A 65,157-nucleotide genomic window follows, 5' to 3' on the forward strand; every position below is an offset into this window, starting at 1 on the left:
GATACATACATAGATATCTGATGGCTCCTGGTCCTGAATCTGTCATGCATTCCTGCCATGGCTACTTTAAGAACAAAAGCAAGTCTCTATCTTCCTAAGAGGAGAATTTTTAAAGAGTTCTTATTAAAGTAAAAATGGCAAGAAGAAAAGAAAGACATTTTTTTTAGTCAAGTATAAAATTTTGCTGCTGGTAAAGATATAGAAAGTCACAAAAGACTGTCAATTGTTCCTTTAAAAAAAAGAAAAGGAAAAGAAGAAACAGACTAGATGAGTCACAAAATCATAGGTTTTTCAAACCAATCAGAGAACTGAGGATGCAAAGAAATCTAAGTCATCTAAACTCCAGAAAGTCAAAAAACTCTTCATAAGCAAGAAAAGCCCCAGGACTGTTCTAGTCCCTGGTGGTGCAGTGAAGGGAGGAGAAAGGATCTGCCACACGCTGAGGGTAAGGAGACATCAGCTAACATTTAAAAAAAAATTTTTTTTAACGTTTTATTTATTTCTGAGAGAGAGAGAGAGACAGCGTGAGCAGGGGAGGGTCAGAGAGAGAGAGAGACAGAGAATCGGAAGAAGGCTCCAGGCTCTGAGCTAGCTGTTCGACGCAGGGCTCAAACCCACAAACCGTGAGATCATGACCTGAGCCAAAGTCAGACGCTTAACCGACTGAGCCACCCAGGCGCCCCTCAGCTAACATTTTAATGAATATTTAACAACTAATTGTAGACTGACATTACAGATTATAATTCCAAGGACGCAAGCCACAGATAAATCTGTACTCACTCCCCTGTGTTTTGGCATGGATCTTCACCTGATTGTTGAGAACGAACAGACAGCTGAGAAAAATCAATGGGGGCTATGCCATACAGAACTCCTTGCCACCCACAGTCACTTCAGAGTTTAAGAGTACGGCAAGAGAGCCAAATAGAACTCCCACAAACGTTTCCAGCAGAATGAGATCTCCCCAAGGGCAGAAAACCTGGGGCAGGCCTAGAGAGCAAGACAGCCTCCCCAGCTGTGTAGAGAGCTGCTATCCAGGCTCTGGAGCAGAGAGCCCTCCGACAGTTTGGAGAGTGGGCTGTTTGAACATAAAGCACAAGGATAGATCTGGAATTCCACAAGAGCTCTCACCCAGAGTTTGCAAGAAGAAAGTACTGATCCTACTCTGGAAACATTTGCAGCTAGTGATGAACTGGATCAAAGTAAAGCTACAAGAAAACCTAGACTCAGAAATAGCAGAGCAGGTTGACCTAGCTCCCCAGTTAGCAGCCTGCTGCCAGAAAGACCGTGTAGGTACTGACCTCCATCACTACTATTCTATTAGTCAACCTTAAAATTAACAATTATAGGACACACAAAGAAGCAAGAAATGTATCCTGTGACTAAAAGAGAAAATAATCACTAGAAGCAGAAAAAGCGGTGGCACACTGAAGAAAATAAATATGTGAGCCACAGAGCGAGCAAGCATGTTGGCTCTACCATTTTACATTCCTAACCAGCAGTGCACGAAGTTCTAACGTACCCCGTCCTCACCAACATTTATTATTTTCTCTTTTTTAATAGGAGCCATCCTAATGGGTATGAGATGGTAAAGATTTGTTTCTTATAACAAATTTATTGAGATAGAATCCACACACCATACAATTCACCCATTTAAAGTATGCAAAACAGTGATTTGCAGTTTATTCACAGAATTATGCATCACCAATAACTCCAGAACAGCTTTATCACCCCAAAACCATCCCACACCCATTAGCAGTCATTCCCCACTTACCTCAACCACCTCCAGCCGTAGGAAGCCACTAATCTACTTTCTGTCTCTATAGGTTTACCTATTCTGGACATTTCGTATAAATGGAATCATATAAAATGTGGTCTCTTGTAACTGGCATCTTTCATTTAGCATAATGTTTCCAAGGTTCCTTCATATTATGGCATATAACAATACTTTATTCCTTTTTATTTTTTATTATTTTTAATGTTTATTTATTTATTTATTTTTTTTTAAATTTTTTAATGTTTTTATTTATTTCTAGGAGAGAGAGAGAGAGAGAGACAGCATGAGCAGGGGAGGGTCAGAGAGAGAGGGAGTCACAGACTGAAACAGGCTCCAGGCTCTGAGCTGGCAGTCAGCACAGAGCCTGACGCGGGGCCCGAACCCACGAACCGCGAGATCATGACCTAAGCGAAAGTCGGACGCTTAACCGACTAAGCCACCCAGGCGCCCCTAATGTTTATTTATTTTTGAGAGAGAGAGAGAGAGAGACAGAGAATCCAAAGCACGCTCCAGGCTCTGAGCTGGCAGCACAAAGCCTGATTCAGAGCTCGAACTCACAGACCACTTGATCATGACTTAACCGACTAAGCCACTCAGGTGCCCTATTTTATTCTTTTATTGCTGAATAATATTCCATTGTATTAACATACATCACATTTATTTTATCCACCCATCAGTTGATGAACATTTGGGTACTTTCCACTTTGGAGCTAGTATAAATACCTCCAGTATGAATATTCATGTGCAAATTTTTGTATGCACACATGCCTTCATTTCTGTTGTATATTTACTCCACAATAGAATTTCTGGGTCATATGGTAACTGTGTTTAATCTTTTGAGGAACCTAACTGGAACAATTTTGGTCTACTGCCCTTTCTAGTGTGCTACTGTTCTTAAAATTAATACACTTCAAGTAGACTGTATTGCTGACAATCATCTGCCTTCTACTTACAAAACATAAACACTTCACTAATTCTCTACCTTAGGAGATAAATGTCCAACAGTAAAGTTATGATAGTGTTATGATGGTTAATTTTATGTTAATAACCATTAACATTTATGTTAATAACCATTAACATATTTATGTTAATAACTATTAACATAAATATGTTAATAATATTATGATAGTGTTATGATGGTTAATCCCTTGACTGGCCAAGGGATATCTGGTTAAACATTGTTTCTGGATGTGTCTATGAGGGTGTTTCGGGAAGAAATTAACATTTGAATTTGCAGACTAAGGAAACACGTTGTCATACGTAGAGGGCCTGAATGAAACACAAAGGTGGAGGAAGGCGAATTCTCACTCTGCCTGACTGCTGAGCTGAGACATAAGTCCTCTCCTGCGTGCAGACTGAGGCTTACTCCATCAGCTCCCCCGATTTTCAAGCCTTCAGGTTAAGACTAGAGCTATCACATCAGCTTTCCTGGGTTTCTAGCTTGCAAGTGGCAGATCATTGGGACTACTCAACCTCCATAATCATGTGAGCCAATCCCCTATAAAAAATTTTCTCTCTTTGTTACCAAATATCTATATTCATATCTATATCTATCTGTCTATGTATGTATCTATTTATCTATCTATTCTGTTTATTCTGTTTCTTTAAAGAATACTGATATAAGTATTTATTTTGTACATTATTATCATCATTTACTGAGCATTATCTAGGCTCCAAATGTCATTAGCACAACAAGCAAACTAGGTAATTACTGTTATCATCCCCACTTGCTCGATGAGGAAATGGACATCTAGAACTGCGCTGTCCAATAGAGAGAAAATGTGAGCCACACTCATACTTACATGGGTAGTTTTAAATTTTCTAGTAGGCATATGTAAAAAAAAAAAGAAATAAGTGAAATTAAGTTTATTTTTTAATGTTTATTTTTATTTATTTAGATAGAGAAAGGGAGCACGCACAAGCAGGGGTGGGGCGCTAAGAGACAGAGAATCCCAAGTGGACTTCACACTGTCAGCACAGAGCCCAAAGGGGGGCTCGATCCTACAAACTGTGAGATCACCTGAGCTGAAATCAAGAGCCACCCAGGCACCCCAAAATTAATATATATTTTATTTAACACAGTGTAACCAAAATATCATCATTTCAACATGGAATCAATATTTTTTAAAAAGCTGTTAATGAGATATTTCATATTCTTTTTTTCATACCGTGTCTTTAAAATGCAGTGTAGTATTTTATACTTAAAAGATGCCTCAATTCAGACTCACAGTTCAAGCACTCAGTAGATACAAGTGGCTAGTGTATTAGACAGAACAGATCTAGAGACTTAAATAATTTGTCTTTCTCACACAAAAGCCTGAACTCTTGTTCATAAGTAGGCTACATTGCTTCTCATGCTTAGAGATGTCACATAATTTTTAGAGCTGATAGAAAATCAATGACATTAGAAGATATATTTCATATAAAAGGTAAATTAGAGCCTAGACGTTTCTGAGAAGATAAGATGAATGACCTTCCTCTCCAGGTTGCTTTGCGAATATGCTAAGGATAGTTCAGGGAAAAAAATATATAGCTGTATCTATCTATATTGAATATAAAGAAGCTCTTCAGACCCAGCCTATAGGACAGGAAGCTAGGAAACTGATAGATGGTTTGGAAATGTTTGAATACGAAAAGCTCTGGATTACAGTTATACAGTCTTCTAGAAGTGTTCCCAGTCATCAGATCTGTGGATAAAGGAATCCATAAGGCTCTACTTAGTCCTGGCTCACAGAAGCCCGCAGCTTCAAGGTCAAGTCTGACACAAGAACTCTTGCACAGAAGTCATGGACCTGGATCCTTGAATGCTGTAAGCTCGAACACCTGCCCCACATTCTAGGATTTCACTCTAACCATTTCAGACCAATGTCCATGAGACTAAAATAAGAGCTTATCATCCAACAATTTGTCGAGTGCATGTACATGTAGGAACTCAACAGATCAGAAACTTACCTGGAACTTACCAGATCAGAATCTAGTAGGTTAGGGACATTTTTAGTCTAGATCTTATCAAAAGTTAAGTAAATTTAAAGTAAATTTCGATACGTCGGAAGCCTGCTTTTAAATTTTTCATGTCGCTTTGCTCTGTTTTTTTAAATGTCCTAAGTCATGGAGTATAAGGTCAGTCTTTCAAAAGAAGCCTGGAAGTTTGTAGATAAATTGAAGCATGGTGTTGATGATTAGGAAGCAGAAGCAGGAGGAGGGGAAGGAGGAAGAAGGTGCGGGGTGGGGGCGGGGGGAGAAGAAACATTGTGACAATTCTTCCAAATGTTCTTTCATCCTATGAATTGGTTATGTATTAGAGCAAGAACTTTGACAAAGCCTGAGATTAAAATATTGAGGCTTAAGAGAGCTAAAATTGCATTCTCTGAACAGTGACTGCAAGTTACAAATATTATTCACTTTTATGCTAAAATGTTTTAAAATTAGAGAACATACAAATCCTCACATTAAGACATGCATCTGTAATGCACAGAGTTTAATAAATGGTATCAATATGTGATGAGCAATTTTTTTAGAAATGCAAATATGATACTTATTTGGAATTTAACCTAAAAGACCTCCTTTTATATTTTCTGCATATCAAAAACAACATACCTATTTATAATTGCACATTAAATCGGTATCTCTTCTTCCCTTTCTTTCTTCCTTTTTCCTTTTTTTTTAACTTTTATCAGCAAGCCTGGTACATTAAGTTCTTCATAAAATATATGAAGGTTTTGGGGCCAGTACTAGGTCAACTGGTTCAATGCAAAAAAATAATCCAGCTAAGCATGCCTTTGCGGGTCCTGCTGTACCAGAGATCTCAGAACTGTAGCCTTCAGTTAAGAAACTTAATTAAGAAACTTCTATGCCTCAGTGGATCCTCATACTAAATTGTACTACTTCTTAAACAAACTTCAGAGGCTTGGAGGAAAGAAGTGTTTCTCCAGAGCACAGTTACTGTGTGAAGAATTAATATTTATTACACTGTATGTTATTTGTTTCCTTGTTTTTATTCCTTGCATGAGTTTCCTAGGGCTGCCACAATAAATTACCACGAATTGGGTGGCTTAAAACAATAGAAATGTATTCTCTCTTAGTTCTAGAGGTCTGAACTCCAAAATCAAGTTGTTAACAAGACCATGTCCTCTTCAAGTCTCTAGGAGAGAAAGCTTCCTTGCATCTTCTTGCTTCTGGTGGCCCCAGATGTGTGGCCGCATAGCAGTCTACCTCTGTCTGCATGTGACCTTCCCTTCTCCCTACATCTCTACTCTGGATGTCTCTTAGCAGGATCCTTGGCATTGGATTTAGGACCCACCTAGATGATCTAGCATGATCTCTTCTCAAGATCCTTAAATTTACTACACGTGCAAAGACCCTTTTCCCAAATAAGGTTACACTCACAGGATACATAAATGTACCTTTTCGGGAGGGCCACTATTCATCCCCCCAGCAAAGCTCAAGTTCCTTGAGACAGAAAATCACATACCAGTACCTGGCAAATGACATGCCATTTTAGTTCTTTTTTTTTTTTTTTTTTGAGCAATGCCAATTTATGCCATTTTAGTTCTAAATAAATATTTGAGAAAGAATGAGAGAATGAAAAAATGGAGATGTGGTGGAATTTTTAAATTGTAAGAACCTTGGTTCTGATTAGATGGGAGGAAATTTTCTTCCTCCTCCACCCATTTTAGGCTCATTGGCTGGAGCCCTGATACTGACACAAGACGGATTCACAAGAGAAAAACAAAGTTTATTGAAATGAGTGTGGTGCCTGAATGAGAGAGCACTCAGCGATGAGTAATTCAAAGAGATTGTTAGAATGTAAGCTTATATAACATCTTAGCAAAGGGCAGTGACTTTGTAGAGCGGTGACGAGACAAAGGAAAAGAACTGAGCTCCTATGGGAAGCAAGCTGCGGGAAGGCAAATACATAGGGAAACTAATGGTAGATGGGGTTAGTTTGTAAGGTCTGTCATGGAGGTTCCTCTGCTACCACATCCAGGCAGATAAGGATCTAGATAAGGATTGTCTCTGGTGATTAACTTCTGTCCCTCCTAGTGGGGGGGGGAGGGGGGCACCTTTATAAATTTATGTCCTGCATTTAAGCAAATGGGGGGAGGGCTGCGAATTCTTCCTACATCTGCTTCTTCTCAATTGCGTTCAGCTCGAAATAATCCTTATGCCAAAGTGGGATATTTGGGGGTGGCAGATTCTGCTACCCTTCGTGTTGTTAACAAAACTATAAAAATTTGCAGAACATGTTAGTCACACTTTGATGAGTAATTTTCCCCTGGGTGTGTCTGATGTGGGTCTCCACAGGCCTTTCCTTTTATACTGTGAGTGACAAACACTAGGAATACATTAGCCCAGGCCCAGATTCGAGGTGCCATTGTGAACCCGTTTGCCCAGAGGTTGAATTTCTTTTTGGCTGCTGACTCTGCTTTGAAAACAGTTGTGACCTGCACATGTGGAAAAGCCACTTCATACAACTCTTCTGTTCTAGACTTCAGCCTACACTACCCACACCAGATCAGTTGCTTTGGTTTTTCAAAATGCAAGACATGTTTACCTTAGCTTTGAAACTTTTTTAACTAAAGCACAGTAAGATTGTGTCTGCACTCCATCATTATTGTTACTTACAGGTACTTTCAGCAGGTTACTATGAACTTATATACATGGTAAAAAAGCACATTCTCTGGGTTTTTTAAATTATTTTTTAATGTTTATTTATTCTAGAGAGAGAGAGCACAAGCAGAGGAGGGGCAGAGAAACAGAGATACAGAATAAAACGCAGGCTCCAGGCTCTGAGCTGTCAGCACAGAGCCCAACGTGGGGCTCAAACCCATGCACTGTGAGATCATAACCTGAGTTGAAGTTGGATCTTTAACCTACTGAGCCACCCAGGAGCCCCAGAATTTAATTGTTTGTAATAGAAAAGAGGTTCTCTTTGCTGCATGTGATTAAAGTAAGAAATGAATCCATTGTAAACAGTAATTGACTCAAAACCTGAAAATTGTCATTTTTTTAAGTTGATGTGAAGTGGAACGGTAATTGTCATTTTGCCTGTCATTTACAAGCTATAAGAGGTGGTTAGCAAAATCACTTTATGTAGTGATTAAACAAAGTTTTAAAAGTTTTAGAGCTTTACTAAACATCATTGATTTGCATTTCCTGATAAGTTCCCTTTGGTCATGGATCAGAAAGTGTAACTGAGAGCTGCGGGTGTCTGATTGTTTTAAGCACTGCGTGCAGAGCAGTCTGTCAAAATAATTACGATTGTAATTACAGCTACTATCAGCCTGTGAATGAGAGGCTGTCCCTGTGTGAGGGATTACTCCATTCTCTGAGTCAACAGTGATGCTCCTTAAACGGGACTTGAGAAGGCATCTTAAGTACCTTGTCTTTGTACTGAGCTACACCCAGGTTTGGCTTTGGCTCTCAGGGTTATGATTTTGTCAGGCACCTCTTTCGTAAAGGTCTCTGGTCAGCAGCCCTGGATTTCCCACAGAGCGAGAGCAATCCAACCTCTGGTTGCATCTTCATGAAGGCCAGAAAAGCACATGGTCTCTCCTTTGCTTAATTTATCAGTCTTGGGAAAAGGACTCAGCCCTGCCCAGATTAATGGGACAAAGTCTTCTCACCCTGGCACAGCCCAGGCTGTTGTAGTCTGTATTAAAGCAGGTATTGAAAATAAACTTTTGTAGCGCAGAAGAGCCTTAATCTCTGAGACATTTCTCTCAGGTTTTTAAGAAATGTGATACTTGTGAAGAAATTTTCACACTTAAGTAGGGTCGTTTTATATGCACTCTCACTAATTTAAACTCTCTCTCAGTAGAACGGCTTTGGGAAAAAATTATCTTGATGTTATGTTATCCAGATGCCTGTACCAGATGCATTAGTTGGGAGGAAGTGGTGTTCTCTTTTGGGGAGAGCCTACAGCATTGTATTAGGAGCAGAACTGTAAGTCAGATCACCCTGGCAGACTCCGTGGGCAGGCAGTTATTTAGCCCCTCATGTGTATGAGGGGAATGATACTAATACTTATTGCACAGGGCTTTGATGCGACTTCAATTCTAAATGACGTAACATATGCATGCTGCAGCCAGTGCATCTGGGGTTCTCTGGCCTGCCTCCATCCATACCTTTCCTGAAGGGGTGAGGAGTCTGAGATGGGGAGGGGCTGGGGGATGTGGTCACTTAAGGCCCATGTCGCTGCCTCCTAGGTCCTGCACCCCAGAACCCTGGCCATGCAGCCCTGAGCCCATTTCCGTGGCCTGTGTAAGCCTTGCTGCGACATTCTTCTTCCCGTGAGCCTCCCAGGGAGCGTCTCCACACCTGAGAAGGGACCAAGGAGCAGCTCTTGGCCAATGTGTGGAGGAAGTTGGGACTGTGGCAGCGACCCCAGGGCTGCGGCAGGGGACGGGGGGAGGGGTGCGGCCCAGGATGGTGGGGGGGAAGAGGGGGGAGGGCTGCGGCCGGCTCACTCCAAGAAATCTAAGGATTTGAAATGTAAACATGGACTTCAGTTTTTTTAAAGATATATTTACCAAGAGTGAAATATAGAATATTTTAATAGTATTTAATAGTTTGTTAGCTTGATTTACAGCCCATAAGTATTAGACACAGGGTATGGGAAGAACATGCAGAGCACTTAGTCAGGACTCAATAAACACTGGCTATCATCATCATCATTATTGTTTGTCATCATAATTTTTGCCTTTGGTCACTTAGGGCAAAGTGGTCATTCCTCTGGAATGATTGGAAGATTAGCTTTCTTCTTTCCCTCTGCTCTTCCAGGTGCTGGCTGAATTTCCTGCAAGAAGAGAGTAAGCTACTCCTGAGATTTAATGAATATAGTATTTGGAAGGAAGCAAGGGAAGCAGTGTGAGGATTTCTGGGCTCTGTTGAATCCCAACGGCATAAAAGCATAATGGTTAAGCCCACTGTGGACTCCACAGCCTAAAATTCCTGGATTTATATCTTTGCTCTCTCAGCTCATTATTAGCAGAGTGACTTTGGCCCAGTCAGTTAACATTTCTTCCTCTCTTGGGGCGCCTGGGTGGCTTAGTCGGTTAAGCGTCCGACTTTCGCTTAGGTCATGATCTCGCGGTTCGTGGGTTCGAGCCCCGCGTCGGGCTCTGTGCTGACTGCCAGCTCAGAGCCTGGAGCCTATTTCAGAGTCTGTATCTCCTTCTCTCTCTGACCCTCCCCTGTTCACGCTGTCTCTCTCTCTCTCCTAGAAATAAATATTAAAAAAAAAAACATTTCTTCCTCTCAATATCTTTGCCACTTAAAATAATATTATTAAAAATGTTGACATAGATCCAACAATTCCACTTCTGGGTATTTATCTTAAGGGAATGAAAACACTCACTTGAAAGATATATGCACCCCCATGTTCACTGCAGCATTATTTACCGTAGATACAACATGGAAACAACCTAAGCATTTATCAAAGAATGAATAAAGAAAATGTGATGCACATACACACACACACAGTACAATATTATTCAGCCATAAACAAGAAAAAATCTTGCTGTTTGCAACAATATGGATGGAACTTGAGGGTTTTATGCTAAGCAAAATAAGTGAGACACAGAAAGAGACCATACAACCTCACTTATGAGGAGTCTTTTGAAAAAGCTCAGAGCTCACAGACACAGAGAAGAGATTGTGGTTGCCAGAGATTGGAGCAACACAGCTTCAAGGCAAGGAACACCTAAGATTGCTGGCAGCCACAAGAAGCCACAATGAATTCTCCCTTCAAGCTTCTAGAAGGACCCGATCCTGCTAACACTTGATTTCAGACATTTGGCCTCCAGAACTCTGGGGGAACCAGTTTATAGTGATTTGTTGCTAGGGATATAACTGAATATGTTAGGAAACTAGTATATAAAGTACAAATGTTTGTCTATTTTTGTTCTCTTATGTAATCTTAATGCTTAGAAGAATGCCAGAGTCATAATAGGAATTTAGTAATTCTTTGCTAAATGAAAATGGACCCAAAAAGTCTCAATATGGCCATAGAAGCACCTTGTCCACCTAGCAAGTATCCGCAAGCTTTTTCTGTTAAGGACCAGATAGTAAACACTTGAGACTTTGTGGGCCATATGTTTTTTATTGCAATGCTTCAACTCTGCCAATGTAATGGAAAAGCAGCCACAGACAACACATAAATGAATGAGGATAACTGTGTTCCAAAAAATATTTCTAAAAAATCGTAATGAGCCAGGTTTGTGGACACTTGGGCATCGGTGAGCAACTTCTGAACCTCAAGATCAATTTCTTATCTCCCCAGGAACTGTTTGGCAGCCATCTTGAGGGGCTTCAGCATGCTGCTGGACAACAGCAAGCTGTATTTATGAAATCTTGGTGCCTTAGTTTTCTTTTTTTTTTTTAATTTTTTAAAATGTTTTATTTATTTCTGAGAGAGAGAAAGACAGCATGAGCAGGGGAGGGTCAGAGAGAGAGGGAGACACAGAATCCGAAACAGACCCTCGGCTCTGAGCTAGCTGTCAGCACAGAGACTGATGCGGGGCTCAAACCCATGAACCATGAGATCATGACTTGAGCCGAAGTCGGAGGCTTAACCAATTGAGTCACCCAGGCACCCTGTTAATTTTCTTTTTAAAATTTTTTTATTTTTGAGAGACAGAGAGAGACAGAGCACGAGTAGGGGAGGGGCAGAGAGAGATGAGGACACAGACTTCAAAACAGGCTCCAGGCTCTGAGCTGTCAGCACAGAGCCCATTGAGGGGCTCAACCCACATACCCATGAGATCATGACCTGCGCTGAAGTCAGACGTTTAACACGCTGAGCCACCCAGGTGCACCGAAATCCTGATACTTTAAAGTGGAACACAGGAGACTGTGGAATAAGAACACTTCACAGTTCTTCATTTTAAACTATAGACTTTGTTCTGGTGTGCACAAGGCTTATCAAGGTATTTTTTGCATTAATGGATGGTACAGGGTAAGGTGAGAGGCATTCAAAGTCCTCAGGCAAGCTATTGTTGCATGGTGGTAAGGAGAGTGTTTCCTTTGGTCAGTAATGAAGTCTGAAGTTTCGGGGTGCGATCAGCCTACAGGGTTGGAAATCACTCAGATTGACTTCCTGATTCTCCAAAGCCAGAAGCCTCAACTACTTCTTTCTTTCCTTTCCACCTTGATATCAAATTCAGACATCTAGATAGGTGAACAGAAGGAAAGTGGAAAGATGCATTTTAAAAGGAAGTCTGTATGTTTAGAAATAAGATTATTTAGCTGTTCTCTTTAACCATGTCAACCTTGCTCAGTAGACTACAGTTCTTTGAGGGCCAGGTCTTTGTTCTGTTCATAAATATGTCCTTAGTGTTTAGCATATTAATGGACACATAATACAGAATGGATGGCTGACTGAATGGATAACTGAATAGGCTATATTCAAATACATAGACATACCTGTACTCACACATACACACACACATACATTCTCAAATGTACAGTGACTTATTTTTTAATCAAATGTAAGATTTTTTTTTTACTATAGCTTACTTCATCCTCAGACTATTCCATAATAATTTGTAGCTTTCATCTTTGCAAAGATTTGGATTGTTGCTTAATGTACACGGCAATGTGCACAAAAATTCACTCATGTTCATCTGAGTCCAGTCAGCAAGCAGAAGCATCTCTGCAGATACACAGATGATATGAGGAACCATATCATCTATGATGCCCACCAAGCCAAAGTCTTTTAGAGGCATGATATCAACATGCCAAAGTCCCACTCAGATAATGTGTGAACTCTGTGTGTCTGGCTGGAAAGCTCAGCCAGAGATGGGAAGAGAATCATATCAATACAGTTTGTCTGTGATGAGTTCCGCGTTCTGCCACTCAGGAGCTGAGCTGGGGTGGATTTTCCTTCATCAGAGTGCAGACTACCAGGAAGCATATCCCCGAATAGAGAGACCGATGTCCCTTGGGGACCAGCAGCCCTCCCTGAACCAGCTAGGGAACTTTCAGGGACTGGCTCCACAAAGCCCCGGTGTGATCTACCACACCACAGAGTCCCATCTTGAACATGTGGTACCAGTAGTGTTATATGACACCAGCGACACATTGGAGCAAGGGACAGAGGATTTGGTCAGGATCTGAGAACATGCTGTTGGGACTTGTCATCATGCCAGAGGTGCTGAAATCAAGGGCAGTGAGAGGACATGAGACAAGCCTTTCAAGCTGCTCTGTGACCAGAAAGAGCTAGCAGACATGCTGGTGTAGCCATTTAGAGAATTAACTCGTAAATGTTTCTCAAGGGAAGCATGAGCTGTTTATGAAAGTTAGTTATATGGAGGTGGCAGTGTGGGGGCCTGGGTGGATTAGCTGGTCAAGCGTCACACTGGGCTCAGGTCATGATCTCGAAGTTTGTGAGTTCTAGCCACTCATGGGGCTCTGTGCTGACAGCTCAGAGCCTGCTTCGAATTCTGTGTCTCCCTCTCTCTCTGACCCTCCTCTGCTCAAACTCTGTCTCTGTCTCTTTCTTTTTCAAAAATAAATAAACATTAAAAAGAAAGAAAGCAAGAAAGCTGCTTATACAGGATAGAATACTCAAGGAGGCTCTGTGGCACCCCCAAAGTACTCTCACTTCTCTCACCCTCTTTCCCAGCACCGGCTACAGCGTTCCTTGTGCACAGGCTGAGCAAGCTCTGCCTTGGCTCAAGCAATGTGGGGCCACTGCCTGTGTCCACTCTGCTGCTACTGTTGCTTTTCTCTTGGAAAACTGTGAAGTAGAGTGAACTTTGGCTGTCAAGGAATTCTGTATTCAGGTACAATTAAATGGGTAAAAATGACCTCTTCCCATTTATTTCTTTGTTTATTGACTTCCTAACAAATGAGGTAACATGGGTGTGGTACTATTTATTAATCAAGAAAATCTCTGAATGGAAGATATTATTTCTTTGAGGTCTTAACTTCAGTTTTTTCAAATGATATTATATAAACACGGCTGGTTCTAAAGTGAATTTAGAAGACAAGGCTCGCGGGAAGGCTTTTGGTCTGTGAATTCACATGGAAACGGTATTAATGATAAGCTGGACTGTAAAATCAGCTATAAACAAAAAGAAACTGATAAGCCTAATTTCGTTGTTCAGTCAAGCGACTGGCAAAGGCATTCACACAGAAAGAAGAAATAAAAATGCACGTTTTTAAAAAGAATATTCCAGAGTGTTAAACTGTGATCTGTCGTCTAGTTGCTTTATAAGGACATGAATACTTTTTTCACGTCCTGATAAATTTTTATGTGGGAGAAGTTGTTTCTAAATATAACGATGTTGATTCATAGCCCTATACTTGGAGTAAAGTAGGCCCTCTCCCTTGAACACCCATCATGCTGCGTTTCTGGGGGTTTCTGCCCCACCCCTTCTGCAGCTCCAGGAACCTTCACCTGGCTTCTGCTTATATTTCAACAGCTCCAACTCCAACAGTCTGCCAGTGAATACCCCAGTCCAATTGTTTATTCCTGCTAAATTAACTGTCTATCCTCCTTAAGACTGAATTGGCGAATTCTATCTGCCTGGTTTCTCGGGCTTCCCTTTTAAGCCGGCACCCGGTGGTTAGTCATTCGAGGACCAGCCTCCCTTGATTTTCCTTCTGCTTAATTTGCTAATCCTCAGCCTTGAGAAGAAACCTCTCCCCACTCCTTAGGTACAGGCTGTGTGTGGTGACTTCCTTCTAAAGAGTGCTGTAGAGAAAAGGAGGGAAGAGCAGCTGTACAGTGGAGAAACCTGCCAACCACTACCTCAGCTGCTGAACAAGGCCAACATCAACATTCATACATTATTTGCTGACAAGACATATTCTAGATATAGTGTAATAAAAATACTGCTTTACCTTATGGTCTTCTCCCAAACCCCCATCACCCCAGTCTTACCACAGGAAAAACAGGACAGCTTCCTATAGCAGGGCATCCTACCTAAAATATAAATAAATAAAGCAAAAAGCGAATCCTCTGATCTATGTTCCTTCTCCTATTAAAAAGCCACAAGTTTGCTAGCTAATGGCTTAAAAATGGGCTACCACCCACAAGTATGGTCTCTTTGTCCTCAGCTGAGCTGTGACAGAAACTTGCTCACCTCTCGCTAATGGCTCATGATGTGTCCCGGTTTCCCAGTTCTCATTGCAAAGTTGTTCCTCATCCCCCAACACCTCCTCTCTGGGCGACTTTGATCTTCCCAGAGTTTGGCTGTGATCATTAAATGAAATGAAGCATGTGTGGTGCCTGTGATCCGTGAGTAGAGTTCGGAGGCGCCAGCCTCACTCCAGTGGGAAGATCGCAGTCATGTAGAATGAGTGTCCACAGCGTGTCTTCCATTTCACCAGCTCTGCACTCTCTTCCTCTTTCCTTGTTGTCTCAGAGAAAGAGTAGTGCCTGTTACACAGTATATAAAATGTCACTGGGTTATTTCTGAAAAAGGCAGCTTATTATCACTCACACAATAAATGAGACAATTAATAAGTGCGATTTTTTTATTTTAATTCCAGTATAATTAACATAGAGCATTATATTAGTTTCACATATACAATATAATGATTCAACGCTTCCATACATCACCCAGTGCTCATCACAAGTGCACTCCGTAATCCCCATCACCTATTTAACCCATCCTCCCACCCACTCCCCTCTGGTAACCATCAGTTTGTTATCTATAGTTAAGGGTCTGTTTCTTGGGGTACCTGGGTAGCTCAGTCGTTTCAGCGTCCAACTCTTGATTTCGGCTCAAGTTATGATATCATGGTCATGAGATCAAGCCCCACAAGGAGCCCGGACTCCACCTGGCAACAGCCCCACATCAGGCTCTGCACTAAGTGGAGCCCACTTAAGATTCTCTCTCTCCCGGTCCCTCTGACCCCTCTCACTCTCTTGTGTGCACATTTGAGCTCTCATGTGCTCTCTTCTCTCTCTCAAAAAAAAAAAAAAAAAAAAGAGTCCGCTTCCATATGTTGGCCATTGTGAACAATGCTGCTATAAACATAGGGGTGCATATATCCCTTTGAATTAGTGTTTTAATATTTTGTGGGTAAATACCCAGTAGTGTGATTACAGGATTGTAGGGTAGTTCTATTTTCAACTTCTTGAGTAAACTTCATACTGTTTTCTACAGTGACTACACCAGTTTGCATTCCCATCAACAGTGCAAGAGGGTTCCTTTTTCCCCACATCTTTACCAACTCTTGTTGTTTCTTGTATTTTTTATTTTAGCCATTCTGACAGCTGTGAGGTGATATCTCACTGTAATTTTGATTCACGTTTCCTTGATGATAAGTGTTGTTGAGCACCTTTTTCATGTGTCTGTTGGCCATATGGACGTCTTCTTTGGAGAAATGTCTATACATAACTTCTGCCTATTTTTTAGATTATTTGTTTTTGTGGTGATGAGTTGTATAAGTTCTACTTTTATTGGAAAGTAACCTTTTATTGGACATGTCATTTGCAAATATCTTCTGTCATTCCACAGGTTGCCTTTTAGTTTTGTTGATTGTTTCCTTGGCTGTTCAGAAGTTTTTTATTTTGACGTAGTCCCAATAGTTGATTTTTGCTTTCATTTCCCTTGCCTCCCGAGACATATCTACAAGGACGTTGCTATGGCCAATGTCAGAGACCTTACTGCCTGTGCTCTCTTCTAGGATTTTTATGGTTTCTAATCTCACAGTTAGATCTTTAATCCATTTTGAGTCTATTTTTGTGTATAGTGTAAAACAGTGATCTAGTTTCATTGTTTTATATATAGCTGTCAGTTTTCCCAACACCATTTGCTGAAGACAGTATCTTTTTCCCACTGCATATTCTTTCCTGCTTTGTCAAAGATTAATTGACTATATAACTGTGGATTTATTTCTGAGTTTTCTATTCTGTTCTATTGATCCACATGTCTGTTTTTGTGCTAGTACCATACTGTTTTGATTACTGCAGCTTTTTAATATAACTTGAAGTCTGGAATTGTAATACCTCCAGCTTTGCTTTGGCTACTCAGGGTCATAAATGCAAATGTTGAGGAAGAAAATGTTACTGGTAATTCCATTCACAAATGTCTCTTTAGCTCATCCCAGTCATTCCAGTCTCATCAGTGTCTCTCTCACCAACTGCCACTGAAAAAAGACCTTGATTCAACAAACTTTAGACAAGAAAAAAGCATTCTTAAAGTCTGAACCTTTCTACATCATACTTCTCCATGTCAGGGTTTACATAATCCCATGGGAACATTTGTCAGTCTAAACTACGGTGCGTGTGCATTACTGTCAAGTTAAAAAAAAAAAAAAAAAAAAAGCTGACTTAAGTAAGAAGAACATATTACAAGATGGGAGAAGCTTACAGAATTAAAGGGACCATTGAGGCAGCTGGCTTGTAACAGACAAGAAATGAGAGACCATGGGCTGAATTGTGTCCCCCTTAAATTCACCTGAGAATGTGATCATATTTGGGCCTTTAAAGATATGATTAAACTAAATTGAAGCCATTGTAGGGGAGGGGGTTCTAATCCAGTTTGACTAGTGTCCTAAGAAAAAGAGATTGGGACACACAAGAATTGGCCATACTGGCATATATCAGTGATTTCATTTACTTGCATGTCAAAGGCCAATTTAAACATGATCTGCTTTAGAAAATCAAGATCATTGTCAACAGTTTGGGTAAAGATGATGTTCTGACAGAGGCCCTGCTTCAGTTTTCTCCTCAGTTCCAAACTAAGCCTACTTGACTGTTCCTAGGACATATGGCCTCTCCACAGCCTCTCTAATTATGAGGGGTGATTATGTTTGACAGAACCAGAAGCAATTTTACAGAATACCTTATTACAGGCCTTCAACCTGGAAAAAGTCTGAATTCTGGTCAAGTTCCAGTCTCTCAAATGAGCTTCTTTTGCACAAAAGAGGCCCCACTGTCTAGTACATGTTCAAGATGACAGTTACCTCAGCAGTGTTCATGGGTGAGGACCTTGGATACAAGAAGTGCAAGAACTCAGCACTGTGTTTCATGACACCACTAATGAGGGCTTCCCTTTATCGGGATCCTGTGCCCAGTGGTTTACACATTTTAACTCAGTCTTATAATCCAATTTTACACTGAGGAATCTGAGGCTCCACAGTGAGAGCAACTAATCTACTAAATTAAATTGGCACAGCAAGTGAGAGGAGAGCCAGGATTTGAGCACATACTTGATTGAAAAGCCAAAGGATACACAAACTTTTGTTTTTATGTTTTTCAACCTAAACTAAACCCAGTGTAAGCAAAGAGAAATGCTTATAATCATGCAGCAAGGAATTTTCTTAAATTCCTATTAACAAGAAACCATCTGATGTCTCAACCTGGGAAGGGAGACGACTATACATCTTCACCTGGGTGTAATTACAGCCCATGCTACCTTACACTTGTTCATATTCAAACAATTCTGGAAACAACTTTCAAACTGATCAATTTTTCCCCCAGATTCTTCAAAATACCAAGAGAGACACAAAATGAAGTATCTTTTCTTTAATATCCAATTGGTGGACCCTCTGAAACTTGCTGCGGAGTGTCCACGGACCACACGTTAAGAATCCATGGCATCAGTCAGGAGGAGAGAGCAGGATTAAGGTCATATCCAAGGCCACATAAAACATTCAGTTGTCCACTCGCTGGGAGAAAGTTGGTGAGTTCCCGAGGGAATTTATCTCACCACAATTTAAGGACAAAATTAACACTGCAGACTGGGAGAAGCAAACGATAGCCTTTGGGACAAATCCAGTCCTCCATCAATTTTTCCAAGTTTTAGGGAACCCAGCCACACCCATCTGTTTATCTATTCTCTCTGGCTTCTTTCAAGCTACAAGGGCTGAGTTGAGCATATGGTCTGCAGAGCCAAAAATATTCACTCTCTGACCCTTTACAGAAAATTTCCCAATCCCTGGCCGAAATTATTTTCTCCCTCTGCAGGAAGCACATTCCTCTCTGGTATTCAACTCTGAATTCCTGAGCCAGAGAGAGCGCAAACCTCCTCCTGTAGTGAATATAAACTCTGAGTGTGAAATCCTAATGCTCCTGGTTTCCTGGTCATGAGTTTCGGTTGCAAATAACACGTTGGCTCAACCTTAGCACTGATTTTGATCATGGACAGGAGATAAATGTAATGACTAAGAACTTGAAGCTTTCTTCAAATTCCTACTCAGCTACTTCCTAGCTTTGTGATCTTGCAAAAATCCCTTAACCTCTCTGTGTTTCCGATTTTTCATCTTAAAATGGAGATGACAGTAATACCACCTGCCTGATAGCAGACAGAATGAAACGGGTGAATCTATACCAATGTTCGACTAGAGCTTAATTTATCATAAATATCTTTCAAGAACTAGCCTCTTATAAGTGTAGACACTGTTGATACTAGAAAGAGAAATGAATTGTCCCTGTCCCCCTTATTGGCCACTGGCTGAACATTACTTTTCTTTCTTTCTTTTTTAAGTTCTGTTTCTTTTCTTGTCTGCCCCCTGCTCTGCCTTCCAGTAATGTCAAAAGGATACTTTAATATTCTTAACACTTAATGATACAATTGACAGCACTTGTATTTCTACCACTTTTACAGTTCTACAACAAGGTGGTGTGAGTAAGAAATGGGAATTGAGATTCTAAATTGCGGAAAAGACTTTAATCAGAATCTTGACTTGCTGTAATTATAACGGCAATTTGGGATCTACTAAAATAATTTATGACCTTTACATTTGCTTGTCAAGAAAATACGGCCAGTAATGGCATATTTCAATTAAAACCCTTAGAAGTACTAACTCATCCCAAGAAAGCAAACACAGAACCCTGACTCTGGAGAGAGAAGTTACAGATACATAGAATGGTTTACATTTATTCCCTTTTTATTTTCTTTTTGCTCATTGTAAAATGAAAGACAGGAAAAGAGTAACGGGAAATATGATGGGGAGCTTACAGTAGAATACAATAAGAAAGCAATGTGTTCTTGGGATTTGAGTTACCCCACCCACCCCTGCTTAGCTATTAGGAATATTATTACTTCCTCTTGCCATCCTAGAACAAAGCCCTGGTCTTCTCATGCTTCCTCAGAACCATTTGTATTCTTCATCTGAAACATAAATTAGAGTAATTATGTTAACTGAGCGAGAAAGAAGAGATCAATAGAAATGCATTAAGATGATGATGATCTTCTAGACTAAGATGTCTTTGCAACTTACATCTTAACCAAGCATGCTTACATTTAGAGGGGTAGAATTTTTTCTAGATAGAAATCAGAATTTTTTAAACCATTACTATCCCTATCATGCAGATCTAGCTGCAGTGAGTAAATCCCTAATTCATTCCAGAAACTGTAACTATTTTTTTGAGAGAGAGAGAGAGAGAGAGAGCACAAGCAGGGGAGAAGCAGAGAGAGGGAAAGGGAAAATATTAAGCAGATTCCACACCTCGTGTGGAGCCAGACATGGAGCTCTAGCTCACCAACCGAGAGATCATGACCTAAGCTGAAATCAAGAATCCAACACTTAACCGAGTCACCCAGGCGCCCAGAAACCTAACTATTTTTAAGTTATATCAGCAATGCTAGATAACTCACATATGTTAAAAATCAGTGACGCAGCCATTTATAAGTTTGAGATCTGCTGGTGTCAGAGTGCCCTGTTTCCCCCAACACTGGTCTCTCCATTCCATACTCCCTTCCTATTTCCCTCAGATTTCCTGAAGCTCCCAGGCAGTATATTCTACCTGCAACAGCCTTGGCTAAGTTCTTAGATGCCAACAAGCCCTTACATGTAAAAATTTCAACCAAATTCCAGTAAAAATTAACATAGTCCAAGTACATTTCCCCAACAGGCTCCAACCCTTGGTACAAGCTTTCTCTGTATATCTGACCTTTATTAATTTAATTGTATTGTATTGTATTGGTTTCCTAGGCCTGCGGTAACAAATAACCCTAAACATGGTAGCTAAAAACCACAGCAGTGTTTTTTCTCACGGTTTTCTGGAGGCCAGCAGTGTGAAATCAAGGACCCAGCAGGGTTGATTCCTCCTGGAGGCTCTGATGGACAATCCATCCCATGCCTTGTACTACCTTCTGGAAGTTGCTAGCAATCCTTGGTGTTCGTTGGTTTGTGGGTATGTCAGTCCAAACTCAACTGTATCTTCACACACCTCCTCTGTCGTTTTCCTTCTTCTTCTAAGGACACTGCCATTGGATTAAGACTCACTCAGATAATCCAGGGCCTCATCCGAAGATAACTTAACTTCATCTACAAAAACCCTTTTTTTTTCCAAATAAGGTCACATTCCCAATAAGCATATCTTTTGAGGGGGCACTTCTGACCTGTTCCAAATATGAAATTACATCATGTTATTTTGGAGAGGCACAACTGCCCAGAAACTAGGCTCTCGACAGTAACTTCTTCCTCTAGCTTCTTCCCGACTTCTCCCTCAGACTCTACCTCCAATCTAATCAACCAGAGGTCCAGGCAGTTATTTTCCCAAACAGATCTCAGCCCATCCCTTCCCATGAGGGAGCAGGGACTGAACTGAAGTACTAAGTTCAAACCCCAGTTTTGACACTTAATCAGCTGTGTGACCTTAAGCAAGTTACTCAACCTCTCTGTTCATCAGCTTCTCACCCATAGTTTGTAGTGATAAGGTTATAAAGACCAAAGGAATTAATATATGTAAAGTACTTAGAACAGCATCTGGTACATAGTAGGCATGCATGAATGCTAGCTGCTATTCATATTCTAAGTCAGAAAACTACAATCTCTTCAAATGAACAACCTAGTCATAGTCGTTTTTTATTTTCAAATTACTTTATTACCAACTTTAACATCTAAGTTTAAGTTTAATAAAAAAATAACAAAACATAAATGCTAATATGACCCTTTTTAAAAAAAATTTTTCAACGTTTATTTTTTTGAGAGAGAGAGAGAGACAGAGCGTCGGCAAGAGTGGAGCAGAGAGAGAGACACACACAGAACCCAAAGCAGGCTCCAGGCTCTGAGCTGTCAGCACAGACCCTGACGTGGGCCTCAAAATCAAAAACTGTGAGATCATGACCTAAGCCAAAGCTGAGTGCTTAACTTACTGAGCCACCCTGGAGCCCCGATATGACCCTTTTGAGGAAAAAAAATCAACAGAATCACTTTCAGAATTCCAAAACTTTCTATAGTATTAACTGTTGTGTTTTAGCTTAAGAACTATAATGTGAACTAACAAATCAAACCTTCAAACTGAATGAGGTGCAAAAAAGAAATTTAGAAGATGGAAAATTCATGTCCTTATTAAAGTATGATGTGGCTTATTAATAAATATGAACTTTAAAAATAATAGTGTTCCGGGTGCCTAGGTGGCTCAGTTGGTCAAGCATACGACTTCCGCTCAGGTCTGTGATCTCACAGTCAGTGGGTTTGAGCCCCACATCGGGCTCTGTGCTGACAGCTCAGAGCCTGAAACTACTTCGGATTCTGTGTCTCCCTCTCTCTGCCCCTCCCCTGCTGGTGCTCTGTCTCTCTGTCTTTCGTTCTCAAAAATAAATAAATATTTTTAAAAATTTAAAAAATAGTGTTCCTTTTTCTATTGTGTCTTTCATACATGAAAATTAAAGGAAAGATCCATGTTCTGTCAGTGCTACAAAAGGTAGAAGTAAATAACACCAATTAGTTGAGCATAATCTTCATGAACAATATTTCTTTGGTAAAAATCCAGGACTTCAGGAGGTGCAGTAATGCTCTTCCATTCTCAGGAAGTTGCATGAAAACGGGAACTGGAAAGGAGGGAGGGAGGGAGAGAACCGATTGAACATACAAGCTTCTCCTCTAAGGAATCCTCTGTCACCAAGTCTTGTCATTTCTGCTTCCCGAATATTTTCTGAATCCTTTTCCTCTTCTCTCTACACTCAGTGCTGTGGTTCTGGCTCTCCCCTCCCTTACTGCTACAACTCCCAGAGAAATTGTTCCAAAATGTTCAACCGTTGGTCTCATTTCTTTGTTCAGAACATTCCACTCACTCCCAACTGTGCTTCAGATAAAGCCCAAAGTCTCTGATGAGACCCCTAAGCACCTCAGGGTCGGCCATGCCCAGGCTCAGCCTTGTAAGATCCAGCTGTCCGGAATGTCTTGAAGTTTCTCGAAAACCTCATGCTCTCTTTTTTCTAGGTCCTCTCCCTCAGGGATTCTGCCCTGCCGCCTGGTCCCCAAAGTGCTCCAGAAGCTAATTTCTGTCATTCCCCAACACTCAGCTTAGCATCGCTGCCCCCTTGGGAGATCTGTTGGGCCCCCATGTTTGAGATAAGTCTCCTCTTCTCTGCTCCCATGGCACTGGATCCCCACGGAACAAACCATTTAGTCATTGCCCACATTCCCTGCTTTCCTTAAGCCCTTTGATGTCAGGGATGCCGACTGTCCCCAGCACTGAGCCCAAGTGCCTGGCATACAGTGGACCCTGCATATATGTTGAATTATTCAGATTTTCAAATGCTTGAAAATTAATTTGTCCAGAACCTTCTCAATTCTGAAATGTTCCCGTCTTCATACTTCTGCTCTTGTCTGTACAGAGCTTCACCTTTCCTTTCCTTCTGTTCACTCGAAACTCTACTGTTTGTACTGTTGGCCAGCCCAAGCCTGTGATAATTATCTTGAACAAGCTCAACTTTACTACTCATTATGATCGAGTTACTAAGAAATGTTCCAAGTCCCAGTGCACACCCCTAGGTATGGAATGTGTTTTCCTTCCAAAAGGTTCCTCTGAGAAACTGTGTGTGCAAAAGAGGGAGCAGTGACTTTGCAGGCTGAGACAGAGTGACAGAGTCTTACATCCAAACAAATTGCATGGTTTCCCACATTGAAGGAAACTAGAATAGTGGGAAAGAATAAAAGGAAAGCAGGCAGAGAAGAAGGGGGCACCACATGCTAGGTCTTATTTCATGCTCTTTTTTGTTGGGGGAGAAGGAGCATAAGGGGGGGCAAATAGAGGGGGGACAGAGGATCTGAAGCAGGTTCTTCTCTGACAATGAAGCAGAGAGCCCGGCGCGGGGCCCACATTCACAAACCAGAAGATCATGACCTGAGCCACAGTCGGAGGCTCAACAGACTGAGTGACCCAGGAACCCCTCTTATTTCAAGCTTTGAATTGGAGACTATGCTTATGGGTTATTCTCCTCTTACAAAAACCATTTAACCTTTAAAAAAATTTTTTTTGGTCTGTTTGTTTGTTCTTTATCATGCTCACAAAGATGAGCCGAGGCTAGTTCCTCAAATCTCCGTGACTAAGAAGCCTTTCCTTTTAGATGGATAGACTTGAAGGGAAGAAAGGGCGTCCTTCTCTGGGCTCCCCCAGCAGGGTGTGTGCCCGTCATCACCCTGTGCAGAGTATAGCCTCCCTGAAGTCGGCTCACTGTCTGCCCCCTGCACCCTAAGTTGGGAAAGCCACACTGGCCCGCTGATTGAGAGTTACACGTTTCCCTGGTTGTACGATGGGTTCTCCCGTCTGTAGCTAAGCTCTGCTGTGCTCAGAGATGCCTCGGGTGAGGTGACAGAGCCCTGCGGGACTCCAGGTCTGTCTCTGGCACACATAAACCTTTTTGTCTACGTGCTGAGGGCATTTTGTTCGTATGCAAGTAGCGTGTTTGCTCAGATGCCCACACCTGCCTTCATCATTTTCCATACAGGCATGTACTAGTATCTCAGATGATTCCAACACAGATTTTGACGGTCCTAACTTAGATAAAAAACGATTTCAAATACAGATTCAAAAGGAAAATGTTTTAAAGGAAATTAACAACATTATTAAACACTACTCTATCCTGTGTTTTCTATAAAAAAGAAAACTATATTAAGTTATGGGCACCTGGGTGGGTCAGTCAGTTAAGCATCTGGCTTCTGCACAGGTCATGATGTCACAGTTCATGAGTTCGAGTATCCCATTGGGTGAGATCATGTCCTGCTTCGGGTAAACATGAGCCCTGCTTCAGGTGGGCCCTGCTTCTCTCTTGGTCTGCCTGTTTCTCTCTCTCTCTCTCTCTCTCTCTCTCTCTGCCCCTCGTGGGATTCTCTCTCTCTCTCTCCCTGTCTCTGTGACCTTCGCTCACTTGTGCCCATACTCTATCTCTCTCTAAAAAAAAAAAAAAATGTATTAATGTGAAGTCTGGAGTTCATACTTCGCCCCACAAAGCCAAGGTTCACTACAACTACACGAAATTCCTGAAGGACCAAGGTCGGAACCAGGAAGCAGTCTACCACTACAGAACGGCATTCAGATAAGCGCCATAAGACTGTCCACCTGCTGTGCTTCCCAGGTTCATTCACTCGCCCTCCCAGTGTCGGGGGCACTTTATTGCCATGTTTGGAATTTAAGGTTTTTTAGAACATGTATGTATTTATATTTTCCTCAGGGAAAGAGTTCTGATGCTGTCCTCACACCTTTCATTGGGATGCAGTAAATCAAACGCCCTTATAGCTGTGGCTTTACTTCATTCTTAGGCAAAGCTCATTGCCCTAGGGGTCTCAGACACTCTGCATCTCAATGATGACTTTTCATGGTGGCCATCTCTCAAAATTCCAGGTAACAATATAATCCGACTTTGAATATGTGGAGACTTGACAACTAAAATACATGAGACTATAGTCAACCTGAATTATCTCCTCTATTACACTGTGATACTCAAAGAAGCCTTTTCAGCAGGATTCTGGACCCCACAGATTGGCCACATTTGAGTTCCCTAATTCAGTTCCCCACATGTAGATGTTCAAAGCACATATACCACTAGGTGTATATAATAGAATAGCGTATTTCACGTATGATATTGAGACTTTGTTTTCTAAAGCTCCTACCAGGATGTTCTCAAAGCTTGGTTTTAAAAATTATCATTCCTACAGTCACTGGAATTTTTTAAATTATTCTTTGGGGCAATATTCGGCACCGGTGAATTATTCATCAATTACTTAATATTCACCATGACTGCCAACTTAAAACAGTACACACAAAATAAGCCACCATGAACTTTCCTAAAGATCACAAGAAACAAGTTCCAAAGGGAAAGTCAGAACAAAGCCTCATGTTTTTATTAAGGAATAGAAGACATGTGAAAAGGTTTATGAAGAATCATATTCTTTTTCTGGGAGGTGGTTTACCAAAAGCTTATATCTATGTCTTACCTTGGTGGAATTATGTTGATTTTTACATTCCTAAAATGCTGTGCTTTAGCAATCAGAAAATATCATTTGAACTCTAAAGTTATATTTTGGCTTGAACAATGAATCAACATTTAACAATTTTACATAGTCCTCTTGTGGGAAGAAAATGAGCACACTGTGTTTACCTAAAAATCTACAGGATGAAGGGAAATGTTTTAGGATTTTTTTTTTCTTACTACCTATTTTTGGTCAGATTCAAACAGAAAAACAAGGCAAACTTTTAGGTCACTTGGACATAAAAGAGAATGATTCACTGGCAGTTGATTTTAAAGGATTAGAGTAATCCATTGGACACTCTGAGTTTATCTCCACTAAAACAATAAAAATAAATGTTTTATTAACTGTGCTTTTGTGAGAGGCATATCTCTTGAGAGACGTAAAAACAAAGCAATTAAAGCTACAAATAGACCACACAGTGATTGATGAAATATTTTATCCTCTCAGACCAGGCTCCAAACCCTGGCTGGTTCAAAAGTACTCTCTTTATTGTCTAGAGGCTCCTGTTGTGAATATTTGACAGATGCTGGCGTCTTTTGAAATTATTACAATTTACATAAGCGCTGCTGAGGGAGGAATTCCTTTCCCTTCCAAGCGTCTATCTCATCTTCCCACTTCAGTGTATTTAATATTTTCCATATCTGTCCACAGCAAGCAAGAGAATAATAGGAACATGCAGGCTTGAAGTATCTGTAGTCACTTCCAACAGTCACTGGCACTACTGTAATAACTGTGCAGATTCCAAGAGCAATAGTAAAGTTAGTCATTCAAATTTTATTTATTGTGAGCCATTAAATAGCGTTTTGGCTAGCTTGTATTTCTCAAAGTAGCCTGCTATTAAACTGACAATTTTATATGACATGCCGATTCTGCTTCTTTAAAAAATTTTTTACGCTATTGTTGGGGCGCCTGGGTGGCTTAGTTGGTTAAGCGTCCGACTTTCGCTTAGGTCATGATCTCGCGGTTCGTGGGTTCGAGCCCCACGTCGGGCTCTGTGCTGACTGACAGCTCAGAGCCTGGAGCCTGTTTCAGAGTCTGTGGCTCCCTCTCTCTCTGACCCTCCCCTGCTCACGCTGTCTTTTTCTCTCTCTCTCTTAGAAATAAATAAAACATTTAAAAAAATTTTTTTAAATAAAAAAAAATTTTTACAGTATTGCAGCATTAACTTAGCCCCCCCCCTTCCCTCTGGGCATGGCCCATTTAAACATATTTGTATAGTATGGGTGAAAAAACCCTGGAAAAATACTACCTATAAAGCTACAGTTTCAGGGACACCTGGGTGGCTCAGTCGGTTAACCATCTAACTCAATTTCATCTCAGGTCATGATCTCATGATTCATGGGTTTGAGCCCCACGTAGGGCTCCGTGCTGACAGTGTGGAGCCTGCTTGGGATTCTCTCCCCTTCTCTCTGCCCCTCCCCTGCTCATGCTTTCTCTCTCTCAAAATAAATAAATAACTTTAAAAAAATGAAGTTATAGTGCCAGCTTAAAACCTAAAAAAAATAAGTCAAAACACTCAGTGTCCTTAAAGCTTCAGCAAACATGAATATTAGCTTTGCTTTGTCAGGTTTATCGCTGTTCCAGGGTTCTAGAAAGTTTGAGATTCTATATACTGGAGCATCAGAACACTACTGGTAGAGCTACCACATGCCTCTTAAGTGTTCTGGCCATTAAGCTACCCCGGGAGAAGTTTCTGCCATCCCACATCATGTAATGGGAGTATAAATTCCAGAGACCCCCCCCCGCCAATATCTCAGTTACTCCTGTACAAGCACCATCAAAAAGAGCCTCATCCAATAAATCCAAAAGGGCACCCAATGACCCTTAGTGTGCTTCTAACAAGCTGGTTTATTTTTAAAGTTTTTTTTTTTAATGTTTATTTCATTGAGACAGAGACAGAGCATGAGCAGGGGAGGGGCAGAGAGAGAGGGAGACACAGAATCCGAATCAGGCTCCAGGCTCTATCGGCACGGAGCCCGATGTGGGGCTTGAACGCACGAACTGTGAGATCGTGACCTGAGCCTAAGTTGGACGCTTAACTGACGGAGCCACTGAGGCACCTGCCCCCCATTTTTTTTTTTAAATGTTTAAATGTTTGGTTTATTTTTAAAGTTAATTTAGGGGCACCTGGATGGCTCAGGCAGTTAAGCATCCAACTCTTGACTTTGGCTCAGGTCATGACGTCACAGTTTATGAGATCGAGCCCCGTGTTGGACTTGGGATTCTTTCTCTCCCACTCTGTCTTTCCACCCCCTGTTTGTGCTCTCTCTCTCAAAATAAATAAAATAAAAATTTTAATAAATAAATGAATAAAAGTCTATTCGAAGTGAAAAATCATAAAGCAAATAATATTTAACCTTAAACCTAAAAAAATAATATTTAACATTATATTTTAACCTAGAACTTGGGCATGTACATTTGCCCATACTTTAAAGCCATGCCAAGGTCTTTTAGTAAGAGGCAGATCATCATCAACGCCTAATTAAACAGCAGTTTTATATTTAAGCAATTTCACTTTTTTAGTCTTCCTAAAGCACATACACATTTGGTTTTCATAAAAATGACAGCTCCTTTCACATTCAGATTTTATCCATTTATAGGATGCTTTAATAAATTATGCAGTTACAAATAAAAAATGCAAACTGAATATGCTTGGGAATAAACATTAAGTGATTCTTAGCAATCCAACAACTCAGACCAGAAGCATACAGCCGCACTAAAGAGGGGCACACTTCCCCAAGTATTTATTAGGGCACGACTCCGTAAATTCACGAAAGGACTGGAGAATGGCCGCTGGCTTGGTGACTCTTAAGTGGAGATTATTTAAGGTGAAATGTATCTAAACTAGTAAAAATTATAGTTTCTACTACTGTTCAGAGTCACTGGATGCCAATTATTGGTTATTGTCAGCTGCTTCTCAAAACCTTGCATCTAGGAATGAAAAATCAGGTTTGCGGCTGCCTAGAGAGTTAGACTGGCCTCTCCAATGTCACTAGAATATTACCCCACGTTCCACCAGACATTTGTTCACCTAGATGTCCTTCTTACCCTTCCACTCCCATAATGCCCCTGTGGCCCCAGTGCTAGAAGATTCACTGATGTACTCGAAGTGTTTGGATATCAACCTTGTGCAGGATTTCATCCAGATAAGAGGACTGAGATCCTCAGTCTCCCAGACATCTGCTTCCTTCTTCACATGTACAAGTTCAGCATAAAATAAACCGTAAATCAACTAAGATTGATTTTCTCCTCACAATATTTTGGTCAGGAGGTACAGAACCCTGCCCTGGGGCAGAAATGAGTGTGCCCGGACAGCCTCAGAACACTTAGAATGGCCTTGGATGCTCCTCTTATGCCCATTATTAATGTTTTAAGCTGAACTTCTGGAAGGAAAGAAAACTGTGCAAATGGGATTACAATTCCCAATCATGTTGTCTAACATTCTTATCACTAAAAAGAAAAGACTATGCTTTTAATAATTCTGTACAAAACAAAAAGAAAACCCATCCCACTTTTTAACTTGCTCAAACTTGTAAAGGAAAAGATTGAACTTTTTTTTATTAAAAGTCATTTCATGCATAGAGGTTTTTGATAATAATGCCCATTAATATAGTACTAATTATCCTTCCTGTGTGGACAGTTGGAAGGCCTCAAGAAAATTATATAAAACTTGGATGTGTATTTTTTAAGCTAGGAAAAAAAAACAATTATTTTGAAAAAAATAAGAAGACAAATAATAAAGAAACATCCTCAGGGGTACCAGCCAGTTGATTAAGCGTCCAGCTCAACTTTGGCTCAGGTCATGATCCTGACTGACAGCATGGAGCCTGCCTGGGATTCTCTCCTCCCTGCCTCCTCCCCCGCCCCCGTCCTTCCCCTGCATGCACGTGGTCTCTCTTTCTCTCTCTCTCTCTCTCTCTTCCTCTTAAAATAAATAAACTAAAAAAAAAAAAGAAAGACAGAGAGAGAGGCACCTGAATGGCTCAATCAGTTAAGCATCTGACTTGAGCTCAGGTCACGATCTTACTATTCATGAGTTCGAGCCTCGTGTCAGGCTCTGTGTTGACAGCTCAGAGTGTGGAGCCTGCTTCAGATTCTGTGTCTCCCTTTCTCTCTGCCTCTCCCCCACTTGCTCGTGCTCTCTCTCTCAAAAATAAACAAACATTTTTAAAAAAGTTATAAAAAAAAGGAAACATCATCAGAGCTGTCCTGAAATATAAGAAGAGCTAATTGCAGGTGCAAACTAACCTACCTTTTGATGATATTCTAAGTGTATTCACAAATATTATTATACTACAATTCTTGTGAGAGGTATGAAAAACATGTTCAATAAAACGTGGGGTTTGGAAATTGTAAAACTTAGGATCCATGGAGTAGGAAAATACTCCATCTTATTTACATAGCTTATTCTGAATGAACTTTTAAAATAACTCTCATAACTACAGATGGCCTCAGATGCCAACTAACATGTATTTCTGGAAGGAATAAAATTCCGACACCACTTGTTGCTTGAATTTAACACATGAAATTTCCTCCTTTGGAGTGGAGTTATTTATATATTGGTGCTCACATTTAGAGACCTGAATTTCCTTTATGATATCTCATCTGGAAACTTGACATTATTTTTGTATCTCCTTGCTGATGAAATTATGTTCTCACGATACATGTCGCATTAGGTTTGGTAGTCTTGATCATTAAATTTAAGAAGCATTCATTTATTTTAGTAACATGGGGGTCACATGTATAGATATATCTTAAAATCAAAACACTATCATCTTCATTCAAAATGGCTCTAAATGTGCTTACATGTCAATCTACTCATAATTTTATTTATAATAGCTTTGTGTGTGAGTTTCCCTCGATATTATCATGCTACTCCTATTTATACAAAACTAGTTTTCCTGAACTAGTTTTAAAAGAATGAGACACAGTTCAGGGAAGCTTTTCTAGCTATACCAGCTGCCTGTCTGTGACTTTTTCTGTGGGGTTCTCAGATTTCCTGCCTCCTTTACCTGGCTCTGGCTCTTTCCTTTCCATGGACTTTTTCACCCCTCTGGTGATGAGCTTTGACTCTACTCCCAGCATTCTCCCCTCAGGGTGGGGCCCTGTCCCGGGAGGCTTGGCTTCCAGGGCTCCTGGCCACCCTTTCGCAGAACACTTTTGACTTGCGCATGCCTGGAATTCCGTGCGATGTTGAGTCCCACAGAGAGGCAGGGAAAATATTTGGCTTGGTGTCTGTGAGGATCACGTGGTTTGGATGATGAAGGATTCCTGCGCTTGGAAGGCACTCCCCACAAAGAACATCCCTGCAATCATCCTTCCCGCCCGTGAGCACACAGTGTGGTGGCAACAGATGGATGGCAGGGATGCAGGTCCTCGCTCTGCTGGTGATGGAGAAATAACAGAGGATAGTTTCACCGAAGGGAGCAAGCGTCCAGGGTTTTCCTGGAAGATGAGAAAGACATGGGCGAAGTGGAGAGCTGGATGTTTCAGCCTGCCTGGGTTCATGAGGCTTGTGGAGTCAGCACAGAGGTTCTGCAGCTGCATGCACTCTCTCCACCTCTGCGTCAGAAGCCCAAGGACCCTACAATACGCTGATTATTAGAAAGAGGAGATTCCGGGGCACCTGGGTGGCTCAGCTGGTTAAGCTTCCAGCTCTTGGTTTCTGCTCAGGTCATGATCCCAAGGTTCTTAAGATCAAGCCCTGTGTCCGGCTCTGTGCTGATGGCCTGGAGCCTCCTTGGGATCCTCTCTCTACCCCTCCCCCACTCATTCTCTCTCTCTCTCTCTCTCTCTCTCTCTCTCTCTCTGCCTCTCTGTCTTAATAAACAAATACACTTTAAAAAAGAAAGAAGATTGAGAAAAAAAAACAGCCACATTTCTTAGAATGTAGCAGGTGTGGCCATGACCACTTTTACACATAACTTTCAGTGGTTCCTCAATAGCCTGGTGAAATGTGCTATTGGCTCTGCTTTTACAGGGAAAGAAACTAAGGCACAAACACAAATCCAACCCATACAATTAGTGTCCCAGGCATAAAGGAACCCAGGGCTTCTGATTCCCACTTCAGTTCTCTTTCCATTTCACCAGAATAGCTTTCCATCCACCCTGCTCCCAAACCAGAAAAAGTTAGATTATACTCACAATATTCTGTTTACAAGAGCAAAGAAGAAGTGTGATAGTACTTTATTTGTAAATAGTTTATTGTCAGGTTGGTTTCCATATAAAACCCAGTGCTCATCCCAACAAGTGCCCTCCCCCATGCCCATCACCCTCTTTCCCCTCCCCCCACCCCATCTGTCCTCAATTTGTTCTCAGTCTCTCATGGTTTTTAAAAAAGAATGTATGGGTGCCGGCGTGGCTCAGTCATTTAAGCATCCAGCCTCAGCTCAGGTCATGATCTCACAGTTTGTGGGTTCAAGCCCTGCATCAGGCTCTGGACTGAACTCAGAGCCTGGAGCCTGCTTCCAATTCTGCCTCTTCCTCTCTGCTCCTCCCCCCACTTGCAGTCTGACTCTCTCTCAAAAATAAACATTTAAAAATTAAATTAAAAAATAAATTAAAAGAATGTTATTTGGGGCACCTGGGTAGCTCAGTCAGTTAAGCATCAGATTCTTGATTTCAGCTCAGGTCATGATCTCACGTTCGTGGGCTCAGAGTTCGAGCCCTACATCTGGCTCTGCACTGACAGCTTGGGTTTTTCTCTCTCTCTCTCTGTTCCTCCCCTGCTCTCTCTCTATCTCACAAAATAAATAAACATTTTTTTAAAAAGAAAAAAATAAAAAGAATGCTATTAGCTAAATTTCTTACTTTTTGGCACTTACAAGGTTAAGTCTTACCTATGAGAATAGTCAAATATTTAGAGGACTCATTTCCTGATTCTTCAGCCTTGGTTTTATTTTAAATCCTGTTGGCAGATAAACAGAAGGGAGATTTTCTGGGTCATGCCTGGTGTACCAAGAGCTGAGTTCAGGTTAGGTTGATTGATCATTACTTTGGGGATAAGGGAGGAACCTGACAGAAAGTAGGGGTAAGACTGACCGGAGAGTTCAGGTCTGAAATTGAATCGATGTGGGATAGTTTTTAGTCCTGAGAAATCCAGTGTTTATGGGTGTTGGTTGGGTTGGGTTTTTTGTTTTTTGTGTTTTTTTTTTTTTGGCAATCATATTTTTCTCTTTGATTTATTTTTCTCAGCAGAAAATAGAAAGTAAATATCTGACCTTAAGCATAGTTAATCTTCAGTAAATAAAATCTGGGAATGGAAATCAGGCAAGTAAATCTGGGTGTGTACACACAGAAAGGAAATTACAAACTAGAGCACATGATGCAGTTTTACTGGAACCATGGAATTACTTACAAATCACTCGAACAATGAAAAATTAATGGCATCCATAACTCTTTAACAGACTTTGCAAACTGCAAACCCAATTCTTGAAATAAAAAATAAATCTAATCTTTTAGTTGTATAAATTCCACTGATTGCTAATTTCTGTACTGCCTGGCATATAGACCTTTCTCTTTTTTGTGAGATTCAAGCTTCTAGAACTTTGGTGAAAGGGCTTAAAAATAGAGTGTATTTTAATGTATTGGACACTGTGTTTTAATTTAATTTTATATAACACCTGGTGAACGAAGACTTGTCCATTTACTGCATGTTATTGTTTTACTAGGCTTTTAATTATGCCATAGCTTTTAAAGATGCTCATTTTGTGTGCTATGAAACAAATTTTTCTGGTTGAAGAAGGAATCCTGTTGGCCCAGTTATTTAGAAATATTTCACTTCTTTTTAAGTACTTCTCTCTGAAATATTATAGTTGAATGGGTTGGTCAAGGAAAAATAGTAGCAATTATTCCACACTGACGATCAACTAGTAACAGCATATTTATATATAGCATATGCTACATGACTGTTGAGCCAAATGACCAGAGCTCAGAGGACTGTGGTCACTATTGTACTGAACACTGAGTCATTGCTCCTGTGATATAGGAAAACAAGTGCCTTGCAAGAAATATCTGCCAAATACCTGCCTCTTAATACCTTAGAAACACAAATGATTCTGAGGTTCTTGTTATTTTGTTTGTACATTTATTATAATTTATTTAGTTTCTCCTGCATTTGGTTCCCTCAACCGTAAAGTACCAAACACTTGTTTCTCCTGAAAAAATTGGGAAAATTAAATGAGATAATAAATAGAAAAGTACTCTATAAGCTGCAAAGTACAAGGTGAGTATAAAGTGTCCTTAATCACTATTTTAGATCATTTGGATTTATTTTCTTTTATTCCTGAATTCCATTTTTGCCTTAAGAAAATACAATGGGTAGGAGGAAAGGAAATTGCTTTCCTGCCTACTACTTGACTACTTCTGCTTAATGAAATGCTGGTAGATACAATGTGAATCTTCTTAGGGGCCCCTAGGTGGCTCAGTTGGTTGAGTGTCCAAATTCAGCTCAAGTCGTGATCTCACAGTTTGTGGATTCAAGCCCCATGTTTGGGCTCTTCACTGATAGTGTGAAGCCTGGTTGGTATCCCCTCGCATTCCCTCTCTCTCTGCCCCTCCTCTGCTTGCGTGTGTGCACGTGTGTGCCCTCTCTCTCTCAAAAAAAGAAAACAGTTGGTTGAGTGTCCAACTTCAGCTCAGGTCGTGATCTCACAGTTTGTGGATTCAAGCCCCATGTTTGGGCTCTTCACTGATAGTGTGAAGCCTGGTTGGGATCCCCTCGCATTCCCTCTCTCTCTGCCCCTCCTCTGCTTGCGTGTGTGCACGTGTGTGCCCTCTCTCTCTCAAAAAAAGAAAAAAAAATTAAAAATTTCTAAGTAGATCTTCTTAATTATGTTGTATTTATCAAAATTTAAACTTTACAATACCTGAATAAAAATTGTCCATAGATGAGAGAATTTTCCATGACAACTAATTTCTTCCCTATGTCTTCCTTTTCTGTTCATCTAATCAAGCTATACGTCTCTGTGCATATATTTGTCTTTTAAAATGAAACAATAAAAATTATTACTTGAGTATGCTATATATTCTTTTATAATAACATTTTTCAATTCATCTTATTTTTATTTTTTTTAAGTTTTTTAATGTTTTATTTATTTCTAGGAGAGAGAGAGAGAGAGAGAGACAGCTTGAGCAGGGGAGGGTCAGAGAGAGAGGGAGTCACAGACTGAAACAGACTCCAGGCTCCGAGCTGGCAGTCAGCACAGAGCCCGACGCGGGGCCCGAACCCACGAACCGCGAGATCATGACCTAAGCGAAAGTCGGACGCCCAACCGACTAAGCCACCCAGGCGCCCCGTCAATTCATCTTATTTTAAAAAACAGTTTTAAAGAGTGTGAGAGCAGCCGCATTCAGTGTCTATTCACACTAGGGCTGAAAGGCACCAGTGTTTATCAATTCAGTAAAGTATTTGTTTTTATACCAAGGAGACTCTGTAGTTTCTTTCAATGGGGTAAGGAGTAACTATGAACAGAACTTTTACATAACACACCCGTAGAAGTCAGACTCAAGATATATTTAAGTTTGTTATGACAACTGATATGAAAACACAGACAACTCAAATTTTTCATCTTCCAGTGGAAATTATCCCCACTTGATTTTTCTGAAGATCTCAAGCTGCATGTAGATTCAAACACATATTTAATTAAAGAGAAAAACACAAAGTAGGTTTTATAATTGCATAGGTCTACAGCAAATAGAAAAACATGTTTTATAAAACTAAATTCATTTAAAAAATCAAAAGTGATTTCTTTTACCTGATTGTTGAGGACTGTTTTAAGTAAAATTCAGCTTTGTTTCATAAATCATATAGTGCTCATCTGTCATTGGGTGAAGCATCAGAAATTTTTACCAATCAGCTACCTAGAGAGAGAGAATGTTCCTTGCAGACCTTTGTCATTACCAGAAACAAAGAATGACTCCACATTATCCAGACAGAGGACTGCAGCAGGGTAATAGAATCTGTAAATTACAATAATAAATGCCAACAAGCCGATTCCAGTCTGGGGCTATTTGTTAAAACAAAGTCTCTACTCTGAGTGTAAAGGCCTTCTCTGCTCACAGAGCTTTTTTTTTTTTTTTTTTGCCTTCTTTAGATTTGTTTCTGGTTTTGAGAGGTTCAGGGGCAAACTTATTTCCTGTTTTGCATCAGGAAATAGAAGGAAAAGAAGAGAAAAACCATTCTGTAGCCAGTGAACATGGTACTTTAAATTACACTAGGATCGTGAGTGAATATGAACTTGAGAAGGTAGCTGTACAGGCATCTGACTCTGGACAGGTATCTTAACATGTAGGTGAGCCCATCATGAAAGCTCTTATTCTGTTGGGTCTGGCCTTTCCAAATGTTTATTTTAAGGGCCCCCAAACCCAGAAAAGATCAAGTTTTGAGAAATTATTTCTTCTGTGATAAAAAGAAGGGAAACACCCCAGGCATGCTTTCTATGACTACTTGTCATCAAGAAAACAACGAGCATGCAATTACCCTCACCAAGTTCACTGAGTGGCCTCCTAAATCTAGTAAAGGTCATAGAGTCTTACTTGAATAATAAGTCCTGGCTGAGATATGCTCTCTGTAATCACTTCCAGAGAGTACTAAAGTAGTTCTTGCATCTAAGATACTCAGCTCTTTCACGGGTATGGAACACAGGAGTATTTTCCCCCTATTATAGTTACAATATTCTTCTTTTCTTCTAGTTTTTGCCAGACATGTTAACGTTAAAGGTTAAATTATTTTTACAGGCAAGTAGTTTGACTTTTCCTCCACATGGGATCACTTCTAAAAAGATGACATATCACATAGGTTATTTGTCCTTTATAATTGGAAAGCTAAAAGACCATCTAGTTATATTTCCCCCAAAACAACAAATGAGGAGTAACTGAGTCTCTAGCCAATATATTCAAAGCTAAGGATTAAAAATGCAAAAACAAGTCCTTAGATCCAATTAAGGAAGCCCTACCACACCCAGGCTCATCAATACCAGTGGTACTCCTTGACTCCAGGAAGCTGGAAGACATCCTAATAACCCCACTCAAAACTTTTACCTTAAGTAGCCTTTTTCCGGTTTCCAACTCATGAATTACTATGTTGTTAATTCTATTTCAAAAAACTCCTTGCAACTTGTTTTATTTACAATGCCAACTTTTAAGAGGTCATTAAACTAAAGTTAACTGACAATAAACTCGGCAGAAATGGTTTTGCAATGAGGGAAATCCCAAAATGTCACCTTCTGAAAACCCACAGTTGAGGTTTATTCAGAGTCAAGAAAAAAGAAACTTGTGATCACACTAGAAGAAATTCAGCCTTAAGTTTGGAATCTGTACTCAAATTACACATGCAAGGAGGACAATATTCTGCTAAAACAACTGATTTGCTGCTGCATTTGCCTATGGTTTGTTTAATATTAACAGTTATAAGCAAAGCAGTGCAACTAGTATTTGGAACAATCCTTACAGTGTTACAGTGTCAGGCATAACATTTCACCGCTCTTCACACCACTGGTTCTCTTCGCGTACCTGGGCTTCCTCTTCTTCAGTGAAGTCATTTTTGATATTGAAGGTCCTGCGAATCTCCTCAGGAGTTTTCCCCTTGATCATATTGGCAACAGTCTTGCATGTAACATCAAGCAAACCTTTAATGTCTAAGTAGTTCGCAGTCAGAATAAGTTCAAAAAGCGTTCCTTGGTTAACTTTCAGGAATTCTTGGTCCCAAACAGGGATTCATCTGTTTGCTTTTCTTTGTTATCATCACCCTCAGGAGGAGGGGGGTCATCCTTGTGGTGGGTGCACCACTGAATGACCTTTTTTAATATTGCTGCGTTAACATTTGGTAGAGGAACTGGGTCATCATCCCCTTCATCATCCATTCCCAAATCTTCCAACCTGGTCTTGATAGTCACAGATAGACTGTTTGGCAATTTCAACATCAACTTCAAATATTTCTCCATCAGAACTCTGCAACTTAATTGAAGGCGTGGTGCTCGATCTCAAGAAGACTGCAGGCTGAAGGCTGACAAAAGGCAGAGAACAAGCCCACTCGATAGTTACAATATTCTTTAACTCCTCTCAGAGACCACATTTGGGATTTGCTGACCCTCAGCTACTGCTCACAGTGTGCTTGGAGACAGAGAAGGCCCTAGAACTGCCCACCAGTGAAAGGTGTGCACATAGAAGCAGCAGTTACACTCAGGCTTCAGCGTGCTTTTTCCGCACGGCTGCCTCCGCCCAGGCTCTCAGCGGCCCCGTAAGCTATTGCAACATGTCTTCCTTGGCCTTTCAGTAGGGACTTCTGCTCCAGGACTGACTTGATCTTAAACAGGGCAGAACAGGAGGTGAGAAGGGCATTGGATTGTCAAAGAATTTGACAAGTGTCGATCCTGTTTTTATTGCTTAGACATTATTTTGGCTTTTCTACATTGAAGCCAGCTCCACAGTTTTGTTCCTTGGGCGACAGATATGGAAAGAGCCTATTAAATTGACAAATATGTCCACTCTAAATGTAGCAGAAACATCTAAATCACATGCTGTGATCATTTGGCTGCTTTATCGCTTAAGAAGTAAGCAATTACTTTGCCTTGCTTTCTACATTGGCACAGACTTTCGTCATTTGCTTTGAACTTTAGGGGCACTGGCCTTTTTTCTTTCCTTTATGGTACTGGGCATTATTTAATATTTTTAATTTCACATATTTGCCAGGATTTTCATGCCGTGAACTGCATCAGATAAGACAGAATCCCATGGCAGAAGGAGAGGGAAAAGACAAATGGTGAACACAGATGAAGAACCATCTTAGGGATATGACTTATTTTTATGTGCATAAACTTTATGTGTCTTTCCTTCTTCATAGTGCTAGCTTTTACTGATGCCCTGATCCAAAGACATTTATGTAACTTCCTCTTGTAAAAACCAAAGACTTTACACCATCTTGTGTAAATAGAGGGCACTATCTGCACAGATTGTGAGCAATCGCAGCAGGCCAGAAACCCAGTACCTCAAGAGAATTTTGTACCAAAAGAAGTTGCAAGTAACTGTTTAAGCCATAAAAAGGTTGTAATTATTTAATAATGCTAGCTTTGTATATTTCTAAACCTTGCATTACTTAGGGGAACGTTATATTTATACTACCATGTGTCAGATCTGTGCTCTCCTGCCAAATCTGCATACCTCCAACAGCAACATTTTATAAAACTTTAAATTGCCTTTTTAAAATTTTTTTTCCAAAATAGAAGTTGGCCGTAATGAAATGGATTGACACAGCCATAGGCGTTCAAAAGAGAAAGTAAAGGAAGAGTTCAGTGTTTTATTTTGGTTGTGGAATACCTGGATTAGAAAGAAGAAGAAGAAAAAAACTGTTTCAAATTTAGAGGCACCTGACAATCTGGTTTAGCATTCACACTATTTCAAGTTGTATCCACACCATGCAAGTACCCTGAACCGCCTTGGAGCACTGACCAGAAGCACAGCAGAAGTAAAGATGTCTTTCCTCCAGCTACATCTACAGCACAACCAGGCCCTTTTCAATCTCAGCAATGCCCATAAGCAAATGGAGTCTATCACTGGTCAGATGGCCTTGAGATTCTTAGAAATCTTTCTCTTCTCAACTCCAGTTGTGGTGCTGTGGCCTCTTCCTAGGGCTTATTAGGGATTTCAGTCTTAGGGAACATGCAACATCCATCTGAACTGATTCTATTCCTTGTCAGTTCCAGAAAAATAATTACCAGAGTGGTTCCTGGAAATGTAAGTTCTGAGGGATATTCACAGTTGCCAATTAAATATGGGCAAGGGAAAATCCAATGGTCAAAGAAACTTAGGAAATGCTTAAACAAAGTTAAACAGGTTCCCTTGTTATGAGAGTCAGTAACATATTAACTCATCATGTGAATCTTTAAGAAGGGACTCTGGTATTTAGGATTTCCCAAGAAACTCATTTTTTGGCAGAATTTTCCCAAGATAAAGCACTCCGTATATACTTTTGGGAAGAGGCTGGTCTAGAAAAAGAAAAAAAATACTTTAAAGTGTTGTAACCAAAATAGCATGACTACAACTCATGACTACAATAATTTTTACTAGAAATAGGAGAAGAAGTGGTATTTACCTGCAGTTAGTAGTGGTAACCTTTGCCCTTATGATTACCTCCTAGCCATAATCAGTAATGTTTGCTTTTTGCTCACTGATTTCTTGAGGGTTGATCATACATCAGGATCGTTAAAGATGGGATGACAAGTGAAGTTCTACATATTGTATTTCTGGTGCATTGACACTGATACTGGACATGATGGTAAAGGTGGCAATGATCTTGGATGGGGAAGTGATTTTGGATGAGTAATGGTGGGAATAAGCGTTGAACTTCTCAACTTAAGAGTCGTGTTGGAAACAATACAAATGGAAAAACAAAGGTAAAACTGGTTGTAATAAGAGAACATACTGAATTGCTTATCTCTGTTTTTTTAGAACACTAGGAGTCAAATCGGGGCGCCTGGGTGGCTTAGTCGGTTAAGCGTCCGACTTTCGCTTAGGTCATGATCTCGCGGTTCGTGGGTTCGAGCCCCGCGTCGGGCTCTGTGCTGACTGCCAGCTCAGAGCCTGGAGCCTGTTTAGGAGTCTGTGTCTCCCTCTCTCTCTCTGACCCTCCCCTGCTCACGCTGTCTCTCTCTCTCTCTCTCCTAGAAATAAATAAAACATTTTTTAAAAAAGAACACTAGGAGTCAACACGCATATTTCCATTTTATAAACTTCTGGAGGACAAGATACATGCCTGTCCATCATTGCACATCTTAAAGTCACTCTCATGGTTTCTTGTTTGAATAAATCAAAATAAGTCATCAGACGTTTGCGCGTTGTACATCCTGCTATCGTAACACCCCATTTTATCTACAAAGATGAGAAACTAAAATTAATATTATGTTTTCCCTTAAAAATAATGCAAAATCCAAGGACAAACTATGAGTGTGACCACCACACTCTGCTGCCTCCCTGTGGCTACCTCAGGACTGAAATATTGCAATGATTTTTTTATTAATGACGTGGGCTTAAACAGAAATGTTTAATATAAACATTTTATGGATGAGCACAAGTCCCTAAAGGATCAAAATATTGTAATAGAATATTTTAATTTGGGGTATTGTCAATGGAAGACTACTTGGCAATGAGAAAGAATGAAATCATGCCATTTACAACAACGTGGATGGAACTGGAAGGTGTTATGCTAAGTGAAATAAATCAGTAAGAGAAAGACAGAGATCATATGTTTTCACTCATATGTGGAACTTGAGAAACTTAACAGAGGACCATGGGAGAAGGGAAGGGGAAAAATAGTTACAAACAGAGAGGGAGGGACACTCTTAAATACAGAGAACAATCTGCGGGTTGATGAGGAGGTAGAGGAGAGAGGGAAATGGGTGATGGGCACTGAAGAGGGCACTTGTTGGGATGAGCACTGGGTGTTGTATGTAGGTGATGAACCACAGGAATCTACCCCCAAAACCAAGAGCACACTGTACACACTGTATGTTAGCCAATTTGACAATAAATTATATTTTTCAAGAAAAATTTTAAATGGCAAAATGATTGCAAAACTGAAAAAACAATAAATTTGGGGTATTGTAACAGTACTCTGTAAGTGCCTAGGTAAAATATTTATTGATATTTACTACTAAAACTGAAGCTAAAAAGAATTTCTTATACATATCATACCTACACCATGGCTTATACTACTCTTAGTCACATCGTAAATGGTTGTCAGAATAAACTTTACAGCAATACTCACTGAACTATATGAAATATTATTTTGATAATAGCACATATTTCATGCATAGTCTTTAATTCTTTAGAAAGTTGAATTTCAAGAAAATGGACAAGATGTAACCATTTGTTTTAATAACAATCATCTATGAAATACATTTAAATTTGGGGGGAATAAGCTTTTTTCTTATGGCTTTCAACCAGATATACCACCTTTTATTTCATTCCTTTAGTATCAAGATTGCAACTTGAGCCTTTCTTACTATCTATCTGAAAAGCCATAGACTTCATAATGCCAGGATCACTTGTCAATGAAGAGGAAATACCATTCTACCCAAACACATCCGATGTTGTTGAGAAATACCTAATAATTTCATGTTCTGCAAAGTCACAATTTTTTGAACAAAAAGTCACTGGTCAGCTTGGTTAAAGGATGATGGACTAGTAATCGTACCTTGGAAGCCAGAAAGAGTGAATTGCTCCTGATAGATTTACAGGTTTATCTCCCCTGATGCCATTTATTTATGTTTCGGAAGGTAATAAAATCCTGATCCATGTATTTATATTCCATTAAATTCCATTTAAAAAATTCAGTTCCTCTCCCTCTCTCTGGAGAGGAGGTGGGGCTTAGGCCTGTATAAATTCCCAGAGTCATAATTTCAGTGGTCATCTCGGCTATTATGGAGGCTCAGTACATGCTGGGTGACATCTGCCCTCATCACGCTGCCCTGAAAGGACAATGGGGCACACGAAACCAGCACTGAGATGTCCTATAAGTAAATAATGTCTGCCTCTGACCCACAAACCTCATGTTTTTGGAAAAACATGTTAGGAAAAAAGAAATACATATACATATCTTTTATGTGTGTTTATTTATTTATTTTGAGAGAGAGAGTGTGTATGTGTGAGCTGAGTAGGGGCAGAGAGAGAGAGAGAGAGAGAGAGTAAGGGAGAGAGAGAATCCCAAACCTCTGCACTGTCAGCACAGAACCCTACGCAGGGCTTGACCCATGGCCATGTGGGATCATGACCTGAGCTGAAACTAAGAGTCGGATGTTTAACCCACTGAGCCACCCAGGGACCCCTAAATACATATAGATTTTTAAAACATCAAATAGAATGTTACAAAGAAATTCATTTAAGGACTTTTTGAAAAGTGAGAACTCTGTGTTCATTCACAATGTGCTTTCATTATTAACTTATACTCAGTTTTTTTACATAAAACTGAGTTAGCAGTAAAATGGTGACAGAGATGCTTCCCTGCTCTCTCAAGGTTTGGGACTTATTTCCACATAAGCCGAATTCTAATTGCTAAAATGGTTTTGGGAGTGTTTCTATAGCCCCTCCCCACTAAAGTCTGTCCATTCAAAGTGTGGTTTCTGCTGAACTTACCATGGAAAAGTTGTTAAGAAACCCATAGTGGGGTAGCTCCTGGTTTGCAAGGGAACGTCCTTTGCTCCATCCTTTCTTTGCTGTGACAGCTGTAAGAGACGCTTTAGAGGCCAGAAAACAAACCTGCCCAGGAAGCACAGTGGGTGAGAATGAGGCTGTAGGGAACCTTCTGCTTTTGTTTTCATCCCCCTATGGACAGACAGACGGACGTAAGAATGTCATCACTTTCTTTCCTTACAAAAGCACTTCTATCCACTACTTTGCCGATAATCAGAACTGTCGGTCGTCTCCGCTATCGGGGAAACTGTTTTTGTGCCTCTTTAGGTTCATAAACTTTCCTGGCTTCTTTTGAAATCCAGTCCCTGAAAGCCTCTGTTTTGAGTGCTGACTTGAAACAACTCATGAATCAGGATGTGGGTTCAGGAAGGAATGATTCACGGAAGAGAGTCAGATAAATGAGGCGTATTCACTGGAAATCACCTCTCACCTCTTGCACATACTACCTTACTCTGGAATTCCAGCCATGAAATCCATGTCTACCTCAACTTCCTGTATTTCCTCAACTACCTATCTTAAACTAGTTTGGGTTCAATCTTACCTTGCCCGATAGGCTGAGGTTTTGCATCTAAGACTTTTGAGAAGATCAAAAGTCTTTTCAATCTAAAAGTGTTTTATGTTGGGGCGCCTGGGTGGCTCAGTCGGTTGAGTGCCAACATCGGCTCAGGTCATGATCTCTTGGTCTGTGAGTTCAAGCCCTGGGTCAGACTCTGTGTTGACAGCTCAGAGCTTATAGCCTGCTTCAGATTCTGTGTCTCCTTCTCTCTCTGTCCCTCCCCTGCTCATGCTCTCTCTCTCTCTCTCTCTTTCTCTCAAAAATAAAATTAAAAACTTAAAAAAAAATTTTTTTTAAGTCTTCTATGTAGGTCAGGAAAAGAAACATAAATAATTTTAGATTAATAGCAATGAGGAAAAGGTGACACTAAGTATCTTCCATTTCACACCTGCCCTTGTGGGAAACTGATTCCCATAGGGCTCCCTTCTTCTGTGATGATGCCCCATGATTTTTCAGCAGCCATCTTGGGCAGGTCCTACCAACCCCCTATTTCATCACCTCAGTCAGAGCCTAGTCTCCCCAGCCTGGTGCCTTCTGCTGTGCACCCTATCTGCTGGGCAGTGTTGCAGAGCTCTCTGTCCCCCATCCTTCCTGCTCCCCTCCTTCTTCAAGTGAAAAGAGCAATAATACTGGACACTCAAAAGTCAGTTTACAAGGCATTTTCACTTCCCCTGTGAACACTGAGTATTTGGTAGGACAGGGATCATCACTGTCATTTTCCAGAAGGAAAACAGTCTGGAAAAAGTCATCCATGTCCCACCCCCATGGCCCACTGCAGTTCATTGCCTTGGGTAACTGACAACTTCTTCAACACTCAGTTATCATGTATGTAAAAGTGTTGACTGGCTTCTCTTATCGGCTGCTCTAGTTCTGAGTCTGTGGTTGTGTCTCTAAGTCTAAGATTCTTGATGCTTAAACCCAAGAGACTACAGGTTTCTTTTCTCTTCAAAAGCAATATTTCCATTTTAACAATTCCTTCTGGAGACAATTCCCCCAACCTTTGTAGGAACCTGCTAAGATATTTAAAAAAAAATTTTTTTAATGTTTACTTATTTTTGAGAGAGAGAGGCAGAGAGAGAGTGTGAGCATGAGCAGGGGAGGGACAGAGAAAGAGGAAGACAGAGAATTCAAAGCAGGCTCCACACTGTCAGCACAGAGCCCGACGTGGGGCTCAAACTCACAAATCATGAGATCATGATCTGAGCCAAAATCGAGAGTAGAACACTTAACCAACTGGGCCACCCAGGTGCCCCTGTGAGTGATATTTTAGATGGCAATTTTAGGCCAGGTAGGAAGCTGACTGGTCAGTGGCGAAAGAGCAAGGTTTTAATATTTATTGAGTCTTCTCACGTGCAGACCCTCTACAAGCACAGTACCCATGTTAGCTTATGAAACCTTTCAGAATACTGGAGAGTTAGAAATTAACCTTCATTTCTCAAATTAGGGCCCTCAGGCTCACAGAGATAATCCAGCTTACCCATATCACACAGCCAGTGAGTAGAAGACCCAGACTTACCTAGCAGTTGATCTATCCCTCTAACCAGTAACAGACAGTAAACTCCATGGTCAAAACTGCCCTTTATGAATAGAGCTCCAGGCTCCCTACTTTGCTTTAGTCAGAACAGCCTGGCCTTTATCTGTGTATCTATTAGACTTCTGGATATGATTCCTTTGAAAAATGGGCTCCATAGCTGAAGTGTTTTTAATATCCCTGGCCCATGCTGTTCAAGGACACCTCTGCATTTCCAGCCCTCTGTGGTAGGCTCTGTCTCATGGATTGTTCCCTAAGGTCCAATAAATGCTCTCCATCCTCAACTCCTACCCCCAGGACTTGTCCTCCTGTCAATGCCAGAAGAGAAGGAAGTTTGAAAGGGACTCCCCTGTCCTCAAAACCTAGATTAATTTCTTCTGGCTCCTCAAAGGGTTTTCACAAATTAGATCTAGGGGGAAAAAAATAATAAAAGTCACCACATATTAGCATATGAATATTACTTTTAAAAATAGTTTTCCAATGTCCTAGAAATCAAGGTATGCCTTGCTCTAAAAGGCCCTAATGTTATAATTACAAACTGAGAAAGTGATTACTTAGGGATTGACTTTTCCTTTTTTAAAGGAATTCTCTGTTGTACTTGAAATAGTTTCAAGTATCGCATTTACATGCAGCTTTTCAGAAGCAGATCTAATAGTTTATAAAGTGAGAATTGGTGCAAATTTCCTTTTTTTCAAACTCTTAGGGGAAAGAGATCATAGATTTGTGCAAAATTATTCTAGCAAGTACTTTGTTTTTTGTTTGTTTTAATGTAATTTATTGTCAAATTGGTTTCCATATCACACCCAGTGCTCATCCCAGCAAGTGCCCTCCTCCATGCCCATCCCCTCCCTTCCCTTCTTCCCCACCCCCATCAACCCTCAGTTTGTTCTCAGTATTTAAAAGTCTCCTCTGGTTTGCCTTCCTCCCTGTTTGTAACTCCCCCCTCCCCTTTCCTTCCCCCATGGTCTTCTGTTAAGTTTCTCAAGTTCCACATATGGGTGAAAACATATGATATCTGTCTTTCTCTTACTGACTTATTTCACTCAGCATAACACCCTCCAGTTCCATCCACGTTGCTACAAATGGCCAGATTTCATTCTTTCTCATTGCCATGTAGTATTCCATTGTATAGAGAAACCACCTCTTCTTGATCCATTTGTCAGTTGATAGACATTTAGGCTCTTTCCATGATTTGGCTATTGTTGAGAGTGCTGCTATGAACATTGGGGAACATGTGCCCCTATGCATCAGCACTCCTGTATCCCATGGGTAAATTCCTAGCAGTGCTACTGCTGGGTCATAGGGGAGTTCTACTGTTAATTTTTTAAGGAACCTCCACACTGTTTTCCAGAGGGGCTGCACCAGTTTACATTCCCACCAACAGTGTAGGAGGGTGCCCGTTTCTCCATATCTTCATCTCCTGATTGTTCATTTTAGCCACCCTGACCGGCATTAGGTGGTATCTCGGTGTAGTTTTGATTTATATTTCCCTGATGATAAGTAATATTGAGCATCGTTTCATGTGTCTGTTGGCCATCTGGATGTCTTTGGGAAGTGTCTATTCATGTCTTCTGCCCATTTCCTCACTTTGTTTTTCAGGTGTCAAGTTTGGTGAGTTCTTTATAGATTTTGGTTACTAGCCTTTTATCCGATATGTCATTTGCAAATATCTTTTCCCATTCCATTGGTTGCCTTTTAGTTTTGTTGATTGTTCCCTTTGCAGTGCAGAAGCTTTGTATCTAGCAAGTACTTTGTGCCGTTCTGATACAAGTTAGCCCAAGAACAGAATTCAGAACAGGCTTCTCACCTGACCATGCAGGTGGGAAGAACAGGACGGACACTGCTCCAGAGAGCAGCTGGAGACCTGAGTACAAAGCGACAGAAGAGAAGAAGGTACTTGTTCCCTGTTGTATCATGATATGACATTTATAGCATTTATAGCCATAGTGAGAAATGAGAAAGTGTATCATCAATGAAAAGGAAAGCAACGTGTTAGAGAAAAAGTAGAAAACTAAAGAAGAGAAAAAGACAAGCTGGATTTCATTAAAATTAAAAACTTGTGTTCTATGAAAGACAATATCTAGATAAGCCACAGACTGGGAGAAAACATTTGCAAAAGACACATCTGATAAAGGACCGTTATCCACAACAGACAAGGAACTCTTAAAACTCAAGAATAAAAGGAAACAACCAAATTAAAGGATCCACCAAAGACCTTACCCGTTACCTCACCAAAGGAAATATACAGGTGGCAAATGAGCACACGAAAAAGTGCTCCACATCACATCACCAGAGAAATGCAAACTAAACCAATGATAGATACCGTCACACACTTATTATAATGCCCCAGATCCGCACATTGACACCAAATGCTGGTGAGGATACAGGGCAACAAGAATTCTCTTACATTGCTGGTGGGAATGCAAAATGGTACAGCCTTTGGAAAACAGCTTGGCAGTTTCTTACAAAACTAAACATACTCTTACTATGTGATCCGTAATTGCAATCCTTGGTGTTTATCCAAAGGAGTTGAAAGCTGACATCCATATAAATACCTGCACATGGTTGTTTATAGCAGCTTTATTCATAATTGCCAAACATGGAAGCAACTAAGGTTTTTCTCAGTAAGTAAATGGACAAATAAACTATGCTACATCGGATAATGGAATATTATTCAGTGCTAAAAAGAAGCAAGCTTTCACGTCTTGAGATGTGAAAAGATGTGGAGGAAATTTAGATGCATGTTACTAAGTCAAAGAAGCCAATCTGAAAGCCTGTGTACTTATAATTCCCAACTATATGACATTCTGGATAAGGCAAAACTAGAGACAGTAAAAATCATGGCGGAGAGGGATTGCAGATAAATAGGCAAAGCACGGCGGATTTTTAGAGCAGTGAAAATACTCTGTATGATACGACAATGATAGATGTAGGTAATTATACATTTGTCAAAACCCATAGAACGTACAACACCAAGAGTGAATTGTAAGGTGAACTGTGGACTTTGGGTGATAATGATGGGTCATTGTAGGTTCGTTCCTGGTTTAAAAAAAAAAAAAAAGTACCATTCTAGTGAGTGAAATTACTACTGTGGGAAGCTATGCGTGTGGTGGGGGGGGAGGGGGAGTGGTAAGGGGCATTATGGGAAATCTCTGTACTTCCCTCTCAATTTTGTTGTAAACCTAACCTGCTCTAAAAAATAAAATCTTGGGAGGAAAAAGACAAAGGAAATTCATAGTAGAGTGTTCTGATTCATCTAAAAGACTGACTTAATGCTCATGATTATTGTGTGGCTTATATGTGCCAAAAATGTATGATATTTCTATGCTTTTATTAGGGATATTTATAAATAATTAAAAATATTCTGGTACTCAGATAGTCATCAATCATTAGAAGTGAAATACAAAGTCAGTTAAAACCAAAATAGAAGTCTGATGTTATAACTGAAATAAACTACCCTTCCTTGGTTAATATTAGCAAACTTAGATTTATTCTGATATTAAATTTAGTTTTACACAGACACAGAAGAAACATATATTCCCAGATAAATGTAGACGATGTCAGTCCAGCAGGAGGTCCAGACACTGTGAGCGCTGCTGCAATGAAACCCCAGCGGTATTCACCGCCTCACAAAGAACATTACAGAGAGAGATCTGAAATATATTATCACTGTACTGATGTACAGCAGAAATTACACTGAGAATATATCCAGCAAACATTGCAAGACCCAGAAAATAATACTACTTGTGATGGTAAACGGTAAATGGAGTAATGGTAAATATCAGTGGTAAATATCAGAGAGCAAGTATTATGAACCCGAAGTAGAAGCTCTTTTACACAATTACCTTCTGGGCTTGAACACAGACCTCAGCTTTTTACTGGTAAATGATTATATTCAAGCCTAATCCTGGAAACATTTTAAAGCAGCTTCTAATGTCAAAGAAATCAATACCTCTGTATGTGAATAGGAGAATAATACATAAGGTTCATCTGTCTCTGAAATTCTGTCTACAAAAGCCCAAGTAATATTTATGCAGCACACCTTATATATGCTAAACCGAAAAATAACCAAAATGATTAATGCATGACTTAGTAAAAAAACAAATCAAGGGAGATTGTTCACATAGAAAGGAGTAATATAGGCACTGTAATGAAAAAATGGAGGCAGTTTAAAACAAATATAAAAGCACAGGTGCCTCAGGTGTCTCAGTAAAAGACTGGTGTCTCAGTCAGTTACACATCTGACTCTTGATTTCAGCTCAGGTCATGATTTCATGGTTTGTGAGTTCAAGCCCCACATCGAACTCTTCACTGACAGCATGGAGGCTGCTTAGGATTCTCTCTTCTTCTCTCCCTGCCCCTTCCCAACTCGTGAGCGCTCGCTCGCTCGCTCGCTCTCTCAAAATAAATAAATAAACTTAAAAGAAAACACACAGCTGCCTCAGTATACTTTTTCAAAGTTTAGGATACAGAACAATTCCATCACTGGACAAAAGATTTCTTTATCCTGCCCTTTTGTAGTTAAATCCTGCCCTCACCCCTAACCCTTGCCAACCACTGTATTCTCTGTAGCTATAGGTCTTTTTTTCTTTCTTTCCTCTTCTTTTTGTTTTTTGTGGGTTTTTTTGGAAGAGGGGGAGTTCTGTTCCCATTTTATTTTATTTTCATGCTCTACCTCAAGGGGACTCCTAATATGTTTAAGCGTGTCTTTAGATAGGCATATATCCCTGAAAGCTACATAGTGTTTTGTGTGTATGTGATTTTTATTTATTTACTTATTTATTTCAGTGCAGGACTCAAACTCATGAACCTCAAGATCATGACCTGAGCCTAAGCCAAAAGTCAGACACTTAAACGACTGAGCCATCCAGGTGCCCCAATTTTTATTTGTTTTTAATGGGTACAGTTCAGTGGGTTTTAGTATATTCACAAAATTATGCAACTATCACTGATATCTAATTCTAGAACATTTCATCATCATCTTCCAAAATCCTGTACCCATTAATAGCCACTTCCCATTGTCTCCTCTGCCAGCCTCTGGCACCCAATAATCTACTTTCTTCCTCTATGCATTGGTCCATTCTGAACATTTCCTATAAATGGAATCATACAATATGTGTCTGGCTTTCTTTCACTCAGCATGATGTTTTCTAAGTTCATCCATGTTGTAACATGAATTACTACTTCGTTCCTTTTTATGGACAAATACAATTTCACTGTATGAATATACCATATTTTCTAGCCATTAAGCTATTAATTGACATTGTGCTGTTTCTGTATTTGGCTATCATGAATAGTGCTGCTATGAACATTCACGTACAAGTTTTTGTGTGGACATATGTTTTTATTCCTTTGGTGCAATTACCTAGAAATGGAATTTCTGGGTCATATGGTACCTTTATAGTTAACTTTTTAGGGAGTTACCAAATTGTTTTCCAAAGGGACTGCACCATTTTACATTTTCACCAATATTGTATGAGAGTTACAATCTGTCCATATCCTCTCCAACACTTGCTAATCATCCAGCTTTTTCATTACAGCCATCCTAGTGAATGTGAAGTGGTATATTATTGTGGTTTTGTTTTTTTATTTTTTTAAAGAGAGAGAGAAAGAGAGTGTAAGCGGGGATAGGGGGCAGAAAGAGAGAGAATGAATCTCAGGTAGGCTCCATGCTCAACTTGGAGCCCAACATGGGGTTCCATCCAAAACCCTGGGATCTTGACCTGAGCTGAAATCAAGAGTCAGACACTCAACTGACTGAGCCACCCAGGTGCTCTTTAGAGTGGTTTAGTTAGGCATTTCCCTGATAAGTAATGGTGTTAGTCATCTTTTTATGTACTTATTTGCCATCCATATTTCTTCTCTAGTGAAGCTCCTTTCACATGTTGCCTCTTTTTTCATTGGTTTATTTATCCTTTTATTGTGGTGTCCTAAGAGTTCTTTATGTGTTCTAGACTGAAGTTCCTTATCAAATACGTGATTTGCAGATATTTTCTCCCACAGAAATATTCTGTAGGCTGCCACTTCACTTTCTTTTTTTTTTTTTTTTTTAATATTTTTATTTATTTCTAGGAAAGAGAGAGAGACAGTGTGAGCAGGGGAGGGTCAGAAAGAGAGGGAGACACAGACTCCGAAACAGGCTCGAGGTTCTGAGCTGGCAGTCAGCACAGAGCCCGATGCGGGGCTCGAACCCACGAACCACGAGACCATGACCTAAGCGAAAGTTGGACACCTAACTGACTAAGCCACCCAGGCGCCCCTGTCACTTCACTTTCTTGATGGTGTTCTTTTAAGCACAGAAAGTTTAAATTTGGGGGAAAAATTTTTTTTAATTTTGATGAAACCCAATTTTTCCAAATTTTTCTTTTATGGGTTGTACGCTTTGGTGTTACAGCTAAGAATTTTTTGTCCAGCCACTGATCAGGAGGATTTTTCCATATATTTTCTGTTAAATCCTTTCTAATTTTACACTTTCTGTTTACATCTCTGATCCGTTTTCAGTTAATTTCTATCTGGGGGGGAGGTCTAGGTTGATTTTTTTTTATTTTACTGCATTTTAATTTATTTTATTTTATTTTTTTTTTTACAAATAGTTTATTGTCAAATTGGTCTCCACATAACACCCAGTGATCATCCCCACAAGTGCCCTCCTCCATGCCCATCCCCACTCCCACCCACATCCATCAGTCCTCAGTTTTTGTCAGCATTCAAGAGTCTCTCATGGTTTGCCTCTCTCCCTTTTCCCCACCATTTCCCCCCTTCTTCTCCCCCTTGTTCCTCCGTTATGTTCCTCCTAATCCTCCTATACGTGCAAACATATGATATTTGTCCTTCTCTGCCTGACTTATTTCGCTCAGCATAACACCCTCAAGGTCCATCCATGTTGCTACACATGGCCAGATTTCATTGTTTCTCATTGCCATGTAGTATTCCATGGTATAGATAAACCACATCTTCTTGATCCATTCATCAGTTGATGGACACTTAGGCTCTTTCCATGTTTTAGCTATTGTGGAGAGTGCTGCTATGAACATTGGGGTACATGTGCTCCTATACATAGGTTGATTTTTTTTTTTTTTAGTCTTTCACATACATATTGATATCCAATTGTTCCAATTAAAGATTAGCTTTAATCCACTGAATTTTTTTGCATTTTTGTCAAAAAGTGTGGCCATATATGTGTGATTCTATTTCTAAACATTTATCTTTATACAATACCACATGGTCATGATCACTATAGCTTTCTATTAAGTCTCTTTTTTTATAAAATTTTTTAATGTTTATTTATTATTGAGACAGAAACAGAGCATGAGTAGGGGAGGGGCAGAGAGAGAGGGAGACACAGAATCAGAAGCAGGCTCCAGGCTCCGAGCTGCTAGCACAGAGCCCGATGTGGGGCTCAAACCTATGTACCATGAGATCATGACCTGAGCCGAAGTCAGAAGCTTAACTGACTGAGCCACCCAGGTGCCCCTCTATTAAGTCTCAAAATCTAATAGTTAAGCCCTTTAAGATTGTTTTGGCCATTCTGTGTACTTTGCATTTTTATATATATTTTACAGTCAATGTGTCAATTTCTACAAAAAACCCTCCTGAGATTTTGACTCAGATTTCATTGAATCTATATATCAATTTGGGGATAATGATGTATTAACAATATGAGTTTTCCAACTCATAAACATGGTTTATTTCTCCATTTATTTAGCATTGCTTTAATTTCTCTCAAAGTTTTAAAATTTCAACATAGGGGTTTTATAATATTGTTATAATTTCCCCTAAATAGGTTTATGCTTTTGTGATACTACCCTAAATGGTATATTTTAAATTTCATTTTCTAAGTGCTTACTGCTAGTACGTAAGAAGACGATCTTTATATATTGATCTTTTGTCTAGAAAGCTTGCTAAGTTGACTTACTAGTTTTAATAGATTTTATTGCTTTTTTGGTCGAGTACTTAGAGTTTTCTGCATATATAATCATGTCACCTGTGAATAAAGACCATTTACTTCTCATACAGCCTGCATACCTGTATTTCTTTTTCTTACTTTATTCTACTGAGTAGGACCTCCAGTACAATGTTGAGTTAAAGTGATAAGAATAGACATTCTTGCCTGATTCCTGACTTTAGCCTTTGACCATTAAGTATAATTTTGGTTGTATGTTTTCTGTTGATAAACACTGTTTTTAATGCTCTCCTTCCAACCATGGGATGACTTAGCATAAATATTTGCATATATTTTGAATTAATTTCAATTTGGGACTAACTTCCCATCTGGACCAGGTCAAGTCACTCTTAACAGGGAACTGGCTTCAAATATGCAGAACCAAGACCACAGTGTGGCAAGCAACTGCCTGCTGGGGTTCAAAAGCAGTTGCCTCAAAGAGCGAGTGAATACGCGGTATTTCAGAGGCACAAATAAAGAGAGTTGGAACTAAAATTACTATCTACTCTCTGCCAGGCCCTGCATGATGCCTTTTATGTGAGTCATCTCCATTTCTGCTCTTCTTATCTATACAGAGTCAGAATTTTTAAATAATTCTATTCCTCCATTTTCGGCAAGGTAAGAGGCAAAGTGCCATGAGGCACAAAGCTTTTCTAATCTCACCATGCAGGATGGGCTCCCAGGCTCCCTTTCACTCTTGCAGCAATGACCCAAATATGATCCCGCAGCTGATTATCCAAGCAAGGGAAAAACAACTGATTTCCTCTCCTTCTGACATTTTTGACCTGAAAAACAATTTCATTTTTTACCACCGTGTAATATGAATTTATATTCTCCAGAAAGTTCTTATATATAGCTTGTATATAGTCTACATACAAGATGCCTTCTAAACTATATGTTATATTTCCCTTGTATTTCCCAGGGATGTACTTGGAAAACTTGGAAATTGTACACATATAAAATTTTTAGAGAGGGGGAAAGGCCCCAGGCTCTTTTTGCACAACCTAACCATTTTCAGGAGAGGAGCTGGGGCTCAGGTAGATTAAGTGGCCTTTCCAGGCTGGCACAGCTAGTTAGTGACAAACCCTGGACTAGAATTATTCTAAAAACACTTATGACTGTCATTCTCACCAGGACTGGCATAAGTACTAAATCCACTTACATCATAATTAACTGCTTTGTCATGGTTTTTCATTAACCACTCAAATTTCTCAGTTCCAAATATGTTGACATCTAGTCTAATTATGCATAATTATTATTAAGTTGCATTTTAGGCACACCCCTCTTCCCTTAAATGCATAAAAGATGAAAAACATATTGTGAGGGACACCTGGATGACTCAGTCAAGCATCTGACTTTGGCTCAGGTCATGATCCCACGGTTCAAGCCCCGTGTTGGGCTCTGTGCTGAAAGCTCAGAGTCTGAAGCCTGTTTCAGATTCTGTGTCTCCCTCTCTCTCTGTCCCTCTGTCTCTCAAAAATAAACATTTTTTAAAAATAAGAATAAGATACTGTGACAAATTTTGTGGAGAAAATGGATATATATTCATGTAAAACAATAGATATTTTGAAAGGCATTGTGACATTTTGAACCTATAGGCCACATGGACTGTAATCCAGTTTTCTTCTCTCTGTACATGAGCATTTAATCAGAGTGAATAATGAAGACATAGAAAACTGGGTCCCCTAACAAGATTCTCTCATTTGGACTTTTGAAAATGTGTCTCTCAAATTTCAGTTATTTTACAGGAGGTCACAATGTTTAATCTTTACGTATAATTCAGTCTGTTAGGGGAAAAAAAAGAAGAAATGATACCTTTTTCCGTTTGTGGGAGACATTGTTTGGGGATCAAATAATAATAATAAAGGAAAAAACCAGTCTCGTCAAGAAGAGAAATTAAGAAGCCCACCCAGCAGTTCAGATTCCTACTGTAGTTAACAGGGAGTTTACTGCCACCAAGTGGTTTCCTAAATTCACTTAATTCTGTAACTGTTGTTTCTTAAATTCTCCCCAAATATCAGTGTTTTCAAAGCATCTGCTTTCAGTTTAAATGAAAATATCATAAAACCTCACACAGAGACAACTGAAAACTTTTCCTAAATTGAAAAATTAGGAAGTCCTATATTGTCAAAAGAATATGTGGTGAATATTTGTGTTTGCTAAACTTCTGTCATTGAAACAGCCAGAAAACAGGTGATACAAACACATTTACTCAACACATGGGAAGGCTGATATGTGTTGCTGCTGATAACAAAGGGGAAAATTCTTTGAAACAAATGTTTAATGAGAAAGTGTACATTCTTCGAATGGGATCTAATGTCCAGTAAACAAATAATGAAGTTGGCTCTGGTCCCATGCTCCCCCACAACCCTCCACTTTTGGGAGAGTTCTGAGGACTATTTAGGGAGTGAGGCTTGCAAAATAGTAGGAGATTTTATTCATGTCATGATGCCTATTTGCATCCCACAGAAACTTGCTCAAAAGTGGACATTCAAAACAGAGCTCTTATAAAAGAAAGCTTCCTCTTCCTGTTGCAGTATTTCCCATCGTCGCACCCCCAATGGCAACAAATAGCTGACATTAGGGCCAAATACAGCTCTGGGTGTGCATTTGGTAGAGTAAATACTAAAGGTGAATATTTAAGGAAGAAATAACTTCAGCCTCCTCCTCACATCACCATGGCAACCAGAGGTATCTTGTTCAAGCACGTCAGCCAGGCGCTGTGATCTTTGGCCTTGGCTCACAATATCCTAGGGAGTCTTCTTTAATCTCTTTTTTAGCTTTTAGCATCTTGTTCAGTTTAGCCTGATATCAAGCACTAATCAATGGGGCAAATGCTTACTAAGCATCACTTACTAAGGCAGTGTTTCTCCATGAAACAAAAGACGACCTACATCAAATTCACTAGAGTTGCTTGTTAAGAATGCCAATTCTAGGGCCCCACCCCAGGCCTACTGAAACGACTCTGGCTTTTAGCAACCACTGCATGATTCTTATGCCCTTAGACTTGGGGATTACTGACCTAGGGGAAAGGTCACAAAGCAGTGGTTCTCACACTTGGCTACACAATAGGATAATCTAGAGATTCCTTCAAATCCATTGATGCTTATCTCCTACCTCCAGATAGTCTGATTAATTAGTATGGGTACAATCTGGTCATTAGGATTTTTAAAAACTGTCCAGGTGATTCTAATATATAAGAAGCCTAGGGAACCTGTCAGAGAGGATTCTAGATCTCACCTGATGACTATTTAAAAGACAAAGAAGTAGAAGATGCCAAAATGGTAATAATATTGCCTAATCCTGGCATTCTTCTCACTCTAAGCTGCTTATGTCATTTAACCTGGAGGCCCTAATAATTCCATCACCCTTAACAGAAGTTCTGAGACTTTTAGTGTGTTGCCTGCAGGTTCATGTGATTTTCAAAAAGGATCTGGGGTATTCTTCTCTGAGACTCCTGTGGGCTAACAGGGGCCCATGACTAATTAAACCAAGTGTAAACTGAGGTGGTATCTACCTGTGCAGCTTTTTAACCATTTTTATTTTAGCCATTAATCCAACAAATACTAATTAATTCAGACCTTGCTCATTAATATGAAAAAACAACCTGTGGACTCGATACCCTCTATCACATTGTCAACTCAGAGGATGTTATTTTTGAATTTTTCTCTTTTCAAATTATTCAACTTAGCCAAAATGTTTAACAGAATAATCCTACATAAGTGTGACTTAGATCTATAATTACCTTCTGGTTTCCCCAAATTACTTATCACACAGAATAAGTGCATTGAAGTGTCTTAGCAATACGTCATGCCATCTCAGGGTGACGTGTAAGAAACTACATAGTACTCTTCCCGGCATGTCTTCCCTCTTTTAACATTTAAGTAACTCCAAAAAACTACTCTCCCGAGGAAGCTGGCCTAGTCTCCCTAAAATGGATGTTTCGACTAGCTATTAATTCTTACCAAAATTTTCAAGTTTAGCAATTACTCTTTAAAATGTGCCCCCGGTCCTGTACTTGGCCTTCATGTCAGCAGAATGGATTCTGAACTAATGGTCTGCCTTGCAGGCCATCTCACCTCACCTTTTGTTTAAATGAGGCTTCTTGCCAGGGTAGTGACACTATTTGTAAGTGATGCGATTGAACATTCAGTGCAGCACTCCTACGATTTGTGCTTTAAAAATGGTGATTATTGTATTAAAAACTATTAAGGGGTGCGCCTAGGTGGTTCAGTCAGTTGAGCATCTGGCTCTTCAGCTCAGGTCATGATTTCACAGTTCATGGGTTCAAGCCCCACATTGGGCTCTGCGCTGACAGCATGGAGCCTGTTTGGGATTCTGTCTCTCTCTGCCCCTCCTCAGCTCATGTACTCTGTCTATCTCTCAAAGTAAATACATAAATAAACTTTAATAAATTTCTGGGGTGCCTGGGTGGCTCAGTCGGTTAAGCGTCCAACTTCGGCTCAGGTCATGATCTCACGGTTCATGGGTTCAAGCCCCGCATTGGGCTGTATGCTGACAGCTAGCTCAGAGCCTGGAGCCTGTTTCGGATTCTGTGTCTCCCTCTCTCTCTGACCCTCCCCTGTTCATGCTCTCTCTCTCTCAGAAATAAACAAAACATTTTAAAAAATTAAAAAAATTTTTTATTACATTAAGAATTTTGTTTAAACCCAGTTTCAACTTCTCTTATATTATTTGTTGGAATTAACAGAGCTTCCTAAATACCTTTTAGAGCATTGATAAAACATTTAAGAATGACAGCATTTTATATGAATATATTAATTTGAGGCGGTGGTGTACTTGTGAAAATGTAGAATATATGGGATGAAAAGAGAAAAAGAATGTGGAACTGTAAAAGAGGAAGTGCAACTAATAAGTTTCATTATAGATTTTTTTTAAATGTATGTTGAGTTTCTATTACATACCAGGATTTTCATTCTATGTATTTGAAAATATGTCACTGAGTAAAACAGATGAAAATCTTGAAAAAAAAAATCTATGTGGCATCAGACATGTGGAAAAATCATTCTGTTATCTAACTAAATTTTTTTGCAGAACAGTTTGAACTGTGAAAGGTTATTACCTATTTGGGTTTTCAAAATATAGTATATTCTCTTTACTTTTAGAAAATAAAGGGGGAAAAAAGAGAAGACATTTAGTTTTAAATGGTTACTTTTCAAAATTAAATGACATAGTAAGAGCCAAACAAAAATTGCCCTTCTGTGTGCTAGCACTTATCACTCTATTTTGTTATTATAATATTATATAATTACAATAGGGTCAGAGTAATAAGAGCCACATTCCATCATCAGTGCAGATTAGTACCTAGCACTGATCACAGCCAAGCACATGAAACTGGAAGCAAGAGACTGGAGGGAAGGAGAGCTGAAAGGGACCTGGCGGACTGACGTACTGGAGTCATCGCTGCAGTTTTCAATCCTGGTGTTTGGGTATTTGGGGCATCGGTGCAGGCAATGGTTAAGAGCACGGAGTTGGAGCCAGACACACCCATGATCCAACGCATGCCGGATCGCTAAGGATCTGAGCGACTGTGGACAAATTAATGGCACCCATAAGTCTCGTTTTTGTTTTGGTTTTTATTGTAAAAAAGAAAAAAAGTCAAGCTAATGCTCATGTATTTGTTTTCTAGGGCGGCCATAACAAAACACTGCAGACCGAGTGACTTCACAGAAATGTATCTTCTCACCATTCTGGAGGCTAGAAGTTCAAGATGAAGGTATCTTCTGAAGCCTCTCTCCTTGACTTGCAGGTGGCTGCTTTCTCATTGTGCCCACACATGGCTTTTCCTCTGTGCTGTTTCCCTGGTATCTCTCTGTGTGTTCAAACGTCCTCTCCTTTTAAGGATACCAGCTGTCTTGGATTAGGGCCCACCCTAACAGTCTTATTTTAACTTAATCATCTCTTAAAGACCCTATCTCCAAATACAGTAATATTCTGAAGTACCTGGGATAAATGCTTCAACATATAAATTTGGGGGAGACACAGTTCACCCCATAACAGCCTGTTTCATAATAGTGAGACTTTAAAGAAATACTGTACGGGGCACCTGGGTGGCTTAGTCGGTTAAGCGTCCGACTTTCGCTTAGGTCATGATCTCGCGGTTCGTGGGTTCGAGCCCCACGTCGGGCTCTGTGCTGACTGCCAGCTCAGAGCCTGAAGCCTGTTTCAGAGTCTGTGACTCCCTCTCTCTCTGACCCTCCCCTGCTCACGCTGTCTCTCTCCTAGAAATAAATAAAAATATTTTTAAAAAAATAAAGAAAAATAATGTACATAAATCACTTAGCAAAATGCCTGGAAATAAATGAGGAAACAACCCAGGATGATGGAAATATTTTATGTCTTCACTTGGTGGTGTTACATGGGTCAAAACTCATTGACTCATGCACTTAAAATGCACATTTGATTGCTTGTATATTACACCCCAATAAAGCTAATTTAAAAATATTAAATTACTAGCTATCCACTTCTGTACCTAATGATGTCCTTTGAAAGCATTTTAATATATTTAAAACATAGTTCAAGGTATAAGAAACCCATTAGCCTGAATGCTTGGTGACTTATTGCCCCCAAAAGATTCCCAAGCCAAAATAGAAGTATCCTAGAGTCTGGAGCTAAAAAGAAGGTCCGTGCCTGGTGTTTGCATCTGTCAATACTCCCATATAAAACTAAATCACCCAACGAGTCATTTTTCCTGGGAGTATGTCAGCCCCTCAAGGGAGTTTTAGAACTATACTTTTCCATAAAGGAGCTGAGTTCCCAGCATGTAACTTTGAAATTAATGGAAGACCTTGAGTATTTAAATCCACCAACTGTCTTAAGCACCAGTTACTGTGCCAGAGTTGGTATAAAGTCTTAAGAAGCTCCATTTGAAATGAAAGTGAAAAATATTGAAATTTTCCCCTGCAGATTTTGAATAGCATCCAAGTTAAATGATCATGACAACAGCGACAACACGTCCTGAGGGATTTAATTTTCAGCCTCAGCTTCTTAAGCCTACATTTATCTTTGGGACATCAGGAGAATTTCCAAGTTAATGTTGATAAAGACTTATGAAACTTCAGACGTAGAGTTCTGCTAACCATAAAATCAGTGGTAACATTACCAAGACTTTTAAAAACCTTCCTATAAAAAACATGTCCCCATTGAAGAATTGCTTCAGGAGATAATTTGATGTGGAAACACAAATATATAGACTTACAAGCATAATGGACTTATGCAGTGCTTTGTATATCGCCAAAAGGTGTTTGTTGTCTAAATGAGTAAATATGTTGTTTGACTAAAGGAATGACTCAGGATGAAAGCAGCATTAAAAGAAGTACAGGCACAATTTTATTATAAGCATGCAACTTTAAAACTAGGAATTGGCTGAACCACAATTAGCAGGAAGTAGCATGTTTGACCACCTCCCATGGGAAACCTGTACGGCACACAGGGCCTGGCAAATAACACACAGTGATAAATGTTTGCAAATTGAATCATTAAACGTAGGGTCTGTTTGGGAAATATATATTTTTTTAATGCCTGTGTTAGGAAACTTCCTTCTCATAGAAATCGCCTTGTAATAAGCTGCCGTGGCACTCACAGACCACATTTTATGGAGTCAAGTGAGTTTTCCCTCTACTGCGAGCTGCAGAGACGTGAGCCAGAGGGGTTCTGTAGCAGGAGCTCCTTTGATGGGTCATGGAGCAGCTCTGCTGAGATCTCAGCCTGCAGCCAGACAGTCTGGGGGGCTTGTTAAACACAAGGTCTGATTCGGAAGGCTGGGTGGGGTCCGAGACTCTGCACGTCTAACAAGCTCCCAGGTGATGTCATCATGGGGTCCACCGAACACACTTGGGGCAGCAAGGTCGCAGAAAAAGAGGGAGAATCCTGAATAACCAGGCACAGTAAGCAGATATGGGTGATGGAAGGCACTGCACCTGGGGAAGACAGGTCATTTGACCACATATGAGTCACTTAACTTTTCTGAATCCAAATTGTCTCATGGGGAAAATGGGTATAATAATAATGATGATGATAGGATGATAATGACACATTATGGGAGCCTTATAGAATTAATGAGAAACTTAATATAAAAATGTAGGAGCATGCTCCATACATAGCCTTTGTCTGCAAATGCTTAACTGACTGACCGGTAAGCACAGGTCACAGGCTCTCTGTAGGTCAGCGGACTCCGCAACTCGTCCCACCTGGTACCAAGCACAGGTGCTGAGCAGGTGTTCAGGCAGTGTTTGCTAAGGGCACTTAGGGGCACGGCAGTGGATGCCTGTAAAGACACAGACCCCTGATGGCTCCATGTGGCACCAACAGGAGAGAATCTTCACCGAGAAAGCAGTAACCTTGAGGCCTGGGGTAACTTCCAGGCTCTCCTGCAGTGGGAGACAGAACCAGCTCCTCCCAATAAAGGTGTGGTGTTAGGATAGCTGATCTTTCATATCCTTCAACATAAATTGTGTCTAAAATCACCTACCTTTGATACAAGGCGGGGCCTGTCTCGGAGGGTGGCTCGGCCTGCAGCTGTGATTAGTGCCTCAGAGACCCAAGTCCTCCTCCCGATTCTCTGGCTCCAGCCCCAGACAGCCAGCACTGCCCTGGATGATGCTGTGCTGAAGGTCAGGTGAGGGTCTTGTGAACAACTTGTGGAGTACGGAACAAAACTGCCAAGCAGTACAGCGGGAACGCAGGTAAAAAAAACCTCTGAGAATTACCTGCAGGTTCACTTAAATCATAACATTCCTTTCTGATGAGGAGTCAGAGACATCCAATCTGTTAGCAGCTTGAGAAAGCCTGGCTTCATCCACTTTCAGTGAAAATCCAGAGTAAATCTTCACTAAAACAAATGATATTTTAAAAATCTTAACAAAGTATTTATGGGGGGGGAGGGGTGCACCTGGGTGGCTCAGTGGGTTGAGCACCTGACTTCTGCTTAGGCTCAAGTCTCTCTTTATTTGAGAGAGACAGACAGAAAGAGAGAGACAGACAGAGAAAGCATGAGAAGGAGCAGGAAACCCTTCTGCTGAGATTTAGAGACTTTTTTTTTTTTAGTATGTTGTCCTTTTTAAATTGCTGATATAGCTCTATGGAGACACAGAAGTGCCCTTAACAAACAGTTACTCTATGATGTTTTTGCCACACAGAGTGTCTTTAAAATTACATTCATTGTCTTTGCCAAATGTCCTATGACTTATATATAATGTCTTTTGTCTAATTAATCAATTGGCTCATATCAAGTGAATGCTTCTTTGCTGCAGGTCAGCTACCTAGAGATACAATTTGCATTTAATTAATCATGGAGGATTCACCAGGAAGCAAATAGATTTTTTCTCAGCTTTATTGAGATACAATGGATATATAACATTGTGTAAGTTTAAAGTGTACAAGGTAATGATTTGACAGGCTCATACATTGCAAAATGATTACCACCACAGCATTAGCTAACCCTTTCATCACATCACATAATTACCATTTCTTTTTGGTGGTGAGAACACTTAAGATCTACTCTCTTAAAAACTTTTGAGTATGTAATACATTGTTGTTAACTAACTATATTCACAACGCTGTGCATTACATCCCCAAAACTTACTTATATCTTCTAAGTGAGGGTTTGTACACTTTGGCCAATATCTCCCCATTCCTCCCACACCCCGGCCCTCAGGACCCACTTTGTCTTCTCAGTTTCTAGAAGTTCAGCTTTTTAGATTCCACATGTAAGTGGTATAACATAGTATTTGTCTTTCTCTGTCTCATTTATGTCACTTTACATAATGTTACTGAGTTCCATCCATGTTGTTCCAAGTGGCAGGATGACTCATCTTTACCATAGATGAATCATATGCCATTATATATCACATCTTCTTTATCCAGTTATCTGTTGATGGACACATAGGTTGTTTCCATACCTTGGCTATTGTGAATAATGCTGTAAAGAGCATAGGAGTACAGGTATCTCCTCAAGATCCTAATTTCGTTATCTTGGGATATATACGCAGAAGCAGAGTTGCTGGATCATATGGAATTCTAGCAAATTGATTTTTTTTTTTTAGTTTATTTATTTTGAGAGAAAGAGAGTGCATGAGCATGCATGCATGCAGGGTGCAGGCTTTGTTGGGAGGGAGAGCAGAGAGAGAAAAGGGAGAGGATCCCAAGCAGGCTCCATGGTGTGAGCACAGAACCTGACGCAGGTCTCAGTCTCACAAATGTGAGATCACAACCTGAGCTGAAATCAAGAGTCGGCCACTTAACAGGCTGAGCCACCCAGGTGCCCCTAGAAAAAAGATCTTTTAATGAAATTTTCCATGGCTGTGATGAGTGAATTTAACTCATGTTTGAATAAATACTTTAAACTAGTGTTAGCCATACTTTGTAGTATATACTGTCAGTCTTCACCAACCCATTTGTGTGCTGAAGCAGAAACGGGTTTTCTGAACAAAATATGGTATCTACTCATGCATATTCCTTAACCTGCCTAGCCTTGGCTCCTTCGTTGACACAAGAGGACCCTCCCCCTGCCTCGTCTGGCTGGTTGTCAAACTCCTATTAACTTGCAACCAAGCACAGATCCCCACATATCGTCACCAGAGAACTGACCCCTGGAACTCTCTGCTGCCCAATTCTCACACAAGTCCAGTCTTAAAACATAAAGAATATGATGACCATGCCATCCACCGTTCCTGCACGTGTCCTAAATCTTACTCTTTTTTCAAGACAGATGGCTAGCAAACTGCACATAGGAGCTCTCTGCTTTTGTCCTTCATAGAACTGCTTTTATTGGACTCTACCCTATTTTGATTGTGAGGTTCACAGGCTTGTCTGGACAAAACAATCCAAAGGGCTAGGTCCTCTTTGGATACCCAATCTTCCTGCTAAAGCTTAGCACAACACATTGCACAAGCCAAGTGTTCCATACAGTATCTCAACTTAATTCATTTTGCATTTCAGTTCTCTGTGGTGTGACATAAAAAGCACTTGACTGTGAACTGAGAGACCCAGGCTCTAGAACTCACCTTCCAGGATCCAACAGCACAGGCTTGGGTGAGGACTTGTCCGTCCTCCCCTGAAATGAACATTATCCTAAATGATCTTTAATGTCTTCTTTTTTAGTTTAATATATTTAGTATCTCCAACATCAACTAGCCACCAATTAATACTTTAATAAATTAAATATCTGTTGTAATTGGTATTATAATTTCTTTACAAATAACAATGTTAATATTATTTTTTGAAAAACCAATTTATCTTCTTAATAAATCTGGCTAGTTTCAATTGTATTTGTTTTATAGAGGACAGGGCTAAAATTTAGCCTTGAAATATCAGTGATTCAAAATTAATGACTTCCAAGTTCATGAAAAGTTACTATTTGAAAATGTTCAAGATATTTAGTGACCTTGAAATTAACTTTAATTCATTTTACCTTTACTTCTACATTAATTCTTCCTCTAGACAATTTTATATTGGTAATGGATGTCAAAAATTGGCCCAAAATGTATTTTTTTTTGCCTTATTTATGTTTAAGAAACAAGTACCATATTTTTTAATCAATAATAAGATAGGTTGGGGGTGCCTGGGTGGCTCAGTTGGTTAAAAGTCTGACTTTGTCTCAGGTCATGATCTCGTGGTTTGTGAGTTCAAGCCCCACATCGGGCTCTGTGCTCAGAGCTCAGAGCCTGGAGCATGCTTCAGATTCTGTCTCTCCCTCTCTATCTCTGCCCCTCCCTTGCTCACATTCTGTCTCTCTCTCAAAAATAAATAAACATTTGGGACGCCTGGGTGGCTTAGTCGGTTAAGCGTCCGACTTTCGCTTAAGTCATGATCTCCCAGTTCGTGGGTTCGAGCCCCGCGACGGGCTCTGTGCTGACTGCCAGCTCAGAGCCTGGAGCCTGTTTCAGTCTGTGACTCCCTCTCTCTCTGACCCTCCCCTGCTCCCGCTGTCTCTCTCTCTCTCCCCTAGAAATAAATAAAAATATTTAAAAAATAAAATAAAATAA

At 40.1% G+C, this 65,157-nt stretch overlaps 1 pseudogene; it reads right to left on the reverse strand.

The window, feature by feature from the left end:
• Positions 1-37,414: 37,414 nt before the first annotated feature.
• Positions 37,415-58,676, reverse strand: LOC120242163 (annotated as a pseudogene).
• Positions 58,677-65,157: the final 6,481 nt, after the last annotated feature.

This window comes from Hyaena hyaena, unplaced genomic scaffold (assembly GCF_003009895.1).
Source record: "Hyaena hyaena isolate Hyena2069 unplaced genomic scaffold, ASM300989v1 scaffold_303, whole genome shotgun sequence".
NCBI classification, from domain to species: Eukaryota; Metazoa; Chordata; class Mammalia; order Carnivora; family Hyaenidae; genus Hyaena; species Hyaena hyaena.